This window comes from Arachis stenosperma, chromosome 8, assembly GCF_014773155.1.
Source record: "Arachis stenosperma cultivar V10309 chromosome 8, arast.V10309.gnm1.PFL2, whole genome shotgun sequence".
Classification (NCBI taxonomy): Eukaryota; Viridiplantae; Streptophyta; class Magnoliopsida; order Fabales; family Fabaceae; genus Arachis; species Arachis stenosperma.
In genome coordinates this window covers 31,153,831-31,225,919 of record NC_080384.1, presented here as the reverse complement: position 1 = coordinate 31,225,919, position 72,089 = coordinate 31,153,831, and the positions used below count along the sequence as shown (strand labels likewise).

General features: G+C 33.6%; 4 protein-coding genes and 2 pseudogenes across 4 annotated transcripts; 3 read left to right on the top strand and 3 right to left on the bottom strand.

Moving 5' to 3' along the window:
- Window positions 1-26,179: 26,179 nt before the first annotated feature.
- LOC130944018 (transcription factor E2FB-like) lies at window positions 26,180-30,591 on the top strand. Its single transcript, XM_057872135.1, has 14 exons — window positions 26,180-26,418; window positions 27,145-27,331; window positions 27,469-27,528; window positions 27,674-27,759; window positions 27,838-27,926; window positions 28,019-28,073; window positions 28,496-28,548; window positions 28,645-28,695; window positions 28,766-28,814; window positions 28,924-28,989; window positions 29,072-29,148; window positions 29,259-29,472; window positions 29,741-29,807; window positions 30,101-30,591. Exons 1-14 carry the CDS (start codon window positions 26,290-26,292, stop codon window positions 30,235-30,237), a joined length of 1,320 nt encoding a protein of 439 aa, XP_057728118.1. The 5' UTR covers window positions 26,180-26,289; the 3' UTR covers window positions 30,238-30,591.
- Window positions 30,592-32,309: 1,718 nt separating this feature from the next.
- On the top strand, window positions 32,310-33,891 carry LOC130946889 (transcription repressor OFP8-like). The gene is made up of 2 exons (XM_057875782.1): window positions 32,310-33,041; window positions 33,844-33,891. Exon 1 carries the CDS (start codon window positions 32,449-32,451, stop codon window positions 32,998-33,000), a length of 552 nt encoding a protein of 183 aa, XP_057731765.1. The 5' UTR covers window positions 32,310-32,448; the 3' UTR covers window positions 33,001-33,041; window positions 33,844-33,891.
- Window positions 33,892-36,725: 2,834 nt separating this feature from the next.
- On the bottom strand, window positions 36,726-37,829 carry LOC130945787 (uncharacterized; annotated as a pseudogene).
- A 2,510-nt stretch (window positions 37,830-40,339) lies between these two features.
- LOC130944419 (probable CCR4-associated factor 1 homolog 9) lies at window positions 40,340-41,523 on the bottom strand. The gene has a single exon (XM_057872738.1). It carries the CDS (start codon window positions 41,266-41,268, stop codon window positions 40,411-40,413), a length of 858 nt encoding a protein of 285 aa, XP_057728721.1. The 5' UTR covers window positions 41,269-41,523; the 3' UTR covers window positions 40,340-40,410.
- Window positions 41,524-69,352: 27,829 nt separating this feature from the next.
- LOC130945411 (protein GL2-INTERACTING REPRESSOR 2) lies at window positions 69,353-70,248 on the bottom strand. Its single transcript, XM_057874131.1, has 3 exons — window positions 70,121-70,248; window positions 69,974-70,020; window positions 69,353-69,879 (listed from the first exon to the last, which is right to left on the bottom strand). Exons 1-3 carry the CDS (start codon window positions 70,185-70,187, stop codon window positions 69,574-69,576), a joined length of 420 nt encoding a protein of 139 aa, XP_057730114.1. The 5' UTR covers window positions 70,188-70,248; the 3' UTR covers window positions 69,353-69,573.
- A 930-nt stretch (window positions 70,249-71,178) lies between these two features.
- On the top strand, window positions 71,179-71,374 carry LOC130947165 (small nucleolar RNA U3; annotated as a pseudogene).
- Window positions 71,375-72,089: the final 715 nt, after the last annotated feature.

Here is a 72,089-nt window from a genome sequence, read left to right as displayed (position 1 = left end):
CCAATCAAAATCTTGATGAAGGATCATAAGGAAAGAAAAGTAACTCTCAGGTCGGTCTCTTTCTTGCTCCATGATTCACGACTCCATGCATAATATTTATAACTTTTTGAATTAATTACCTCCTTTGTTAGGCATTAATGGCAAACAACTTGTTCCACAACGTTACAATAATCTCAAGTTCCAAGAGATTGAATTTTTTAAAAAATCTATATTTTCTGTAAAATTTAATTTATTGTGTATCACTTTCAATTGATTGAATTTTAAAAAAAATTATATTGTCGTACGAAATTCAATCGATACTTTTAATCAATTAAATTTTAAAAAAATTTATATTGTGGTGCGAAATTTAATCAATTATACTATATTTTTAATCGATTGAACTACTAACAAACATGATTTTTTTTAGCTTTTACGATGTAACAGATCAAAAAATACAAAAACTCATTGATTCGCATTTCTAATTGTTAATAAACATAAAAGATGAATAATAAAATTATAATTTATAAAATAAAAGATAAATTTTATAATTAAAATTAAATAAAAATAATTTAACGATTATTAAAAACTTAAAAAATAATTTTATTACTAAGATCATTTAATAGGCTTGAATTTTTGGCTTATGATTAATATATATTATATAAAATGCATTATATTAATAGTAAAAAGCAAAGTTTAATGTAAGCTAATTAAGATTAATTAGTTCTCGACTAAGGGCTTGTTATGCCTTATTAAAAAGATCATATTACAAAAAAAAACTTATTATATAAGGTTTAATGTAAGCTAATTAAGATTAATTAGTTTGCAACGGACAACTAAAAAATAAACTTCATATATATAAAAAATTATTAGGAGAAATTTGGTGAACTACCACCAAGATTTTTTGTTGAGGATAAATAGAAAAAAGAGATGAAACTAGTTGAAGTGTGAGGCGTGGCTGAAGTATGAGGCATGAGCTGTCAAGTTTGTTAGAAGGGTAATTAGTTGTTAGAAAAACCTACTTCAGTTGTGACTATAAATACAATAATAAACTTTCAATGTAAAGAAATTTTCTAAATCAATGAATTCATTTTTCATTCTCTTATAATCTCTTTACTCTCTACTCCCTTTCTCTCTCGCCTTTAACTCTCCTTTTTAGATCTATTAAAGTTTCTGATACCTTGTCATGGTATCAGAGCTCTAGGTTCTGATCCATAGTGCTACCAAGTGAAATTTAATCTTTCGCAACTGTGAACCCTAGAACAACGATCAACACCATCACGTTCAAGCTCGATGAAAACAACATCGTTCTATGGAGACGTCAAGCACTGGCCTTCGTAAAATCGAATAAACTCAAGGAGCATCTCGATCCAAGAAAAATACCGAAGAGATATAAATCTGGACAAGATCGATTGCTAAACACTGAAATGAAGGATTTCGAAGCTTGGGAGCAAGAGAATCAATTTTTAGTCTCGTGGTTCTTTGTCTTAATGGATCCAGAATTTACTAATCAGTTGGCTGAGTGTGAATTTGCTTATGAGATCTGGTTCAAACTGAAAGATTATTTTGCAAAAAGGATGAAATCAAAAGTAAAGCAGCTGAAAATACAAATTAAGACCATCAAACTTCAAGGATCTATAACTGAATATATGTCCAGGATCATAAAGGTAACAAACTCACTTTCTGCATTAGGTGCACCTCTTACTAGTGAGAAATTTGTCGAAGCAATAGCTCAAGGCTTAAATGAGGGTTATAGTACTTTTATTACTATAATAAATTGAAAGACTGATGAAATAATTGAGAGTGAGGTGGAGACATTATTAGTAGGACAAGAAGAATTAGTTGAGAGATTTAAGAAGAATATACTTGACGCTATGCATGTAAATTTGGCTCAAGGTTCAGAATCAAAACTGCAAGAACAACACAATTACTCTACATATTCACAAAATCAACAACATAACTATCAAGGAAGAGGTCAGGAATTTCGAGGACGAGCTCGTAGTCAAAGATTTAGAGGTGGCTGATCCTTCCATTATGACAATTCAAGGCCGCAATGTCAGCTATGTGGAAGGATTGGATATACTGTGTGGATTGTTATCACAGGTTTAATTAGAACTATCAAAGATCTTATGAAGCAGCATCAAATCCACCAGCTCCACCATCTTCAGCCTTTCATCAACCTCAGTCACAAACAGACTCACAACCAATAGCATTGGTTGCACCTGTGCCGTCAATCACACCTTTGACAAATAGAGCGTGGTATCTGGACACAGGAACATCACATCACCTTACAGGCTCAGAGTATGAAGGCTCAGAGCAGGTATTCACATGTAATGGTCAAGGTATGTGCATCAATAATATTGGCAGAACTATGTTATTTTCTGTGTCTAACCCACCTTATCATCCCAACACACACTACTTTAAACTACTAAACCTACTACATGTTCCCTCAATTACAAAGAACCTCATTAGTGTATCAAAATTTGCACAAGATAATCGCGTGTTCTTTGAATTCCATTTTTTTATTTTTTTTAAGGCTCAGGAGACCAACGAATTGCTTTTCAAAGGGTCTCTTAGAGGAGGACTTTATCAATTTGACACCATTGGCATATTGGCCAGGACAGCACCATCAAGTGGTTTACGTTCATTCAAAGGAAGAAAAGAAGCTTTGCAAGCAATAAAAGTCACTGCATCTGATAGTAGTAACCAAGAATCTCATTTTAGTGAGAATCTAGACTAGGTCGTTTTGAGCATGAACAGAAAAGCAAAGAAAAAGAAAAAAAATAAGCAAGACCAAGACGAAAAAGAAAAAGAAAGTGAACAAAAACAGAAAAAAAAAGAAGAAAATGCATATTGTAAAGTTGCGTCTGTGTCGCAGTTTGAAGTATGGCATAGAAGGTTAGGACATCCAGCTGCAAAAATAGTTGCAAAAGTAATGCAGCATTATAAAATTGTGGATGATGATATGAATAAAAGAGACATAACAGTTATTACTTCTTTGTGCAATGTATGTTGTCAAGAAAAACATCATAATTTGCCTTTTTCTGACTCACTCACTGATTATAACACAACCCTAGAGTTAGTCTACTTTGACATTTGAGGGCCAGCACCAATCATTAGTAGTTCAGGTTTTAGATATTATATAATTTTTATTAATACCAAAATCAGACACACATGCCTATACCTGCTGCAAAACAAAACTCAAGCTCTCCAAGCCTTCACCCAATACCAATTGCTACTTGAAAACAAGATTGGACACAAGATTAAAAGCCTTCAAACTGATAATGGAGGTGAATTCCTCTCTCACAGTTTCACAGAATTTCTCATTTAGCATGGCATTGCTCATAGGCTTAGATATCCTTACACTCACCAACAAAATGGTAAACTTGAACGAAAACACCGACACATAACTAAAATGAGTCTAACACTACTCTCTCAAGCCTCCTTGCCCCTAAGGTTTTGGGATCAAGTCTTCTTGACAGTCAATCATCTCATTAATCTGCTACCCTCATACACTACAGATAAGAAAACACCATTTGAACTCCTCAATCACAAAGAACCAACTATTTATTTCTCAAAACCTTTGGATGTACATGTTATCCACAACTTAAACCCTACAACACTCATAAGTTTGATTTTAAAACTCACAAATGTCTCTTTTTAGGTTACTCCTCTCATCATAAAGGGTGCAAATGTCTCTCACCTTCCGGCAAACTTTATCTTTCCACACATGTCTTATATGATAAATTTGAGTTTTCTTATCAATCTCTCTTCTTCAATCAGTCTCCAAAACTGAAATCTGGTATTTCACACCTCCAAACCATCACCTCTGCACCATTGCACCTCATTCCATCCCACACCATTGTCCAACAAAACCATCCCAACACACAAGCCACATCTTCAATCAGTACTTCCAACAGCATTATCCCTCTCCTACATGAAACATCAGTCCCTAACTTTGATGCCACTCTACACCATCAAATACCAGACCCTGCTCAATAATCCTAACCATCTCCACCGTCTTCCATACTCTTAGTTCAACCTGAGTCTTCTGCCAATATTAATGTTGCTCATAACTGTCCATTAACTGATGATACTGCTATGACTACTACTACTTCCATATTTTCCTCAAGTAATGCAGGGTTAGCTGAGCAACTAGAAAGAGGACACACACCTCTGCCCACTACAGCGCCTACTCGAACGCATTCTATGGTTACTAGAAGTCAAGCTGGAATTTTTAAGCCAAAACTGTTCACTCTACTGGTTTTAGGTAATGTTTTAGACCTCACACAAGTTGAACCTTCTTCAGTGGTACAAGCACTAACCTCTCCGCATTGGAAAGCCGCAATGGATGAGGAGTATGCAGCACTTTTGAAGTGCAAGACATGAAACTTGGTTGAAAAGTCACCCACAGTTGAACCAATTAGATGTCGATGGGTATTTCGCATCAAAATATAACCGGACGGGACAATTCAGAAGTACAAAGTGAGGTTGGTCACAAAGGGATTTCATCAACAAGAAGGTTTGGACTATGATCAAGTTTTTAGTCCGGTTGCTAAGCTTGGAACAGTACGCACATTACTGTCTAAGCTATTGCTGTTTCAAAAGGATGGAAAGTGAGACAGTTTGATTTCAACAACGCATTTTTCAATAAGGATTTACATGAGAGTTGAGACAGTGCACATGGTGCAACCTGAGGGTTATGCACTTAGTTCTGGCCTTGTGTGCAAATTGGAGAAGGTCTTATATGGCTTAAAACAGTCTTCAAGAGCCTGGTTTCTGAAGCTAAGGCATACTTAGAAACTTTGATTTTACAAGTATAACCTTAGATCCTTATCTGTTTATTCGACACAGTAAAGTTTCAACAATTTATTTTCTAGCATATGTCGATGACATACTAATGACTGGCACTAATTAAGCTGAAGTTGATGGTCTGATCCAACAATTAAATAAAGTGTTCACTCTAAAGGACTTGAAAAAAGATTTTTTTTTCTTGGAATTGAAGTTGAAAGAACTAGCTATAGCTGATACTCTAGTGCTGAAACAATCTAAATATGTCAAGGATATATTGAAGAGAGCTGAGATGTTAGAGTTTTTTTTTTTGTACTGATCCATAGTGAGTGGGCTGCAATATGCCACCATCACTAGGCCTGATATTGCCTTCTCCATGAACAAAGTGTCCCAATTTATGCTTGCACCCTTGGAATAGCACTGGAAGGCGATAAAGAGAATAGTTTGCTACCTGGTCGGGACAATTGATTTTGGACTTGAAATTCACAGAAGCAATGACTTCAAAATCTTAGCCTTTTGTTACTCAGATTGGGTAGCAGATCCTATGAATAGACGGTCAACAACAGGGTATTGCATATTCCTTGGGGTGAATATCATAAATTGGTTAAGTAGGAAGCAAACGACTATAGCCAGATCAAGTACCGAGATTGAGTTTAGAGCCTTTGCTGATGCCATGACAGACATTGTGTGGCTACAGAAACTCCTCTATGAAATGCACAATGTACATACCAGCTGGACTTCCTCCAACATTTTTTTGTGACAATCAAAGCACGATACTCATGAATCAGAATTCAATTCTACACAGCCGCTCCAAACATTTTGAAAGTTGTTCTCCACTTTGTTCGACTTAGAGTTGAGGACAAACAGGCATATATAGTCCATATTTCATCTCAAGATCAAATTGCAGATGTTCTTACGAAGCCAGTTGAGTCATGATGCCTTCTTGAAGATTAGATGCAAATTAAGATTAGTTGACCAACCCAAGCTCAAGTTGAGAGGAAATATTGAGGATAAATAGAGATAAGAGATGAAACTAGCTGAAGTGTGAGGCGTGGCTGAAGTGTGAGGCATGAGATTAGGAGTTAGTTATGCTGAACTGTCAAGTTTGTTAGAAGGATAATTAGTTGTTAGAAAAATCTGTTTCAACTGTGACTACAAATACAAGAATAATCTTCTTCTATAAATAAGTTTTTCAAATCAATGAATTCATTTTCTCATTCTCTTCTCATCTGTCTCTGCTCTCTACTCCCTTTCTCTCTCACTCTTAGCTCTCCTCTCTTCAGATTTCTATCAGAATTTCTGATACTTTGTCATTCTTAACTTCAGCTGAAATAAGAATGTTTTAATCAAAAGCATAAATAATAATAGCTAGTTATGAGATTTGAAATTAAGCAATAACTACATAGTCTACAATGCCAATGATTATTATTTCAGTGGAGTCGTAAATTGTTATCTAACATAAACAGGTGGCACATGATGTATATTGTATGTTGTGTGTAGGAAAGGTCAACACTTTTAGTCATCATTACCATTCACCAATGTCATAGTTTATAAAAAGACTTTTTATCTTTATATCCTAATTACCTCGTACTACTACTTTCAAAATAACATTATTATATAAATACAAAACCTTACTATTACCAAAGTCTTTTGAAGAATTAACATAATCCAACTAATATTATAGTTAATAATTAATATAAGAAAAAAATTAAAAAATAAAAATATTCAAAATTTAATTAAAAAAATATTTAAAATTCAATAAATTCAACAAAAATGTATTTTTAGTGGATTTCATATTAAATTTTATTAACATGTTATACTTCTGTTATTTACTGAGATTTCTGAACAAATTAAAATACTTCATCCAGTACATTGTTACCTTCACACCTTATTGGATTCACATATATTTAATTCAATAATTAGTAATTAAATTAGCAGAAATATTTCGTAATAAAAACGAATTAGTCAAAAGTTTAAAAATAATATAATCTTTTTCTATTTAATATTAATTAATTATTATAACAATAAATAAATACTAAATAAAAAATTATTTTTTTTGTCTCAACGTTAAATTAGTTAGTATTATAATTAGTTAATTATCGTCACAATGAGTAGTTTTTAAAATTAGTTATAACTATTTTCTTATGCATAAGTATGTACTCTTTTGTACTCTTAATATTTATTCTACACTGATATGGTATCAGATAAAATTTTTTAAATTAATACACTTCAAACATAATATGTTGTTGTTTAATAAAAAATGGGTTATTTTTAAGAAAAATATTATTTAAATTAAATTAGATCAACTTATCGCATTTTTATATTGTTTATACACAAAATATTAGTTAGTAAAACGAAAATGATTACTGATATTTTATAAAAAGATAATAACTAAAAATTATTATATAATTTAATATATTTTATTAAATTATTTTATATAATATGTTTACCTATTATTATTGGCAAGATGATAATTTTATTGTATCATTTATCATATTTTTTATATAATTTTTTATTGTATATTTATATAAATTTATAAAAAAATATTATTAAAATAAAATAATATTATTATTTTTATATAATGACATTTTTTGTAAATGGATAAGATAGAAGTATAGAACTAAACGAAGATATAAAGAGAAGAAGTTGAGTACGAAATAACATATGTAGTTGACGGCAAACCTAAATAGAAGCATGGCTGTTAGAGAAATAGTTCCCATTTATATTTAATTATTTATCAATGTTTTAATACCAAAAAACCTTGCCTCAATACGAAGCCCGAAGACACATATGACTGACCCTAAATTCGAACCGTGCCAGTTAGGAGAAACAATTTCCATTTATATTTATTAACTTTTATGAAAATTTATCTATTGTTTTTGTATAAAATTATTAGTTAAAATTTGTTAGATAATTTAATAAATTTAATTAAATTATTATTTAATAATTATTTATTATTAATTTTATATAAAAATAAATATACATAAATTTTTTTAAAGTGAGAGTCGTAAATTTTTTATTTTTTTATTATTAAAATTTTGATATTAAATTTATAATAACATTTTTAATAACGTGTAAAATATAGTGTGTTTTTATATGAAAATTACAAATTTGATTATTCGATTTGTGAACTTACATAAATTTAACCATTCAATTTGTGAATTTTAATTTTTTAAAATTTTTAAAACAGAAAACTAACCCCCGATTTATTAGACTTACATAAAATTGACCCCTTCTTATTAGTGACCTTGCACAAATTTAACCGCTTCTCATTCTCTTCTCATCTCTCTGCTCTCTATTCCCTTTTTCTCTCGCCCTTAGCTCTCCTTTTCAGATCTACTAAAGTTTCTGATACCTTGTCATGGTATCAGAGTTCTAGGTTCTGATCCATAGCGCTACCAAGTGAAATTTCAGCTTCCGCAGTTGTGAACCTTAGAACAACGATCAATACCAATACGTTCAAGCTCGATTAAAATAACTTCGTTTCATGGAGATTTTAAGCTGGTCTTCGTAAAATCGAATAAACTCAAGGAGCATCTCGATCTAAGAAAAATACCAAAGTGATATGGATTTAGACAAGATCGATTGCCAAACACTTAAATGAAGGAGTTCGAAGCTTGGGAGCAAGAGGATTAATTTTTAGTCTCGTGGTTCTTTGCCTTAATGGATCCAGAATTTACTAATCAGTTGGCTGAGTGTGAATTTGCTTATGAGATCTGGTTCAAACTGAAAGATTATATTGCAAAAAGGATGAAATCAAAAGTAAAGCAGGTGAAAACACAAATTAAGACCATCAAACTTCAAGGATATATAATTGAATATATGTCCAGGATCAGAAAGGTAACAAACTCACTTTCTACATTAGGTGCACCTCTTACTAGTGAGGAATTTGTCGAAGCAGTAGCTCAAGGCTTAAATGAGGGTTATAGTACTTTTATTACTATGATAAATTCAAAGGCTGATGAAATAACTGAGAGTGAGGTGGAGACATTATTAGTAGGACAAGAAGAATTAGTTGAGAGATTTAAGAAGAATATACTTGACACTATGCATGTAAATTTGGCTCAAGGTTCAGAATCAAAACTGCAAGAACAACACAATTACTCTACATATTCACAAAATCAACAACATAACTATCAAGGAAGAGGTCAGGAGTTTCGAGGACGAGCTTGTAGTCGAAGATTTAGAGGTGGTTGATCCTTCCATTATGACAATTCAAGGCCGCAATGTCAGCTATATAGAAGGATTGGATACACTGTGTGAATTGTTATCACAGGTTTAATCAGAACTATCAAAGACCTTATGAAGCAGCATCAAATCCACCAACTCCACCATCTTCAGCCTTTCATCAGCCTCAGTCACAAACAGACTCACAACCAAGAGCATTGGTTGCACCTGTGCCGTCAACCACACCTTTGACAGATAGAGCGTGGTATTTGGACACAGGAACATCACATCACCTTACATTTGATGGCAACAGTTTAGTTACAGGCTCATAGTATGAAGGCTCAGAGCAGGTATTCACAGGTAATGGTCAAGGTATGTGCATCAATAATATTGGCAGAACTATGTTATTTTCTGTGTCTAACCCACCTTATCAGCCCAACACATACTACTTTAAACTACTAAACCTACTACATGTTCTCTCAATCACAAAGAATCTCATTAGTGTAGCAAAATTTGCACAAGATAATCACGTGTTTTTTGAATTCCATTCTTTTGATTTTTTTAAGGCTCAGGAGATCAACGAATTGCTTTTCAAAGGGTCTCTTAGAGGAGGACTTTATCAATTTGACACCATTGACATATTGGCCAGGACAGCACCATCAAGCGGTTTACCTTCATTCAAAAGAAGAAAAGAAGCTTTGCAAGCAATAAAAGTCACTGCATCTGATAGTAGTGACCAAAAATCTCATTTTAATGTACAAGAATCTAGACTAGGTCGTGTTGAGCATGAACAGAAAGCAAAGAAAAAGAAAAAATTTGAGCAAGACCAAGAAGAAAAAGAAAACGAAAGTGAACAAAAACAGAAAAAAAGAAGAAGAAAATGCATATTGTAAAGTTGCATCTGTGTCGCAGTTTGAAGTATGGCATAGAAGGTTAGGACATCCAGCTGCAAAAGCAGTAGCAAAAGTAATGCAGCATTATAAAATTGTGGATGATGATATGAATAAAAGAGACATAACAGCTATTACTTCTTTTTGCAATGCATGTTATCAAGGAAAACATCATAATTTGTCTTTTTTTGACTCACTCACTGATTATAACACAACTCTAGAGTTAGTCTATTTTGACATTTAAGGGCCAGTACCAATCATTAGTAGTTCAGGTTTTAGATATTATATAATTTTTATTAATGCCAAAACCAGACACAGATGCCTATACCTACAACAAAACAAAGCTCAAGCTCTCCAAGCCTTCACCCAATACCAATTGCTACTTGAAAACAAGACTGGACACAAGATTAAAAGCCTTCAAACTGATAATAGAGGTGAATTCCTCTCTCACAGTTTCACAGAATTTCTCATTTAGCATAGCATTGCTCATAGGCTTAGTTGTCCTCACCCTCACTAACAAAATGGTAGACTTGAACAGAAACACCGACACATAACTGAAATGAGCCTAACACTATTCTCTCAAGCCTCCTTGCCCCTAAGATTTTGGGATCAAGTCTTCTTGACAGTCACTCATCTCATTAATCTGCTACCCTCATACACTACAGATAAGAAAACACCATTTGAACTCCTCAATCACAAATAACCATACTATTTATTTCTCAAAACCTTTGGATGTGCATGTTATCCACAACTTAAACCCTACAACACTCATAAGTTTGATTTTAAAACTAACAAATGCCTCTTTTTAGGTTACTCCTCTCATCATAAAGGGTGCAAATGTCTCTCAACTTCCGCCAAACTCTATATTTCCAGACATGTCTTATTTGATAAATTTGAGTTTTCTTATCAATATATCTTCTTCAATCAATCTCCAAAACTGAAATCTGCTATTCCACACCTCATTCCATCCCACACCATTGTCCAACAAAATCATCCTTACACACAAGCCACATCTTTAATCAGTACTTCCAACAACACTATCCCTTTCCTACATGAAACACCAGTCCCTAACTTTGATGCAATTCTACACCATCAAATACCAGACCCTGCACAATAATCCCAACCATCTCCACCGTCCTCCACACCCTTAGCTCAACCTGAGTCTTCTGCCAATATTAATGTTGCTCATACTGTCCATTAATTGATGATACTGCTATGACTACTTCTACTTCTATGTTTCCCTCAAGTAATGCAGGGTTAGCTGAGCAGCTAGAAAAAGGACACACACCTCTGCCCACTACAACGCCTACTCGAATGCATCCTATGGTTACTAGAAGTCAAGCTGAAATTTTTAAGCCAAAACTGTTCACTGCACTGGTTTCAGGTAATGTTTTAGACCTCACACAAGTTGAACCTTCTTCAGTGGTACAAGCACTAACCTCTCCGCATTGGAAAGCCATAATGGATGAGGAGTATGCAGTACTTTTGAAGTGCAAGACATGAAACTTGGTTGAAAAGTCACCAACAGTTGAACCAATTAGATGTCGATGGGTATTTCGCATCAAAATATAGATGGACGGGACAATTCAGAAGTACAATGCGAGGTTGGTCACAAAGAGATTTCATCAACAAGAAGGTTTGGACTATGATCAAGTTTTTAGTATGGTTGCCAAGCTTGGAACAGTACGCACATTACTATCTAAGCTATTGCTGTTTCAAAAGGATGGAAAGTGAGACAGTTTGATTTCAACAACGCATTTTTCAATGAGGATTTACATGAGACAGTGCACATGGTGCAACCTGAGGGTTATGCACTTAGTTCTGGCCTTGTGTGCAAATTGGAGAAGGCCTTATATGGCTTAAAACAGGCTCCAAGAGCCTAGTTTCTGAAGCTAAAAAGTACACTTAGAAACTTTAGTTTTACAAGTACAACTTTAGATCCTTGTGTCTTTATTCGACACAATAAAGTTTCAACAATTTATTTTCTAGTATATGTCGATGACATACTGATGATTGGCATTAATCAAGTTGAAGTTGATGGTCTGATCCAACAATTAAATAAAGTGTTCACTCTAAAGGACTTGGGAAAAATGATTTTTTTTCTTGGAATCGAAGTTGAAAGAACTAGAGCTGATACTCTAGTGCTGAAACAGTCTAAATATGTCAAGGATCTATTGAAGAGAGCTGAGATGTTATAGTTTTTTTTGTATTGATCTATAGTGAGTGGGCTACAATATGCCACCATCACTAGGCTTGATATTGCCTTCTCCATGAACAAAGTATTCCGATTTATGCATGCACCCTTTGAACAGCATTGGAAGGCGATAAAGAGAATACTTTGCTACCTGGTCAGGACAATTGATTTTGGACTTGAAATTCACAGAAATAATGACTTCATAATCTTAGCCTTTTGTTACTCAGATTGGGTAGCAGATCCTATGAATAGACGGTTAACAACAGGGTATTGCATATTCTTTGGGGTGAATCTCATAAATTGGTCAAGTAGGAAGCAAACGACTGTAGCCAGATCAAGCACCGAGGCTGAGTTTAGAGCCTTTACTGATGCCATGAGACAGACACTGTGTGGCTACAGAAACTCCTCTATGAAATGCACATACCAGCTGGACTTCTTCCAACATTGTTTTATGACAATCAAAGCATGATGGTCATGAGTTAGAATTCAATTCTACACAGCCGCTCCAAACATTTTGAAAATGATATCCACTTTGTTCGACATAGAGTTGAGGACAAGCAGGCATATGTAATCCATATTTCATCTCAAGATCAAATTGCAGATGTTCTTACCAAGCCAGTTGAGTCATGATGCCTTCTTGAAGATTAGATGCAAATTAAGATTAGTTTACCAACCCAAGCTTAAGTTGAGAGAAAATGTTGAGGATAAATAGAGATAAGAGATGAAACTAGCTGAAGTGTGAGGCGTGGTTGAAGTGTGAGGCATGAGATTAGGAGTTAGTTATGCTGATCTATCAAGTTTGTTAGAAGGATAATTAGTTAGAAAAATTTGTTTCAACTGTGACTACAAATACAAGAATAAACTTCTTCTGTAAAGAAGTTTTCTAAATCAATGAATTCATTTTCTCATTCTCTTCTCATCTGTATCTGCTCTCTACTCCATTTCTCTCTCGCTCTTAGCTCTCCTCTCTTCAGATCTCTACCAGAGTTTTTGATACTTTGTCATTCTTAACTTCAGCTGAAATAAGAATATTTTAATCAAAAGCATAAATAATAACGGTTGGTTCTGAGATTTGAAGTTAAGCAATAACTATACATTGTACAATGTCAGTGATTACTATATTTCACTGGAGGCTTTATATCGATATGAGTACATATTATCAAATTTATCATTATACTTCAACTCTCAGGTTTCAGTTCAATAAAGTCCAGAATCCAAGTAAATTGTCATCTAACATAAAGAGGTGGCACATGATGTATATTGTATGTTGTGTGTAGAAAAAGGTCAATACTTTTAGCCCTCATTACCATTTACCAATGTCATAGTTTATAAAAAGATTTTTTTTATCTTTGTATCGTAATTACCTCACACTATTATTCTCAAAATAACATTATTATATGAATACAAAATCTTACTATTACCCACTCTTTTAAAGAATTAACATAATTCAACTAATATTCTAGTTAATAATTAATATAAGAAAAAATTAAAAAATAAAAAAAAATTCAAAATTCAATTAAAAGAAATATTTAAAATTCAATAAGGTCAACAAAAATGTATTTTTAGTGAATTTCATATTAAATTTTATTAATAATATGTTATACTTCTGTTATTTACTAAGATTCTGAACAAATTAAAATACTTCATCTATTACATTATTACCTTCACACTTTATTGGACTCACATGTATTTAATTCAATAATTAGTAATTAAATTAGCAGAAATATCTATTTATTCTATTATATAAAAATCGGATTTCTGCACTTAATGATGAAGCTAACGTGGCATGCTCCGGAGAGTATTTTTCGATTTAATTATTTTAATTCATTCAATACAATTTATTGCAATGACTTAATTATTTCAACTAATTGATTTGATTAAATATTTAAGTATCAATATAATACTATTCTAATTTATTATAGTATATAATACTTCATTAATTTTATTACGTTAATTGTAATTTCTTATATTAGTTAATTAGTTTATTCATTTATAAAGTCTAAAATAAAATAAATAATTTGTTGTTTATTCTAATTGAATTTATTAAATTTAATTATATTATATATAAATTAAAGATAATTTATAAATTACCTTATTTCTTTAGCCTTTTATATTCCGTGCATCGTTAAGTTTTAAGTTTTATATTTTCGTAAGCAAAAGTAATATAAGGTAAAACTTTCTTCATTTTAAATAAAATTATTCTATGTATTATTAACTAATATCATTAGATTTTATTTATTAACAATATAAAATAATTTTATATAACAAATTATTAATTGAACTCATTCTAAAACGTAAGCAAAATAAATTAATTTTCTAGACGGCCTAATATAGATCCATGATTTATACAACAATCAATCAAAGAATAGAACTTGTGAATTGTGATAAAAAGGGAACAAAAAAGTAGGGCCTACACTATGTTGGCTTGCTTGCCTCCATTGCATTTTAACAAAACATGGGCCTACGGAGACTAATCCCGATTTCAAGTTGAGCAGATAGAAAATCTATCCGAATCTCATACAATTAATTTCAAACCGCACCCAAAGTCCTATTTTAGTCTTTTTGGGTCTTCTCTCTCCCAGCAAGCAAGCATATACGTCAGCAATGGAGAACGGCATATATGCTTTTAAAATTTTATTTTTAAATTTTAGAGTGTGATACTACATGTCGTGAAAGCAAAATTATAAGTACTGTGTTTTGTGTTTTAATACTTTTGATCATGTGGAATTACAAGTGAAATTATAGAAATAGTAATAACAATTCCGGCAAATAACTAGCATTCTAGAAATTAAAATTTGAAGTGATAAAAAATATTATTATATACACGTAGATAAATTGTATCACCAGTTTTTTATTTTTTTTATTGTAAATTCTAAGTTGAATTACTCAACAATTAATTAATCAATATATAATTTCAAACTATATTTTTGTTATTATATAATACTTTTTATTATTTTATATTTGCAATAAATATTTTTTGTATAGTTCATTGCTAAAATAAAAAATTTTACCAATTAATTAGGTTCACAGTAGGTTATAGTTGTTTTTTTAAATCTAAAGACACTTTTGGTTATTTTTTATTCGATAATTTTTCTGTCATGTATTATACAACTCATTGAAGCAATGATTATTGTACATAGGTACCAATATTTTACAAAATATTATGTATGGTACCAGGCTCTTGATAAATTCAGATGTTCATGAGGCTGTGATGCTTCAAAAAAGGTATTGTACCAATATTGTGAATTATTTATGGTTGTGCATATCGACTGTATTTTTATGGCGTTGTGATTGATAAGTAACGTGTACTATAGATAGATCTCGCAGTACCTGTCTATACTTTCTGGTAAACCGGCGTATGTTACTGAAGATGAAGTTTTATACTCCAGTGAGAGGAAGATAATAAAGGAGTTACGTGCAGTTGCGAATGTGAGTGCCTTATAAAAAACTACTTTTTTATGCTTGGTTCATTGTTTGTTTTTTTTTTTTTACTTTCAAACTGTTCCTATGTAGGTTGGATTCTATGTTGTTCTGGCCACTGTTCTTGATGTTAAACCTGTTCTAAGTTGGTGGTATAAATCTTGTGTTTGCAGCATGAAGGCAGAAGCTAGTGCGGATATATACTTCTACGATGGCTGTAATAAGGACGTGAATAATGTGGTTAATAGGTACGACTCTAATTGGACTTATTTGTGCAATCTTTTCATAAAAAAAAATATAGTTATGTAATTGATTATGTCTCTTTTTAATTTATTTAGTGATGCGTGAGCATCTTTTCTATCTTTTTCTAGTGAATTTGCATTTAATTTGTTGAGTTTAATTAATAATTAATTATCTTTTAGCCAATATAGATGCTACTTTAAGTCGTGTAAAATTCTGTTTATTTCAGGTAGCATTCAGATGGATTTGATGGAGTTTTTACAGAAGAAGAAAAGAAGGCGAATGATTCTGTCAACCCTGACCTCGCTGCACTCAAACCTGAATAACTCAAGCTACAAAAGTCCAATGAACGTGATTCCGGTGGTGTTGGAAAGCTAACTTCTAGAGTTTTCCAACGATATATAATAGTTTATACTTCTCTTCTATCAACTCTGCAAGGGCTGCGCCTAACTTGAGAAAATTCAAGTTAGGCACAAGGCTTTGTTATTTCATTCAAGTAAGGCGCAAGCAAGGAGGCATGCACCAAGTAAGGTGCAAGGCCTTACTCCTTGGCGCCAATTTAGGCGCAAGGCCTTGGTTCTCGCCTCAAGTAAGGCGCAAGGAAACTTCATGTAAGGCGCAGCCCTACATCACAACCCCCCACCAAATCCAAGATTCCCCCTATCTTCCCTATCTTTCCTATCTTTTCCAATCCTTTAAAGCCTAACACCACCCATGACTTGCGCCTCTTCCCCATATATTCCCCTGTCCAACCTCTCCTTCCCAATATATTCTCCCCCACCTTCCCAACACTTCAACACTTGATCTTTAACCCTCTGCCCAAGAACACACTGTGACCTTCTTTCCCCCCAAGAGCCACTCGTGACTCTCCCCTCTTCCCACGCAACCCGTGAACCCAACCCCAACCCAAACCTTCTATATAAGCCACCCTCTTCCCCTCTTTGAGCACAGCATCACCAACACTCCTCTTTTCTTTCTAACCCCTTCATCACCCACAACCCATATCCCATACATTCCCTCATTCCCTCCTTCCACCACTAACCCGTGGCCAACTCCACCCCCTTCCCCAGCCCACTACTTTAACCCCGTAGAACCCTTCCACATCACACACTCTATCATTAACCACCCCCTTCCCTCGTCCCCTTTTCTTTTTCTGTTTTAATTAAAAAGAACAATATTTTTTTTGCATAGTCTTTTATTTTCTGCTATTTGCATTTCTGTTTTTCTTTCTTCTACCCCCTTGTATTTCTTTAGTTTGTTCGAGGACGAGCAAAATTTTAAGTTTGGTGTTGTCACTCTGCTTTTTATTTTTCTTTCTGTTTTTCCTATTGTAATGGCACCCAAGACTAACACACCTTCAAGGAAAAGAAAGGGAAAAGAGCTAGCCACTAGTTCTCATGACACATATAGATTCAAGTCCAAACTTCATGAAGAAAATTTTTTTGAGAACACTATAAAGAGGCTTGTGGTTCCAGAGGTAAGATTTTCACTGAAGCTGGATGACTATCCAAAAATCCAGTCGCAAATTGACAGCAGAGGGTGGAATTTTATGTGCAACCCGCACACAGAGGTTGGGCAATTAATGGTCCAGGAGTTTTATGAAAATCTCTGGATCACATACAAGGACATTGAGGGAGTAAATGAAAAGACTTATGAAAGTTATGTAAGAGGCAAGACCATTAGATTCTCCCCAAAACGCGTCAGAGAAGTCCTCCACCTGCTGTGTCCACCTCAGCTAGCCCCCAGTTACAGTTGGCGAATGGACCATAATCAAGCGCTGGGTCAGGTCATTGAAAAATTATGCATTCCGGGTTCTCAGTGGAGGTTAGGTGCTGAGGAAAGCCGAATCACTTGAAGAGTGTTGATTTAATCCCTTTAGCTAAAGGACGGTTGGATTTCATCTGAAGGTCCATCATGCCTACTAGCAATCGGTCCGAATGCACTGTGGACCCGGCTGTCATGATTTACAGCATCATACAGGGAGAGATGGTGGAGGTGGAGGATATTATTCCAGAGCAGATATACAAGATTGTCTCCAGCCCCTATAAGAGAGCTAGTATCGGATTCCCACATCTGATTTACCGCCTGTGTGAAGCAGCAGGGGTAAAGATGGAGAATGATGTCCCCATCTCTGTTGACAAACCAATCACAAAGAAGAGAATGGAGAGCCACAGAGAACAGCACAGAGTCTGCCTGGAAGAGCAGGTTGAGGAGGAAGCCCAACAGGATTAGCCACCGCCGCAGGGACAGCATGACCCTCCTCAGGAATATTGACAGCAGCTCACCACCTCCCTCGAGCAGATGAGGGCCGCAAACGACAGCCGCTGGCAGCAGCACACCGCGTATGTGGAGGAGATGAGAGCGGTACAGGATAGCCGTTGGGCACACCTCTGCACCACCCTTGATGAGATGCGGGCTGCTCAGAAATTTCAGCGACAGGAGATTCATCAGCTGCGACAAGACTACAGCCGCCTGAGAGGATCTCACGGAACACATTCTGGGGAGAGAGATCCCCACGAGGGAGATTAAGGTGGTCTAGCTCTTTTCACTTTCTATAATAGTTTGCCATTACTTTAATATATTCTTGTTTTCTATTATTTTGCTTTATTTACTGCATGATCCTTTATTATTTAAGTTTATAGGTTTTAGTTTAAGTCTGCTATTTTTAAAAATTTGTGTTATTTGCTTTAATTCGAGAAAGTGTCTCATGTATTGCTCACTGAGTTTGAAATAAAAAAGAATGAAGAAAAAGAAGATGTAATGCGTTCGAAATTGAGTTTATTCTTAATAATAGTCTCATTTATCCAAATGTGGTGGTATATTCTGTGATTCTGAATGCATGACATGAACATTGCATATTTAAATTTGAATAAAAGAATGTTGATGTACAAGGAACATGAATTTAGAAAACTATTATGAATTCTCTGCAATAAGTGAAAGTTTAATCATTGAAGTAAAAAAAACAGTAAAAGAAAAAAATAAAAGCAAGGTCCAAGGCTTTGGGCATCAATGACTAGGGAGGTCAGACATGATTAAAAGCTCAAAGAGTTGTTTCCCTAGTCATATGCTTGTGGTGTGATTGTGTCAAGTAATCCTTGAGACAGAACACTAAGAGTCAAGATCAATCACATTTAACAGAGTATGCCAAAGGCTCTGAACACCACTATTTGGGAGTAACTGAAAAAAAAATCAGAACATAAGGAGAGCTCCCCAGTTAAGTGCTTGTGGTGTTTCTGTGTCAAGTAAAGCTTGAGACAAAACATTTATCAGTCACGACTAGGATCAAGGTGCAAAGTACCAAAGAAAAGAGAATCAAAGGAAATTTGTTGTGTTCAAGGATTAAATTGAAATACAAAATATTGGAGAATTCATAACATTATCCGGATTGTAATTCCGAATGACAGTGACATCCTTCTGATTCAAAGGAGAATGAGATGCCAGAACTATTCAAGATTGCAGTTATAAACCCCACAATAAAAAGAGAGCTTAATCGAACTCTCATTCTCATGCAAATTCACATTCTGAGCCTATACTAGTTTGGTTGCTTGAGGACAAGCAAAAATTCAAGTTTGGTGTTGTGATGCGTGAGCATCTTTCCTATCTTTTCCTAGTAAATTTGTATTTAATTTGTTGAGTTTAATCAAGAATTAATTATCTTTTAGCCAATATGGATGCTACTTTGAGTCGTGTGAGGTAGCATTCGGATGGATTTGATAGAGTTTCTGCAGAAGAAGAGAAGAAGGCGAATGATGTTGTCAACCCTGACCTCGCTGCACTCAAACCTGAATAACTCGATCTACAAAGGTCCAATGGACATGATTTCAGTGGCATTGGAATGCTAACTTTCAGAGCTTTCCAACGATATATAATAGTTCATACTTCTCTTCCATCAACTCTGCAAGGGCTGCGCCTAACTTGAGAAAATTCAAGTTAGGCGCAAGGCTTTGTTATTTCATTCAAGTAAGGCGCAAGCAAGGAGGCATGCACCAAGTAAGGCGCAAGGCCTTACTCCTTGGCCTAAGTAAGGCGCAATGCCTTGTTAAATTCTCAAGTAAGGCGCAGTTCTCCAGCAATACACACCAACACACACTGGCCAGTCCAAGTAAGGCGTACTCCCTCATCAAGTTAGGCGTGGATATGCTTCTAAGTTTAATGAATCAACTTGTCCCACGCCACGCCGTTGCACATGCCACGTGAGATCTTTATTTATTTTGATTTAAACTCTAATTTTTATTTTAAAAATAGGAAAATATATTATTTAGTTTTAAAAATTATAATTTAAATTAATTAGGATTAGATATAAAAGAGAACAAAAACTTCTCTTCTGGGGATTTTTTACCTTAACCCAATTTACATTTTACCAGAATCCTAGTTTTCACTCTTTTTCATGAGAAACTAAACCTCTACTGTTAAGGTTAGGAGCTATATCTATTGTATGGATTGATACTATTATTTTTCTATTTTAATTCATGTTTGATTTATATTTCAAGAATTGTTTTCGTTCTTTATCTTATGAATTTGGGTGAAACGGAAGTATGACCCTCTTTCTAATTGAGTTCTTGTATAACTTAGAAAAGCTCTTTACTTGAACAACAGCTTGAAAATAATTTCTCCTAAATTCTAATTATCTGGACTTAACGGGATACGTGACATATAATCCTCTTATATTTGGATAATTAGGATTTTTGTGGCATAATAACTAGAATTAAACTTCACCCCCTAATTAGAATTAATTGACCAAAGAATTGGTAGTTGATGAATTTTAGAGGAGACTAGAAATGTCTAAGAAATTAGGGTCTAGTCACATATAGTTTTCCATAAATTAAATCTTGCATGATTAAAATAAATTAATAAAAAAAGTCAATCCGGAAAATAGATAACTTTGAAGCCTTAACTGCCTTCTCCATATTGTTTTTCCCAACTTATTTATTGTCTGTCTTCTGGTATTCTGAAGTTCCTATTTAATACTTTTTGAACTCTCAAACACCATTTTCTGTTTATCTAACTAAGTAAATCACTTAACCATTGTTGTTTAGTCCATCAATCCTCGTGGGATCGATCCTCATTCACTTGAGGTACTACTTGGTACCACCCGGTGTACTTGCCGGTTAGTTTGTGGGTTATAATTTTCGCACCATTTAGCAATATCTAGCTTAATACCAACAATTAGTAGACAATAAGAGAATAATTTATTAAAAACAAAAACTACTTTGATTGATAGAAATATTATCTATCCACAAAAAAAAAATGGCAAAATGACGTAGAATGCATAGAAAAAATTCATATACCTACAATAATTTTATACCAAAGTCTTATCTGCTAGACTAAAATCTAGAAAAATGATAAGCCTAAAAAAATTTTGTTTGGGCATTTAAATTGTGTTGAATATAATTTTTATGATTTTATTGTAATTAAAGGGTGACAGGCCAAGTGTTAATTGATATTTTTGAATAAAAAAAGTAGGTATAAGTTGAATTTGTTGGTTTTTTATGGTACTGCTACAACAATTTTTGTTGTGTTCGATAAGGAGGCCACAACTCTGTTGGACGAACTTGTACTAAAATGGTAAAAGAGTTGAATGTATGTGGTTTCTGCTGTTGAAACCATTTGAATTGTTATGATGATTCAATATCGGATGTGAATATAGAAGATAATTTTATACCATCCTCAGAAATTTTAGACGGTATGTAGAAATATTATCTGTATGTTTATTTGTATCTTTGTGTACATCATGGACTAAATTGCATTGGTATGACAACTGAGTATCTAAAGAGAGTTCATTCGGCAGATGTGTGGGATATAGAAAATCCTATTTATTAATGTTAACACTGTAAAGCATGGATGTGGTCTGAAGAAAGGCTTGCTAAATTCAAATAGTCGCCCCAACTAAAGTTTTTATTATGTTGTATGGAAGGAAAGATCGAGCTTCCTCTACTTTTTATGCCTCCTGATGAACTCATTTAGTTTCATACTAGAGGAGATCAAAGAAGTATTCATTTCCTAAAAAATATAAGGACATTTAATTCAATGTTTTATTTTACATCAATGGCCGAAAAAATTGACCGTGGGGTGAACAATGGGACTGCTCCTCCAATTTTTAAGCCTGGGGTCAAAACTACCATAGCATTGGTAGCTTACTTCCTCCGGATAGTCTGCGATCAACATTTGCCCAACTATATATCTATGACATAGAAAATGAGATTGATAATCGGATAGACACACTTCGATAATTTTCATGCAACCAGTCAAATATTTTAGTTATTTTTTATCTGTGAGAGAAAATAACATAAAATTTATTGTGTTTTTTTGTGCAGTTCTAATAAAGCTATAAATGAGCAGGATAAGAAAATTGTCGCAATATTAAGAAACATGCTAGACAAGTATAATAATTTGGCAAAGAGTTTTCGCTATGCGAGAGACAGGTACCAACAGAAAAATTGCACAAACATAAAACTTAAGTTGATTAGTAAAAGGACTACAGATGGTAGGACATACAACTTGCCATCTGCATCTGAAGTGGCTGCATTGATTGTTGGCGATGTCGAACAACTAAGCAAAGATAAAGATATTATTATAAAGAGTCAAACTAGAAAGCTCCAACAGGTTGATATTTTTCACCCATCTTATTTAGCCTTGGAATATCCATTGTTGTTTCCGTATGGGGATGATGGATTTCATTTGGGTATTGCAACATCAGATTCTATCTCTGCTAGGCCTACAAAAAAACAAAACAATTACTTTGCGAAAATTATTTGCCTTTCAACTACGTACGGGTGAATCTCCGTTAATTTTGAGATCAAAGAGATTATTCCAATAGTTTCTGGTAGATGCCTACACAATGGCGAAATCAGAGAGGTTAAAATCTTTTAGGTGTAAACAACCACAGTTGAGGGTTGATAAATACAAATGTCTGCATGAAAGTCTTATAAACGAGGATGTAGATGCTGCAAGGCTTAGCAAAAGAACCATTCTTCCCAGTACTTTTACTGGTGGACCTAGGTATATGATGAATAATTGTAAAGATGCATTTGTAATTTACATATATGCAAGATATCCTAACTATTTTATCACTATGACCTGTAACCCTGAATGGGATGAGATAAAAAGAAAAGTGACTCCCATTGGATTAAAGACAGAAGATCTCCCTGATATATTGTGTCGAGTTTTCAAGATCAAACTTGATGGCTTGATTGATGACCTAAAAGAGAGAAAAAATTTTGGCAAAATTTCTGGATGTAAGTTTGTGTTTATGCAACACCTTATTAAAATTTTATGTTGTAATGTTTTGCTCATTTGTCTTTTTCAATTTTTAGAAGTTTGTACTATAGAGTTTCAAAAGAGAGTACTTTCGCATGCGCATATCCTTTTATTCATGAGTAACAAGCTCAAGCCACAAATACTAGATGACATAAACAAACATATAACAACTGAGATTCCTCATAAAAATGAAATGTCAAATCTACATGGAACTGTTCAAAATTACATGGTACATGGTCCATGTAGTCCGTACAATAAGAACTCACCTTGCATGAAGAATGAATCATGTTCAAAGTTTTATCCTAAAGAGTTTAGATAGCGAACACTCATTGATGAAGCCGGATTTCCCAAATTTAGGCATACTGGTAACGGTCGAACAGTGAAGAAAAAAGAATGTGTACTAGACAATAAGTTCATTGTTCCTTATAATCCAGAATTGTTGCTCAAGTTCGGGTACCACATAAACGTGGAATACACATGGCAAACAAGTTCTATTAAGTATTTGTTTAAGTATGTACACAAGGGCAATGACCGTGTAACAACTACCCTATATAACACTGGTGATCCGTCAAGGAAATTAGGAATTACTACGATTGTAGGTACATTTCGACATGTGAGGCAGTCTGGTTTATTTGGATATGAAATCCAAGAGAAAGAATCATTTGTAATTAGACTTCCATTCCATTTGGAGGATGAGCAACTTATGGTTTATAGTGAAACTTCTAATGTGAATGATATCGTCGAAAGAGCAATATCTCAAAGTTTATGTTTTTGGGACGGATGGCGGCGAACATGTCATATCTCTATGCTCGAAGTCTGACTTATGCTGAGTTTCTAACCAAGTTTGTTTGGAAAGACGATGCTTTAAAGTGATTTCCTTGAAAGCAAGGCTTCACAATTGGAAGGTTGACTCATGTACTTGCAGGTAATGACGAGTTTATATTCAATTTTGATCTTATTTATTTGATGATTTAAATTTAAAATCTTAGCAGCATGTACCCCACGTCCATTTTATTCGATTTATCTACACTAGAAAACAAATGCTCAAGTAACATTTAGCAGTTATAATCTGTAGATTATACAATTTTAGAATTGTTCTATATTTTTTAGAAAAATTAATCTTATGTGGATGTGTAGCTACATAATAATTGAAATCGCATAGCCTAATCCATTTAGCAATTTAAAAGTGGAATTTTAACCAAGTTTTTTGCAGCAAATACCGAAGAATATTACCAACGACTTCTCTTAAATACTCAAAGAGGATGTATAAATTTTTGAGATATAAGAATAGTAGGAGGAACAATTTATGCTACGTATAGAGATGCATACTTTGTCTTTGAACTCTTGCAAGATGACAGAGAATTCATTGATGTAATTAAGAAAGCAAACTCGTGGGCCTCAGGATCAATGTTGTTTATAGAAAAGTCTTTGAAAAAATAGGATTCTAATATAAATATTTTATTTTTATGTTAAATTATGTATCAATGTATAATTATTTTACTTAAAAAAAGTGTAAAATAATTATTATTCACTATTTTTAAGTTAAAATTTGATTTTGATAATAATTTTATAAATTTTTTAATAGAATAATTATTTTATATTTTTTTAAATATCTAAACATATATATTTTTTTATTTTTATAAATTTTTCCGTGTTGAGCACGAGTTTATATACTAGTTTTGTATTAAAAAAGAATTAGTCAAAAGTCTAAAAATAATCTAATCTTTTTCTATTTAGTATTCATTAATTATTGTAACAATCAATGAATACTAAATAAAAAATTATATATATTTTTTGTCTTAACGTTAAATTAATTAGTATTATAATTAATTAATTACTGTCACAATGAGTAATTTTTAGAATTTCTTATGCATAAATATGTACTCTTCTGTATTCTTAATATTTATTCTACATTAATATAGTATCAGATAAAATTTTTTAAACTAATACACTTCAAACATAATATGTTGTTGTTTAATAAAAAATAGGTTATTTGTAAGGAAAATATTATTTAAATTAAACTAAATCAACTTATCGCTTTTTCATATTGTTTATATATAAAATATTTGTTAGTAAAACAAAAATGATTAATGATATTTTATAAAAAGATAATAATTAAAAATTATTATATAATTTAATATATTTTATTAAATTATTTTATATAATATGTTTACTTATCATTATCGGTAAGATATAATTTTATTCTATCTCTTATCATATTTTTTATATAATTTTTTATTGTATATTTATATAAATTTATAAAAAAAATATTAAAATAAAAATAATATTATTATTTTTATATGATGACGTTTTTAGTGAATTAGAAAGATAGAAATATAAACTAAATAAAGACATAAAAAGAAGAAATTGAGTACGAAGTAACGTGTATAGTTGCCGCTAAATCTAAATAGAAGCGTGGTTGTAAGAAAAATAATTTTCATTTATATTTAATAATTTATCAATGTTTCAATACCAGAAAACTTTACCTCAATACGAACCATGACAGTTAACAGTTAAGAGAAACAATTTTCATATATGTTTATCAACTTTTACGAAAATTTATCTATTGTTTTTGTACGAAATTATTAGTTAAAATTTGTTAAATAATTTAATAAATTTAATTACATTATTATTTAATAATAATTTATTATTAATTTTATATAAAAATAAATGTACATAGATTTTTTAAGGTGAGAGTCGTAAATTTTTTATCTTTTATTATTAAAATTTTGATATTAGATTTATAATAATATTTTTAATAACATGTAAAATATAGTGTGTTTTTATATGAAAATCACAAATATAATTTTTCGATCTATGAACTTACATAAATTTCACCATTTAATTTGTGAATTTTAATTTTTTAAAATTTTTAAAACAGAAAACTAATTCCCTGATCTATTAGAATTACATAAAATTGATTTTTTTTACTAATGACCTTACACAAATTTAACCTACTAATTTATAAATTTTAATTTTTAAAATTTTTTAAAACACAAAATTCGTCCTCTAATTTATGGTTATTTTCATATTAAATTAAAACACATCACTTTTTCATAATAAAAAATAATACAACAATAATTTTCATATAAAAAAAATCAGCCCACTATTATAACATTTTCTTTTTATTTTGTTTTTGGAAGGGTTATGTTCTTATGTATTCCCTCCACATCTAATCCGAACCAAATTCCCTCCTTCACTTGTTTATATATTTTTTCTCCTTTCTTATTTTTTTTTATTTTATCTTTCCCTCGTTTTCTCTCTCCCGCTTTTTTTTTTCTTCCATTTTCTGAGTTGCCAAACACCGTTCTTAAAACCCTTGTCTCTCTCTGATCCGCGGATCAAGCACGCTCCATGAAGCGCCAGGTGCCCCTCCCTTCCACCAAACCGCCTTTTGCTCCCCCCGCAGACTACCATCGCTTCGCCACCGACCACCGCACAACTTCTCAGAACGACGCCGACGCCATTGCCGTTAAAACTCCTGTTGGTCTTCACTTATTTCGTTTTCTCTCTTGTTTTGCGCGCTGCAATATTATTATTGTTTTCTCAATTTTTGGTGGTTGGTGATTTTTCTAGAATTATTTATAATTGTGAATTGGTTTTCAGCTTAGTAATTAGTCGAAAGATTCTGTAGGGATCTGCTCAATTGAGGCTTTAATTAGTTGCATAGTCGTTAATTTGTTGGAATTAGACTGTGGATTAACTCTGAAGGAAACATTGGAGCTGAATTATGACTTATGAGTTGGTTAGTTTCACTGGTCAGTAGCCAGTTATGTGTGATTTTGTGGTCATAGGTTAATAAGTTTACGTGAATTAAGAAAAAACTTTCAACCTGGAAATATGACTACGTGTTCATTGGTGAATTCCATGAGATCTGATGTCAAGAAGGTGGAAGATTTTTGACTTCATATAAGGCAATGGGCACTTATACATGCAATCGAGCACTGCCCTTTTTACCTTCAATTATTTCTATTGACATCTTTCCAATATTTTGATCTGTAATATTAAGGATAGTATAAGTAGATGTCTTTACAATCCTTGATAGTAATTAAGTACATATTGATTGTCCATATTGGAGATGATTATGGTACATGAATCACTTAGGAGTTAGGACAATGCACTTATTTACACTCTTAACTTATCTGTTATATCCCCTTTTGTATTTATTTCAAGATTGCAACTGAAATGGATTTTGTTCCTCAAATTCAGCAATTAAAGCGGAAGAGTGTTACAACTGATCTTGAAGGTGATTCTGGTAATGTGACTCCAGCATCCACTGAAGCAGTTAATAGTCCTTTCCGGACACCTATCTTGAGGAAGACGGGAAAGGCAAGCAAATCCTCTCGACTTACAAAATGCAACAGATCAGGATCTCAAATCCCTGGATCAAATATCAGTGAGTGTTAACTCTCAGACTTTGTATATCAGGTTTCCATATTTATGGTTTGATAAATGATGAAATCGAATCTATGTATAGCAATATTTCAGTTACCAAGTTAGAACATATTTAATAATTTTCTATCATCCTGGCAGGTTCACCATCAGCAAATAATCTCGCACCTTCTGGTCCATGTCGTTATGACAGCTCTTTAGGTAGCATAATATTGCCATGTCTTTGCTATTTAAATGACAACCATTGGAGTTTCTGTAAATATTTTTTTTATATGCCTTGCTTGAAAAATTGAAAATAGTACTTTATATTATCCTTTATAACTATTGTTTCTTTTGTTCAAATCAGGTCTGTTGACAAAGAAGTTCATCAATTTGATCAAACAAGCAGAGGATGGTATTCTTGATTTGAATAAAGCTGCTGAGACATTAGAGGTTGAATATTTTTTCTGTCACGTCTAAAGATTCGTGGCGTAAAGGTTGATTACTTGAAGGTGCTTTTTCTATTGGCAGGTACAAAAGAGGAGGATATATGATATAACGAATGTTCTTGAAGGGATTGGCCTTATAGAAAAGAAACTAAAGAACAGAATTCAATGGAAGTATGAGTGCTTTTTATACCACTGTTTTTCTTGTCATATATTGTTATCCTAAGTGTTGGAATTTTTTTACCAACTCTTTTGATATTGGTCAGGGGACTGGATGTTTCAAGACCAGGGCAGGCTGTTGATAGTTTTGCTAGTTTACAGGTAAGGAATTAGTCAAGTTTTCTGCTCAAATGCTCACACAAATTATTGCCTTTGAAAGTCAAGGACTTTACAGGCTTTTCCTTTTACTCTGCATTATTGTCTTATGGTTATATGGCATCTTGGCAGTAATTCTCCTTGATTCATATCATGTATAATATGGCCTTGAATCACTTTTATAGTGTTTTGAGTTTATATCATAAATGTAAGGCAGGCAGGCAAACAAAACTGATGTTTTCATTATATTTTGTTTTGTTTTGTTTTCAAATAGCCAACATATCTTCTGAATTAAATTTCAATAGTAATGTAATTTGGTTTGCCATGGTTGTCTGGAAATGCATGCAGGATTATGTATTGCATGTCATATGGAATACTTTGAAATAACTCCTTTTTTATTTGTTATTTTTTTCCTTTTAAATCTGTAGGCTGAAGTAGAAAATCTTACAAATGAGGAGCACCGGTTAGACGAGCAAATAAGGTTTCAGTGTCCTCTGCTGATTCTACTAAACCCTAAACAGTTGTTATACTTGTCTGCTATCTTTTTAACTAATCCTTAATCTTCTAACTATTGCAGAGAGATGCAAGAAAGATTAAGAGGTCTTAGTGAAGATGAAAACAATCAAAGGTAGTATCTATTTTTCAGATTTAACCACAATTTTTATGTGATTCTTTGTAACCTATTTCCTTCGTCATAGGTATCTTTTTGTCACCGAGGAAGATATAAAGAGTTTGCCCTCGTCTCAGGTTGATTTTCTTTATCCTGTGAACAAAAGTTTATATGGTGATTCTAAATTTTCCCTTGCATCTCACAATATAATTTTATTTTTTGTATGAATACCTTGTGTTTTGTCAGAATGAAACCTTGATAGCAATTAAAGCTCCATATTGCACCACTTTGGAGGTCCCTGATCCTGATGAGGTAATTTTAGGGGCTATGAAGACTAGCATAAAAACTATTTTCCCGGCATCTTTCCGTAGCCAAATTTTCTATGTTCTATCAGGTTGTTGATTATCCTCAGAGGAAATACAGGATTATCCTGAGAAGCACAACGGGCCCAATAGACGTTTATCTTCTTAGGTATGCTTCTTTTTTTTTGTATATGCCAAGTCATTCTGTTGGGGTAATGGCAATTGCAAAATGCAATACGATGACATTCCTGATCTGTTCTCTTCTCACTGCCATGCTAGTCAATTTGAAGAGAAATTTGAGATTAATGGTGTTAATGTGGCCCCAAATATTCCATCAAGACCAGATTTCAATAAGCACCAATCAACAGTGGTCTCAAATGATAGAGGCAAGGACCTTGAAATGGGGATACAAGATGTATATAGGCCTTCAGATTTATCTAATTCACATGATTTTGCGGGTGGGATCACGAAGATTGTTCCTTCAGATTTTGAGGTATGTAAAGAGTTTGAGATACTTGTATCATGGATTTGCATTTTACAAATAGCAATCCTAGGAGGAAAGAATGCACTTTTGCAAATCATGAGGAATAGGGTATCTTACGGCAAAGAAATTTCCAGCAGTTGGCCTCAACAATAGATATTTTACAAACTCAATTTATGCATGTGATGCATGAAGTTTTTGGCATTGTCTCTACTGAAGAAAACGAAATAAAAACTCTTGTAGCTCAATAATAAAAGGATTTTGCTTTCCCTTTATGCAGAGTGACGCTGATTACTGGCTTTTATCGGATGCCGATGTTAGCATAACAGACATGTGGAGGACAGAACGTATCCTCTTGTTGGGTATCTTTGCATCCATGATATTGTATATACAACGAGTAATCGTTTCTTTGACATGAATGAGTGAAGTTCTTGCCCATAAAATAAACCAACAAATAGAGAAAACAAAACATAAGTCGTACTTACCACTACTAAATGCATTGGCTTTCTCTTTCTATTTTTATTGGACAAATAAACTTACTCATCAATAATGCACACAACCCATGGGATAGGAGGGTCCTAGGAGTTTTCTTTTCTTTAATAAAATTCTGTGTTTTGCGTAATCCTTGATAGATTTACAGCCGGCGAAGTTGAATGGCATAATCTGGATACTCCAAAAGAAGATTATTGTATGACTCATGTGAGCCCACCACCTCCCCAAACCCCTCCCTCAAACATAAGTGAAGCACCTTCGGCATCTAACCCTCCTGTAGCTTGAAGATGTAAAGGGTATGTTATGAATCAATAAATGGTGTTCATCCTATTGAGAACCCTATGATATCCACAGACCTCATGTTGGATTGAAGGTTCCACGAAGATGCGTTCTCAAAGAAGCTTGTCTTGCAGACGCTATCAACTGCCTCATTGTAACTATCTGTATTAATAACCTCAGTAATCTTGGTAGTTCCATAAAGTGAAAAATAATGGCACCTTTGCTTAAGCCATACTTGTATGTTACTGTAATTGTTGTCTCTAGAATACTTAACTCCATGTATATGCTCTCGCTATGCTGTTATTATCTGTACATTTCCACAGGTTGCAATGCACCAAATAAAGCACCTTCTTGATGAAATGGTAAGTTCCGTCTACGATTCTATTTCATTCCTTTTGACCTAGTAAACAGTAATAGCTAGTGAGCTATTAACCTTCTAGTGGAGGTCTGAGAATGAACGATGAAAGGGTTTCACCAATATTTTACATGCTTATTGTACTTAGGAACAAGAGTAAGACATAATAACAGTTACAGTTCCGAACTTCAAAACGTTGAAGTTAAATGTCATTTTCATTGTCGTAAACTGAAGGAAAGCGATGGAAGATATAAAAGAGAAAACACAATTGAGGGAAAGAGAAACTTGACTGGCTACGACTTCAGTTCAAAGTTCAAACTATATATTTTGATAATGTGAAGGCGCATCTTTTGTAATATATACTTAGCTATTTCTTATGTCAGTCAGTCAGTGTATACATTCTCAAGGATTTTGTTTCCTTCATTAAATTTCTTCACCAGCCAAACCATATATTATTGTAGAGTAATAATATATCGCCTAATATATCCTCCTTAAGTCTTATTTTGACTTATAAGATGTTAAATTGGACGTTTCTAGCAGTGCAGAAATTTAGACACAGCTAGTGAAGCCGAATAGGTGAGACAAGAAGCAGACAATTAATGGGGACCCCCCCCAGGCCCAACGCACGGTCCATGCACTGGTGTCGGGAAAATTTATCATCTCTGATTCATCAATGCCCCAATCTGCATGTTATGGAGTTATTGAATATATCAATATATAACTGGCAAATGATGCTAGTACAAAGGAATAGGATAGATTCGATACAACAGCAATAAATGTAAGCTTTATATGCAGAGAATGTCGGTGGCCTAATTTGGCATTGAGGCTTTCACTCACGTACCATAAAGTTACTAGAATAGTGTAGTTATTTCTGGATCTCGTGGAGGATTTTTATAACCGGTGGGAGATCAATACAAATATGGAGCTACAAATATGTGTAGCCCCCGAACATGTATAGCTTTTAGAGTTTTCAGCATTGTATCATAGAATTTGACATCTACCCAAAAAGAGAAAAAGAATCCATTTTTCATGATCCTGAGCATGGTTGTTTGCTGATAATTTTGTTTATATTAAACCGTGTGGGTTAAGCGATAATCAAACTTTAGTTTCGGAAATCAGTTGGGATGTGATTCCTTAATTTTGAATTAGCTGGCTCACTTTCAATGAAACGGCACATATTTAAGTAGTTTATTCATACTACACTAATCGAAATATCTTTGTTATGCACGCAAAATAGTAAATAGTAAATACAATTAAAAAATGAAGCCTACTAGCCTAGTGTGAACAATAGTGATAAAATTGAATATATGGATGAAGTATATCTATGACCGTAAATACAACTTAAAATTCAAAGAAGTGATATATATTTTGTTTTGCCAATTGGAAGCCAATTATATATACGAGCTAATAAATTGAACGGAATATCTATTTGAAATTAAAAAATTCTTTTGGGTCGTGGTCATAAAGACGGTGCTAATTAACTAGCTAGGGAAGAACTTAATAAATCAAACACACGAAAGGTTTTAAATTTTAAACAATAAAAAAATAATGAGAACATTGATAGTAAACGGAAGGAAAATGAAAACAGGCAAGCACAAACCCAATTTAGTCCCTCTAAGTCAAACACATTGCAATGCAACCTTTTGATATAAATTAGAGAAGCCTTTTTCTCACCCAGAAAGATTTCCCAAAGAAACTCCTCATAAACACTCACACTCTTGAGCTCATCACAAATTCAATTTGAAAAAGACTCCTAACAACAATACCCACCTTCTATACCTTCCTTACATACATATATATCTTCACATACATACCCTCTTCTCTATCATATAATCTTCTCATTCCTCTCTCTCTCACACACAATGTCTTCCAACAAGAAAGGAATCATGAGAACAATACTACTCTCATCAAATGGTGGTTGCGGCTGCGGTAAACAGAAACCCTCTGAGGTTCACCAACCCGCCCCAAAACCTAAGATCTCCGTGTATCAGACCACAAACCCTAGCACTTCCTCCACCACTTCCGGCGACCCCGCTGACGACGAGGACTTCACCTCCACCACCATCTCCGACACCGAAACTCATCATCAGGACTACAGCAATAATAACAAGGGCCTTATTGCGAAGAATAATAATGTAAGTAGTTCATTCACGAAACCTAACCCTAAAATCGTTGATAGCATAGCGGTTGAGAAGGAATCCACCGATCCTTATAGGGATTTCAGGTATTCAATGCTTCAAATGATCCTTCAGAAAGAGATCTTCTCCGAATCGGGTCTTCAAGAGCTTCTACAATGCTTTCTGGAGCTGAATTCGCCATGTCAGCACCAAATCATTGTTCAAGCATTCATGGAGATCTGTGAAGAGACCTTCCCTAAGAAGTTCTGTGATGGTGAACCCTCTTCCAGAAAGTAGTTAGCTAGCTTCATTATTGGGTGAATGACGATGATTGATAGGTAAGCCATGGCCATGTGACTGCATTGAATTCCAGCACGTGGGAAGATGCTCTGTTTGTGTTGTGCATGGAAAAGTCATCGTCACAACTTGCAATGCAAATCATTCGTTTTCAATTAATTCCCCATTCATTCAACTTTTTATTATGTACCTTTTGGGGTTGAAATTTAATTTATTCACATTATTTTCGGGATATAGCCTTTCAATTTGGCTGTAAATTTTGAGTAAGAGAACTAGGCCTTTCTTAATTGTTGCTAATTTTATTATTATATTAATGCCGCTAGTAAATCAGTCATTCGTAAAGAATATATATTATATATCCAGAATGAATTAAATATATAGTAGCTAATTTGATTATTTTTTGGTGTATTATGTGTCCTAGTTGTAGCTTAGCTTGCGTGGAGTTAAATAATAACTAAATATATCTTGATTGTTTCTATCTATTTAATTTTTTTGAAATATGCAAATTCAAGTATCTTTATATGAATATAATTGAATGGAATGAAATTTTATTGAGTATGATCTCTCTTTAATTATTCATTATAAGGGTTATCAATAAATAGATCATGTCACTTATTTATTGAGCAATTATGTATGTTAGTTTGAAGGAGGTTAGTTAAGATAAATAATATCATCAGCTAGATTTCCTTTTCCCATTGTATGGCGAAATTTCTATATATTTGTAGAGAGATTAGTTTTTTTTTAGTCTTTTACATAACACACACATACACACTCACACAACCATTATTACTATGGGTTCTATAACTTCCTAAGCCTATTATCACTATTCTAACCCTTGTGCAGCTTCTTGTGAGACAACAGATTCTGTCCCTGATTCCAAGCCTCAACTTCGAGATTAGTTTAATTATGTTGTAAACTATAAGGAAATTTGGGATTGTGGAGCCTGGATAGTAGATATGTATTGTTGACTCTTGGGCTTCTGTTTTTTTGTGTGTGTTTTTACCTGGTCTTTTGAGTTTGGGTTGCAGCTACAATTTATTTATTTATTTATTTTTAGTATGCTCAAAGAAGTAAATAAATAATATATTTCACCCTTTCGAATGTATGAATAGGGGGGCAGGTGGGCAGCATTTATTTTATTGTTATTTTTTTCCTAGATATTATTTTTGGCATCTGTGGAATAAATCAGAGTAGTATTTCTTTCTTTTAATTTTGGCTATATGGGCCTAATATGGCTTATACAAGGAATGCTCATATTTTCGTACCCGTAAAAATTCGTTATAAAAAAAAAAACAATGCTAAAGGCTGAATAGTAAATAAACTTATGAACGTACCATCTCATTCTCATACATATGTTGTTTCGGAAGACAAGAATATCTGGAATTGAGTACTTTGGATTGCTTATAGAAGTAGAAAAGGCTAAAGAGAGTTCCAAGAAGGTGCATGCATGTGTTGGTCCCCCCAATATATATATATTAATATATATCCATGTTGGTTTAAGTATGTAACATTCCTGACTCAAGAGGCTGTTAACATGTGCAAATCAATGCAAAAAGCGGTCGTGTGATAATATTCAATTTGGTCTTGTGACTTTGTCCTTTTCGAGTTTTTGGAACTGACCTTTTTAATTAGCATCTGCTAATCATTCGTAATTTTGGACTTCTACTTTCAATCTCGGGTGAAATTTAATTAGGTGTAATCAATAAAGCTATCTAAAGTTAAATAAATAAATCAATAAAAGACTATCCCGATAATTTTACAAAAGAAAAATATACGTGCACAATAAAAATATTAAATAATATAAATAATTAAATATTATGTTAATTATTTTTAATTAGATAGTTATTTTTTTTATTCGATTTACTCATACATAGTTAATAATGATTAAATGTTTAATTTATTAAGTGTACAGATAATTATCCTAATATTAAAGTTTACGAAGTAATTTAAGAGTGAAGTGTTTTTTTTTATTTCATTTGATCAATTTTAGAATTTATTGCTCATTTCTAAAAGTCATTGTTTATCCAACAAAACTCTTTTACAAAAACACACGGCCGAATGGGGCTTGGTTCATAAATAGGACCTAATATTTTTTTTTTGGTAAATAGGACCTAATATTTCGATTTGAGCTGAATAATTCTCAATATGATCCAACCCACTCTTTTGGGTCTTCAAAATGCGAGCCCAGTATAGAAATACGCATATTCGAATGACTCAATCCCCTGTCCGAAACAAAAAAAGAATTGAGTCACGCCCTCCCTATTGAATTTGGGATAACAAATGAGAACTGTTCATCAGGTTCAAAAACAAAACAAAATGAGAACTTTTCAATCGGACCCGAACCATCATAGGTTAATAAAGTAATAGTAGAAGTGGGTGTGTGTTGTGTAAGACCCAAAAAAAAAAAAAAAACTTTTATGAGTGAAGTCTCCGACTTGTTTATTAGAAAGGTGAAGCTATATGAGGTCCACAAGTGAATGATGGTAGAGTACCTGTAGAAGATTTCAATATTTAAATTAACAATAATTTAGGTAAATTTAAGTGAATCAGACTTAAAAAAATATTCGAATTTGGTGAAATATTTACCGAGAAAAGTAATAACTTAGCTATTACTCCTGAATTTTTTCGCTAGTAATAATTGATAGTTTCTTCTTTAGTATTAGAAAAGTTATCCCATGTTAGAATAGGTTGAGCTGTTTGGTGGTATCTAAAATAGTGGATAGCAAGACCTTTCTTGCCATGCAAGTCAGGCGCCGGATCGTGGCACCCTTGCTCCAGCTAAGTCGGATATCTTTTTTTTTTTTTGGTCCATAGTCGGATATCATAAACCATTTAGTTTTGGATTAGATTTTTTTGGATCCGGACAGCTTTAAGGTGCACTAAGAATGGACTAACCCTTTTGGACTATGCATTGGTTCTTATTGATACCAACTGATTGATGAGGAAGCAGGTACAATGACCATGGAGGTTATTGGGGAGTTTATTGCGAGGCTAGGTTATTTCTTGTAGTGATCTGTTATCTGGGTTGGGTTGTACTCCATCCCAAAACTGTGACAAAAAAAAAAATGGCATTCTCAACTGGAACTATTGAACTAAGTCTTTCAACAGAAAATTTGTTCATAGACAAGGCTTGAATTAAAAGCTTTATTTAATGAAATTAATTACGTTTCATTTGAGGTAATCATGTTGGTGCTTCAGTATTTTATATTTTTTACTTGGAACGGATTAAAACTAGTGTTAAACCCGTGCGATGTACGGGCTTATATTTAAATTTGATAAGTTAAATTAAAAATAATATTTTATAACTATATATTTTTTTAAATTTAGTATAACACTATTATCGTAGTTATATAATAAACGTGTTAAATATGTTGTTTTATCTTTATTCAAAGTAAAATATAAATAGAAAAGTTTGAAGTTTATAATATTCTTAAACCATAAGGAGGGAGACATGAAAAAAATAAGAACATATATAACTGTAATAATAGCATGTTAATTTTACACTAAATTTTATATAAAAAGCTAATAAAAATTTATCGATCGATAACCTAGTATCTTACTAACTTCATTAGAAAAGCAATTGGCATAGGATGTTGTGCTCCTTGTTACACATTTCATTTCAAATCTGAAAAAAGAGTTATAGATAAATTAGTAATATCTATAGTAAATATTTGTACAAAAAGTATAAATCATAACATGCTATTAAAATAAAAATATATTCTTACCTAAATATTATTAAAAACCTCTTTGAACACGATATTTGTTGTTGATGACTTTGGATTGCCGTCTTCATCTAGAATTAAAACCCTGAGGCCACTGCGACTCTTAACTCTTGACAAAGCAACATAAAGTTGTCCATGGGTAAACACTGATTTTGACAAATAAAGCCCTACATGTGATAATGATTGACCCTGACTCTTGTTAATGGTCATTGCAAAGCATACTGTCAATGGAAATTGTCTCCGTTGGAACTTAAATGGCAATCCTGAATCTGAAGGGATCAAGTTCATTCTTGGAATGTACACTTTATCTCCAATATTTCTACCGGTCACTACTATCGCTCCAATTACATTGCTGCCAAGTTCGTTAACTATTAATCTTGTCCCGTTGCATAAACCTGAAGTCTGGTCTATGTTTCGCAGTAGCATTACAGCGACTCCTGACTTCAAAGTCAACTTGTGATTGGGTAGTCCCGAACATTTGATGTCATTTAGGAACTCTGGTGTGAACCACTCTTATTGTACATCTTCATTCTCATCAGCTTGACATGTTGTGTCAGAGCTCAAATACTCCTTTTCCATCCCTGGAAAGATTGTCAAGACAAAATCGTTTACCTTCTCGACACTCTCAAGCGTGGGTGCAAGAATTGCCCTACTCTGAAAATACCTGTAATCTGACATGTTTTGCAACAAATTTAGATATGCAAAGTCTACCAAATGAGAGAGAGGGTCATCAGTAGTTGTAATCAATAGATCATTTGGAATTTCAACTTCTGATTCATCACCAACAACAGAGCCAATATTTCCATTTCCAACATCAAGTATCCAATTAGCAAATCTCTTCATTTCACCTTCATCTTGATCCGAAGAAGACATTAGAAGCCTCATATTCGTATGCAGTTTCAGAACCTTACAAAATGACCACAGATTGGATGAGTTAATAGCGGATGCCAAAATATCGTGTCTACTTCCTTTCGGAATCACCGGAAGTATCTGTCTGAAATCACCTCCTAGAACAACAACTTTACCACCAAATGGTTGATGTATCTTATGTTGATCGGTAACTGACATAAGATCCCTGAGCGTTCGATCAAGTGCTTCAAAGCACATTTTATTGAGCATTGGAGTTTCATCCCAAATTATTAAGCTACTTTGGATTAGGAAGCAGGTACAATGACCATGGAGGTTATTGGGGAGTTTATTGCGAGGCTAGGTTATTTCTTGTAGTGATCTATTATCTGGGTTGGGTTGTACTCCATCCCAAAACTGTGACAAAAAAAAATGACATTCTCAACTGGAACTATTGAACTAAGTCTTTCAACAGAAAATTTGTTCATAGACAAGGCTTGAATTAAAAGCTTTATTTAATGAAATTAATTACGTTTCATTTGAGGTAATCATGTTGGTACTTCAGTATTTTATATTTTTTACTTGGAACGGATTAAAATAAATAAAAATAAATAAAATAAAAATTCCCTTGTTATTTAATTAAGATTTTTATTTTTATAAATTAAATAAATGTAATAATTACCGAAATAAATATTTTTCTCTTATTTCGTTTACATTGTATATCTTATTTATACTGTAATGTAAATAAGATACATGTATTTTTTAAAAAAAATAAATTTAAAAATAATAAAAAATATTAATAATATCAATAATATAAATTTTTAACATGCAAATTGTATATAAAAAAGTTGGTAGAAAAAATTAAAATGGATATGTTTGATCAATTAATACTAAAAAAAGAGTACATAAAAGATTTTAAATTAAATTATGATCAAATTGGATTGATTTAAATTTGAAAAATAAAAATAACCGTGTCCAGTGCCCATGGTTAGGAGACATTGACGGAATAGTGAGAAGAGAATTGAAACGGTTAACATGAATAGTGAGAGATAACGTGAGAGTCAATTCTTTTTCTACTATCTGTGTCAACGTCTCCTAACAATTTGGCAAACGGTTATAAACAATAGCATTAATAGTGGGCAATTAAAAATTTGAATTTAAAAATTAACAATTTGGCAAATGGTTATAAACAATAGTATTGGGTAGTTAAAATTTTGAATTTAAAAATTAATAAAGAGAGTTCATAAAAAATTTTAAAATTTTATCTGTTAGAAACAATAGTATTAATAATGGACAGTTAAAAAAAAAAACCGTGTTAATAGTGGGACGATGCATTTAACGTGCTTTCACATAAACGTGTTAACAGTGTTTAGTTTAAATGGACAATTAATTTTTCTTCTTATTTAAAATGGACGATTTATCTTCTTTGTTATTTAAAAGTTTGATCCAAACTATATTAATAACATTTTTTATTATTTTAAAAATTATATTTATTTATTTATAAATACATATATCTCGTTTACAGTTTAAACGGAATAATATATATCTTGTTTACACTGTAAATAAGATATACAAAAATAAAAAAAAAACACTCATAATAACTTATTTACACGGTAAACAAAATACGTACAAAATTATCTCGTTTACCGAGATAAGAGATAAATATTTATTTTGGTAAATATTTTTAAAATTATTTATTTCAATAATTATGATATTTATTTAATTTATAAAAATAAAAAATTCTATTTAATTAAGAGCATATTTTCACTTCTCTTCTTGTAATTTTTTTTTCTTCTTGAAAATTTGAATGGTGAACGGAGCAACCAGGCCAGACTGCATTCCCTACCTCGGTATCAGTAACTGGTTAGAAGAGACTGACTAAACTGTCCAAAAAAAAAAAAACCAAAGGGAAGAGAAGAGTTTAAGTCATGGTAGACTATTATTTTATTATTTTATTATTTTAGATCCTATATGCAAAAGGGTTTGATGGCGGCTGATTATTCAAGCTCTTTGTTGGTCATACATTGAATATTGAGACTTTCGAATTAATCCACGTGAAACTTTCGCATAAAGAATCTTCTTGCACATTATGATTGCTTAATAATACGCGTGGCTGTGGATATATATCATATATGCCAAGCTGCCTCCACCATTCATTTAGCTACTTTCTCCTCCTTAGAGTAACACAATTGCGTTATGCAAATTAGTTGTAATGCTAATTTCATTTTTAACAAAGTTAATGTTGATAGGCACGAACAAGTTAATGCTCGACCAAATAATACTTGTTTCTAAACAAACAGAATTTGATATATAATTTTGTAAGGGAAAAAATGGAAAAATAAATGAAGGAATCTCGATTGGAAAACAGTGAAGCAACCTTTATACGCAAGCCCACAGTTTTCAGGTCGCAGCTAGTTTTATAGGGGTGGTATGGACTGTATCCACTGCACACTACACACACTCGGATTTTAAGTGCTAAAAGACAATCTTGCATGTCACATCATCTTCCACACACCCTCCTACTCCCTTAGCTTTATCTATTATATGCTGTTTATAGCATTATTTTGCGTATATAATCAACTTGATCCCTAAATTGTCCATTAGCGCTTTCTTTGATTGTCTAAATTCGTCGCATCTCTAGTCTCCTAACCCTTTGATATCTCTTCGTCACGAAGAAAACAATTGAATAATAGTAATCATGAACGCCTTTCAGATTCCAGTTAATTCGTCAATATAATAATTTACAGGGAGACATCATTTTACCGAACAAATAAAACAATCAATGGAATATATTTTTTATTTTTATATAAATAAATAAATAACAATGTTCATTTTGTTTGAATTATGAACAAGGCATTTCCAAGCCGAACAAGACGCCGGCGTGCTTCTGGGCCCCATCATTGACGAAATAAATATCACGCATCCTCTGAAACGCGTGCCACGTCAGCAAGCTATCAGAGCCGGCCTGGTGGCACTTACCGACGGCCCGATCCACATTCAAGGTTCGGGCGACCCGATCCAAACCGCCATAGAGAGCCTTACAGTACCTCATCATGTGTTTCACATCGTAAACGTTATCACCGAAGAAAACCCTGAGAACCCGCAAGAACTCTTCCAACCCGTTTGGTAACGCCCTTCGGGTCAAGATCTTAACCAAGTACCCGAAATCGTAAGCGCTGTGGAACGTTACCCAGCTCACGGCGTCGTTGCACACCATCCCCGACGACATCATCAGCTCCGCGAACCGCCTTGACTCCACACCGTCTTCGGCGTTGCGCCGGAAATCGATGCCCTGGCAGCGGAGCAGGTCGATTGAGTCAGGAGCGTGTGCATCACGCGCCAGATCAAAGTCGCTGAAGTTGAACTCCCAGATATAGCGGTTACCGGTGCCGAGGTCCGGTAGGTTGCCGTTCTCGTCGGAGAGAGTGAGTCCAACTTGGATGAGGTTGAGTGCGTCGACGTTGGACTTGAGGAGGAGGTAGTGATCGGAGGGGCTGAGGCGTCGCCCGAGGTAAGGGTTGGACGGATCTGTAGGCTGCGGACGGAAGATTACTCCGGGGAACTCCGTGTCCATGGAAATGAAGGGGTAGTTATCGATGACTTCTCTGATGAGTTCAAATTCGGATTCCAAATTGGAGGCCCACACCTCACGGATGACGATGGGCTTAGGTTTCGTTTCATCTTCAATGGCCACACCCATGCTTTATAATCAGAAGGTTGCGTTTTCCTTTTTTTCTTTATCTTTATTTTTGGTTGGGGCTGAAAAATTGAAAGTTGTTACTGTGTTATGGTTGTGGTTTAGGGTGAGGGGGTGAGGGGGTGAGGGGTGTGGTTTTATATGAGAAAAGTGGGGTAGAGGAGCGAGGATGTTGCTTGGAAAGTGAGGAAACGTCAAACACTCAAACGTGATGCGTGAGAGTGGTGATGTGAGAGAGAGAGTGGTTATTGGTTAGTGTCATGTGAGTGTGTGTGGGTGTGTATTTGTGCGTGAATCGGTGCGTGGAGTGGGGTTGTTTCTTTCTTCTTTTTAGTGGGGGTGTTAATGTTTTATACAAAACAAACGCAAGTGTATTATTATCCTAATTTTTATTTTTATGTAACTTCAAGTTGTCTACGTTAAACGCGTCCAGAAGGAGAAGGAGAAGGAGAAGGATAAAGAGAAACTTTGACCGCCAAGGGTGTAAACTAATCTAATACGGATGCTGAGTCAGTCAATGAATTGTTGCTCAGACTTGGTCTATATTTGGGTCCTCATCTTCCTTTTATAACAAAAAAGAAAAAAGAAACATATTGTGCCTACTGTTGTTGTGTTTTCATTATTTTGGTCAACACTTACACATTCAGTGTAAGTTGACCAGAAACTTTAATGACTTGCGCCTTCCTTCTATTTATTTTCCAATTAATTAAGCAATTTTGTTATTTGTTACTATATTCATTATTCAACATGTGCCTACTACCTATCAATATCATATCAGTTTCCCTGTTGTCTATTCTCACATGTAATTATGAATGTAATTGGGAATGTATATGGTTTAGTTAATTCAAAAATTAAATTTATTTTTTGGTTAATTAAAAATTTAATTTTAATTAATTAATTAAATTAATTTTATATAATAAAATTAGTTATTAATTGGTTATAAAATTTAAAAATTAATTTTTAATTGGTTATAAAAATAAAAACTAATTTTAAAAAATAACTGATTTTTAATAGAAAAACTAGTTTTTGGAAAAACAAAATCCGTTTTTGGACAAAAAGTTAATTTTCGGACCAAAAAATTGGTTTCCTAAAAAAACCACTTTATAAAAATTGAATTTTTAATCTTAAAATTGAAATTAAAAAGTTTTAAAATTTGATTTTAATTTTAGTTAACCAATTAAAAATTGATCTTTTTAAATTTGGCTTTGATTAATCAATTTTGAAAAATGTAGATATAATTTTTAAAATTATTTTGTTAAATTAGTTAAATAAAATATGATTATAATTTTTTAATCGGTTAATTACATTTTGGTTTTTAATGTACACTCCTACATATAATTTAACATAAATATAAATGCCTACTTTTTATTTTTAAAGGAATTTAATTTTTTTAATGTAAAAAAAATTATTCAAACATTCAATCATATATTACTATATTATAAAGAAATATTTGTCAATGAATTACCTAAATAATTATCTAAATAAACAATTTTGATTAGATACAATTAGTACATCAATTGATTTTACAAATAGGTGTATTTTTCATTTTTTAGATTTATAAAATAAAATATGGAATAAATTTTTTAATAAACATAAAAATTGAAAAATATACTTGTGTTTTTTTTTCAAAAGTAAATTATTATATTTTTTTTAAAATAAAAGAAAAATTAGTCTCAATTAAGACAATAGAATTCAAAATAAGAATTGGGTTCTCCCACTTGCAAATGCAATAATAATTAGAATAAATTGAAAAAGGAGAAAGTGGATTTCAAGTATGGAATGAGAGAGAAAATAGATTTTAAATGTGAAATTGCTTATTAATGTTCGAATATTTTTAGTGATTTCTATATGTTTTTTTGAATAGTTTTTTAAGGTTTAAATCAAAATTCTTATGATTTTAGTAAAGATTTTATGACTAGTTATATGTTTGGAGTTGTTTTAGAATGATTATGTTTTTAAAGATCTCAAGTCCAGTGTCAACCAACCAAGCTCAGCGCCCAACTTCAAACATCCAAGTCCAACGTCAGAAACCGATGCCCAAACCTCCAAGCCAAGCGCCTTCGATGGTGCTCAAGGGCTAGCGCCCTACTTCCATTATTAAAGCCCGGCATCCAACGAAGGCCACAACATGGGCGCCCAGTGCCAATTTCCGGAACCCAACTTCAAGTGATTTTTCACATCCAGTGGCTCACAAATGCATTCAAGTTAGACGCCAATCATCCAAGATCAGCGCCAAGTCCAATATCTTCTCTCAGGAAGCTCTAATTCAACTCAAAGATTCAAGATTTGAATGATTAGTTAGCATTAACTTCTTCTTTCGCTTATTAAAATTTAGTTTTAGATTATATTTAAATTATTTTTTTACATTAGATTTAATTTTTGAATTTGAATTCTAGATTAGAAGTAAAATATAAATAAGTGAATGCATAGTTCACAAAGAAGACATCGAAGGATAACTAGATCCATCCAGCTTCTCATTAATTTTAGGGTATTTTCTTTATCATGAGTAATTAAACCTCTCTTGTTAAGTGTTAGGAGTTCTATTTGATTTTATGGATTGGTAATGTAAGTATTTTTTTTATTAATGCAGTAACACTTTTTTTTTAAAAATTGAGTCTCGTTCTTCATTTTTAATGATTAGAAGTATTGTAAAATATTTAAATTCTACTTTGGATTCTATTATTACTTTAAAAATTTTAATATCGGAACTAACTTGAAACTCTTTCTCATAATTTTCAACTTGGCTAAGAATAGTATTTTAAAAGTTGTGCAGATTTAAATTGAAACCGTGCTTAATCTCTTTTTCTTAATTAATTGACTAAGGAATTGGATATTAAATAAGTTAAAGAGAAATTGAATTATCAAGTAATTGGAATTTTGTTATATATGATTTGCCATGAAAGTGTTTTTGCACGAGTCAAAATAAGAAAACATAAGCATTGCTTTTTTTAAAAGTTAAACATCTCCAAAACCTTTAATAACTCATTCATTAATTACTTCCCCAAATTCATAAGTATTCTATCATTCAGAATCAAACACTCTCCTTCACTGTTCCTTATTATTTCAATATTCTAATTCAAGATTTACATCTTCTTGTTAAGATTTGATTGATATAATTAGAAGGTTCAATTATAAGTTGCTTGATTCAATCTTTTAATCTTCACAAGAATAATATCCACTCATCGTGGTATTACTTGGAGCGATTTAATGCACAATATTCAAGTGTATCAAATTTTTTGGCTCATCACTCAGTCTATTGGACAGCATATCAATCATCTTCAAGGAAGCTTCTAGAACCATTTTTGCAAGAGTCTTTGTTCCTTTAAAAACTTCCAAGTTTCGGCCCTCCAAATGCCTTAGCAAAGAGTTGTGAAGAGAGTTAAAAATAACTCTACCAGTTAGCTCATTAGGGAGAGAAATTTTCTCTCAGAAGGAGAGAACTTTAATTGCTCCGATAGGGAGAGACAACCACAAATCACGAAATCTCATAACTGTATTCAAGTTCAGATTCCTCCTAGATCTGAAATAGAACCATAGAGACAAGTGCATCACAACATCATCACTAAATCTTTTAATCACTGTCGACAAAACTAGATGGCTGAAACACACCAAATTTCTATTGAGGGTATAACAATCAGATTCAAGCAAGAAGAGCAGAGGTTTCAGAATGGACTGCCTCAATCTTATAAGAAAGTTTATAGCTGAAAAGGAAATCAACTTCAGAACATGCAAAAATGCGCTAATGAGAATGTGGGAAAATCCTGAAGGAGTATTCATATCAGAAGTAAGCAAAAATAAAATACTAATCAGTTTCAAAAATCAGAGAAAAGGGCTATAGATCCTTAAGAACGGGCCATGGAGCTTCAGAGGCCAACTGCTGAATCTTAAAGTGTGGATACAAAACATGGCAATTGAAGAGGTGGAGCACAGTTTTATAGAATTTTGGATTCAAATCCATGGATTACCGTTGGAATTCATTAATAAAGAAACTTCAAGAAAGATCGGTGATATGATGGGCAACATGAAGGAAGTGGAGGATCCAATGAGAGACAACATTCTAGTAAGAAACGTTTTAAGAGTTAGGGTGGTTTTGAATGTGACGGAGGCTCTCCCAACAGGTTTTTGGCTAGAAAGAGATAACTTGCCAAATTGCTGGATTTTCTTCAAGTATGAACGACTTTAAGACAGTTACTGTCTCAACTGTGGGATCCTTGGGAATGGACGAAAAAAATGTTCACGAGAAACAGTAATGACGATCTGGGATCCATCAAAACCAAGGTATACAATAGAATTAGAAACAAATCAGGTCAAAAATTTGAGTTACAGAGATGATACATGCAGCAAGTCAGAAGAGCGAATGGATCAAGAGGTAGAGGAAAAGGCGTGTAAGTTTCAAGAGGAAAGAAGGCGCATGGTGTGTCAACAAGAGTCAGTAGATAGGGAGAAAGAAGAGAGTCTTTGACAAATGGATTTCTGCTAGTAAAGAATTTCACAAGAATATAATCGTGTTGTAAGTATAGTTTCTAAACCAACAGAGAATCCTTTCGTACAAAAGTTTGGTTGTCACAAGTAACAAAACTCAATAAAATTTATAATCGAAGTATTCAAACCTCGGGTCATCTTCTCAAGGAATTACAGGGAAGTATGATTTATTATTGGTTATGAGTTGTGTAAATTGAGGTTTTGGGGATGAGAAATAAGAAGAGTAAATTGTAGAGAAAATAGAATAATAACAATAAAAACTCTTGGCAAGGTATGAGAATTGGAAGTCCTATCCTAGTTATCCTTATCAATTGTGATGAGAATTGGCTTTTGCTCCCACTTGGTCAACCTCTAACTATGAAGGTATATTAAGTGGATAAATCAATTTGATTCCTCAAGTCCTAGTCAATTCCTAAGAAAAGACTAGAGTTAGGGGAATCCAAATCAATCAGCAAAGAATTCCAATTTTCAATCAACACGAAGTTTGATAACTCAAGTGTCTCCAATTACTCAACACAAGCTAATAATGTAAAAAGCTAAATTAAAATCATAAATATGAAATACCTCAAATTGCATTAAATAGAGAAATCAAATTAAACATGAGAATTCATAAATCAAAGTAATAGAATAAATAAAAATAGAAGAGAAACCAAAGTAAAGGAACATTGAACCTAGAATAAAGAAGAATAATCCTAAAACTAATAGAAATCCTAAATCCAAAATCCTAAGAGAGAGGAGAGAGCCTCTCTCTTTAGAAACTACATCTAAAACCTAAAATTGTGAATTATGAATGTTCTCTTTTTGAATGGATGCATTCACCCACTTTATAACCTATAATTTGCGTTTTCTGGGCCAAAAATTAGGTCAAAAACAGCCTAGAAATTGCCCCCAGCGATTTCTGGTACGTACAGGTCACTGCAAAGTCATGCGGAAGCGTCGTCCACGCGTTCGCGCGGATTGCATTTTTTTCAGGTCACGCGTTCGCGTGATTCACGCTTGCGCGTCGCCTATATTCAAGACAGTTATGGCAAATTATATATCGTTGCGAAGCCCCGGATGTTAGCTTTCCAACGCAACTAGAACCGCCTCATTTAAATCTCTATAGCTCAAGTTATGACCGTTTGAGTGCGAAGAGGTCAGGCTGACAACTTTGGCAATTCCTTTAGTTTCTTGTATTCCTTCCACTTTTGCATGCTTCCTTTCCATCCTCTGAGTCATTCCTGTTCTGTAATCTCTGAAATCACTTAACACACATATCACGGCATTGAATGGTAATAAGAAGGGATTAATATTAGCAAATATAAGGCCAAAGAAGCATGTATTCAATCATAGCACAAAATCAGGAAGGAAAACGTAAAACATGCGATTTCTATGAATAAACGTGAGAATAATGGATGAAAAATCACTCAATTTAGCACAATATAAACTATAAAATAGTGGTTTATCAGTCTTATGGAGAAACACAAGCAATTAGGCGAGGAAATTGGGGAGATATCGAGGAGCAAAGAGCAGGAGGATCAGATTTTGGTAGAGTAGTTGGGAGAAATTCCTGAAAATCAGGAATTGAATGAGAAGTATCTGGAAGAGTGTGTTGAAAGTATAATAGAAGTTATGAAAAGGGTTACTAACACAGCCAGGAAGCACAAGGATACAAGGGGAATGAGCCTGGATATGAGAGGCCCAAGTGAAAGAGATGGCCAAATTAACAATATGAGAAATTTTTTTAGTAAAAAACATACTCTTTTAAGCCTAAGGAACTATGATATAAACAAAAAAGAGGCCCAAGAAATTAATAACCCAAATCAAGGTCATAAACAATGGGAGGGAGATGGTATAAGAAAAGAGCCCAGCAAATTAAAAAATGTCTTAAGAGAAAAGGTTGACGGCAAGGATCAAGAACAGGAAGACATCCAAACAGGAGAGGAAATGGAAGAAAACGAGCCTTTAAGGATGGGCAGTAGTTATATAATCAACAAAGGAAGAAAGTGGCAATACAGTGGTAAGGATGATGAAAATAGAAAGAAAAATCATGGGAAAGAAAAAAAATTCACGAAATAGAGAATGGTGGAGTATACATTGTGGAGCTGGCAAGTGATAAAGAAGAATGAAGCATAAAGAAGGAGACGATGACAAATGAACTAACAGGATGGGATTTGGAATTGGTGAATGGCATCAAGAGCAAATTGAATTTTAAAAGGAAGAGAGAGGAGGAAGGAATACTCCAAATTATGGGAGATGACGAGGGGCATGATAAAGATGAAGAAGCTAGGAGCATTGTAAAGAGGAGCAGGGTGGAAGGTACAAGCAGAGGAGAGGATGATGCACAAATGGTGGCTGTCCAAGTAGAGTTCAAGTCCAGTTTTATGGCAGGGGAGGCGGGCCTAATCAAGCCCCACCAAGAGCCATGAGTCTTCTGAGCTGGAACTATCGTGGGGTGGCGGCACCCGCGACAGAATTGGAATTACTGGAATTATGTAAGAAAGTAAAACCAGCCGTCATTTTTCTTATAGAAACTAGAGCTAAGGAATGTAAAATTAAAAAACTTAGAAGGAAATTACATTTTGACAACTCTTTTTGCATAGAACCCCGGGAGTTGTCCGGAGGTCTTGCTCTATTTTGGAATGGAAGTTTGGAAGTTGATATTTACTCTTGGAGCCATAGATATATTGGTGCGCATATTACAGATAACAAAGGAAATATTTGGGACTGTTTTTTTGTTTACGGAGATCCGATTTTCAGGCAAAGAAAACAACAATGACGAGAACTTACAGCAAACAACACAGGGTTAGCAGGTCCTAAGCTTTTCATTGGAGATTTCAATGACATTCTAAGTCAGGATGAGAAGATTGGGTTGCACCCGAAGCCAAGGAAACAGATGCAGGAATTTAAAAAGTTTGTGGATGACAATAATCTCATGGACATGGAGCTTAAAGGGAACAAATACACTTGGTTTAGTAACCCAAGAAATGGTTTTGTCACCAAGGAAGGAATAGATAGAGCCATGGAAAACTGGGAATGGCGGATGATATATCAACACGCTTCAGTGCAAGCTTTTCCAGCTATAAGCTCTGACCATAGCCCAATTTTACTCAAGCTTGAACAAGAAGAAAGGAGCATCAGATTTTTTATGTATGAAGCTTTTTGGGAGGATCATCAGGATTGTAACGAGGTCATAAAAAGGGGTTAGAACCAGTAGACACAAGATACAAAAAATTGGAGAATCTTGAAGGAAAAAATAAACAACTGCAAAAAGGAATTAAAGCGATGGAGCAGAGCCACTTTTCCTAGAGCTGATAAGGAGATTGCTCGATTAAAGGAGGAGGTAACCAAGCTACAAAACCAGAATTTTTTTGAAGCTCAACAGATGAAGATCCTAAAGTTAAAAGTGGAGATAACTCAACTTTGGAAAAGAGAAGAAAAATATTGGGGACAAAGAGCATGAGTAAAATGGTTGAAATGGGGCAACAAAAATACTTCTTTTTTTTCATGCGACGACAGTTCATATGAGAGATAAAAATAGGATTGAAAGATTAAAGAACGAAGAAGGGCAATGGGTTAGCAGCAACAAAGAAATTCTAAGGCTAGTGGAGGATTATTTTCAGAATCTCTTCAAAACAACAACAAGAGGCATTATAGAGGATTTCATCAGAAGGATTCCAAAAAGAGTATCGTAGAAAATGAATGAAGAATTAATTAAGGAAGTCACAGATAAAGAAATTCAGGAAGCAGTGTTTACGATGGGAAGACTGAAAGCACCAGGACCGGATGGCCTAAGTTGTCTCTTTTACCAAAACCATTGGAATGAGATACACTTTGAGGTTAGTGCAGTAGTTAAAGATTTTTTTGCAAACCAGAAAATGCCAAAAGGGATGGGGGAGACTACAGTCGTTTTAATTCCAAAAGTTAGACAACTGGAAAGTTTAAATCAGTTAAGACCTATTAGTTGCTGCAATTTTATCTACAAAATTATATCAAAGATTTTAGTGAATAGACTTAAGAGCATGTTGGACAAAATAATATCCCCTATTCAAAGTGCCTTTGTGGGAGGAAGATACATTCAGGACAATGTTCTCATTGTGCAGGAGGCTTTTCACAGTTTGACAAAAAAGGTAAAGAAAGGTTTTAATTGCTTAGCAATCAAATTAGATATGAATAAAGCATATGATAGGCTTGAATGGAATTTTATTGAGAAAACTTTGGTAGCTTTTGGGTTTCATAGCAAGTGGGTCAAGATGTGCATGGAGTGTGTCATGAGTGCAACATATAGATTCAAAATTAATGGCGTCTTATCAAAGGAGATTAATCCACAAAAAGGATTAAGACAAGGTGATCTGCTCTCTCCGTATCTTTTTATTCTAGCATCAGAGGTTTTCTCTATCCTTATAGAGGAGGCACAGAGTGAAAAGAGAATCTCGTGGTTCAAAATAGCCCCAACAGCCCCTGTCATCACCCACCTTCTTTTTGCAGACGACTGTATTATATTTAATGAAGCAAAGGAGGGGGAACTTTATCGAACTATTCTTATTTTGAATAAATACACTAAAGCTTCAGGGCAAAGGATCAATTTAGACAAATCAGGAATCACCTGTGGACGACAAGTGCCTATTCAAACCAGAGTGGACATAGAGGACATCATGGGTATAATGGCTTGGGATGATCCGGAAAAATATCTGGGGCTTCCAGCCTAATGGGAAAGGTCAAAAAATAAAGCTTTAGCATGGATTGAAGAAAAAATTAGAGCTAAAATGGATGGATGGAAGGAGAAACTGTTAAATCAAGCAGGAAAGGAAGTTTTAATCAAGTCGGTCATTAAGCTATCCCAACTTATGCAATGAATGTGGTATTGTTCCCAAAGAATTTTTGTAGAAGATTAAGTGCTAGAATTGCAAAGTTTTGGTGGACATCAGGAGACAAGGAAAGGGGCATACATTGAAAAAGTTGGAGTAGAATTAGTAAAAGTAAAGCTGATGTGGGGCTCGGCTTTCGAGATTTTCAATGCCAAAATATTGTGCATCTTGTCAAACAAGCATGGAGGATTATAGAGAATCCAGAAGCATTATGGGTGAAGATTTTAAAAGCTAAATATTGTGAGAATAAGAATTTTTGGGAGACTAAAAGTATAAGAGACGCTTCTTGGGCTTGGAAGAGCATTTTAATCGGAAGGGATTTCTTAAAGAGACAAGGCAGATAGAGCATTGGGAGGGTTTCCAAGGTCAAAATTTGGGAAGACAAGTGGATATTAGGGCTAGACAAAATTCAATGTAGAAGGAATCCTAACTTTCACTTAGTGAGAGATCTGTTAATAGAGGGTGTAGAGTGGAATGAACGAAAGATTAGTGAGATATTCCCATTAAAGATAAAGTAAAAGATTTTGCAAACTCCAATCAGCCTAACTAATGGTGGAGATACACTTGTATGGCCTTACAGATGGGATGGAATGTACACAATCAAGACGGGTTACTATGCAACGAAAAAAGAGCTAACAGAGCAAGAGGGGGATGTTCCGTCAACCAGCATATATTTTAGAGACTTATGGAAAGATATATGATTTCTTTAGATCCCACAAAAAAATTAAATTCTTCCTATGGAGAGTAGTACATAATATTATTCCTGTCAATTACAACTTATATAAAAAAAGAATTGCTAAGGATCCTAAATGTCAAATTTGCAAGGAAGAAGTGGAAACGACTGAGCATACTTTACTGCTCTATCCATGGACAAGAACAGTATGGTTCGGAGAACAATCTCACTATTTTCCAACCAAAGAATTAGTGACAAGTTTTGGTGCATGTCTAATGGAGATGTTTAGGAAAATAAAGACACAGAGCAGAGAGGACAATGAAATTAGGATGGCCAGGATTGCATTCATGTGCTGGAAAATATGGAAAGCAAGAAATAATGTAAATTTTCAACAAGCAGAAATCAATCCACAAGTAACAATTATAAAAACAAATATGATAGAATCAAAATTCAGAGTAGCCAACAAAACAAAAGAAACAACTCAAACCACAACAACAGTTCAGTCAAGAAGAAAGAACAGAAAAGCTACCTGGAGACCGCCTCAAGGAGAATGGATAAAAGCAAATGTTAATGCAGCATACCAAAAGCAAATAGGGGAGGGTGCCTTAGTGGTAGTAGTCAGAGATCGGACAAGAAGAATCATCACCGGAACAACAGAGAAGATCAAGGTCTCGTCTAGTCTAGCAGCAGAGACACATGCAGTTAGAAGAGCACTAATTTTGGCAAAAAATCTTCAAATAGAGCAAATAAAATAGTATTCGATAGTCTCACCTTAGTCCAAGCTGTGAAGTTGAAGGCCAGGTGACAAATCCCGTTTTGACGGTTTATCTTGTATTGATTTTAGGGGATTTTATAACCTTTTACCCACATTTATCCATTGAAATAGCATGGTTTTATAACTTCTCCTTTAATTGTGCTTAAGAGTGAAAACATGCTTTTTAGGTCTTAAAATAGCTAAATCTAATTCTCCTTGATTCCATTAGATGCCTTGATATGTTTGTTAAGTGATTTAAGGTTTAGGAGGCAAAGATTGGATCAAGGGAATGAAGAAAGAAGCATGAAAAGTTGGAGAACTCATGAAGAAATAAAAGAACCGGAAAACTGTCAAGCCGACCTCTTCGCACTTAAACGACCATAACTTGAGCTACAGAGGTCCAAATGATGCGGTTCTAGTTGGGTTAGAAAGCTAACATCCGGGGCTTCGAAACGATATAAGATTTGCCATAGTTGCATTGCGCATAGGGGCGCGCACGCGCACGGTACGCGGACGCGCTGATGGTGGCACATGACCCACTTAATGCAACACGTGGCCAGCGATTTTAGAAGCCTTGTGGGCCCAATCCAACTCATTTCTGATGCTATTTAACCCAAGGAGTGAAGAGGGAAACACATGTTAGTTACCATTAGTTTAGTTTAGTAGTTAGAGTTAGTTTCTAGAGAGAGAAGCTCTCACTTCTCTCTAGAATTAGGATTAAGATTAGGTTTAGTTCTTAGATTTAGATTTAGATTCATCTTCTTCTACTTCTATCTTCTCAATTCCTTGTAGTTACAATCATTCTTCTCCTATTCTTTTGGTGTAATCTCTTTTATGTTGTTCTTATATTTTGTTGTAGATCTAGTATTGTTCCTTCTACTTTCTTTCAATTCAATTCAAGGTAATTCATAATAATTGTGTTTCTTTTGATTGTTGTTGTTAATTTCTTTCAATAATTGTTGTTATATTCTCTTCTTGTTGTCAATTTGCTTTGCTTTTCTTTTGTGCCTTTCAAGTGTTTGATGAAATGCTTGGTTGGATTTTAGTGTAGGTTTTGTTCCTCTTGGCTTTGGTAGAGTAATTAGTGACTCTTGAGTTATCTAATTCTTTTGGTTGATAATTAGAAGTTGCTAATTGATTTGAATGCCTCTAAAGCTAGTCTTTCCTTTAGGAGTTGATTAGGACTTGAGGAATCAAATTGATTCATCCACTTGACTTTCCTCCATAGTTAGAGGTTAACTAAGTGGGAGCAATGGACAATTTGTTATCACAATTGAAGAGGATAACTAGGATAGGACTTCTAGTTCTCATATCTTGCCAAGAGCTTTGTTAGTTGTTAGTTTATTTCCTTTGCCATTTTATAATTCTTGTCTATAATCTCAAAAACCCCAAAATAACTCACAACCAATAACAAGACACTTTATTGTAAATCATAGGGAGAACGACCCGAGGTTTAAATACTTCGGTTTATAGATTTTAGGGGTTTGTACTCGTGACAAACAAATTTTTGCATGAAAGGATTATTGTTGGTTTAGAGACTATACCTCGACGAGATTTCATTTGTGAAATTCTAAACCGTCAAAAATCCAATCATCAAAATGGCGCCGTTGCCGGGGATTTGCAATGTTGTTATGTTATTGGTTATTGTACATATGTGAATATTGTAAATAGCTTGTCTTTTGCTTGTTTACTAGATTTTGTTAGTTTTAATTTGTTTTTCCACTATGAATTCTCATTTGGGCTATGAGTTTGGTTCTAATTATGTTGTAGGAAATGTGCACTTCAATAATGACACTCATTATGGATGGAACCAACAAAGATGGGAGGAGCCTCAAGGAATTGATCACTCCTATTGGCAACAACCTCCGGATACTTATAGGTATAATTCCCATCCTAATGCATGTCAATTTAACGGCTATGATGGTTCTTTTTGTGACACTCAACAACCACCATCATATGCCTATGAATCCCATCCTCAACATGAACTTCAACCATTCTCACAAGCCTTTCATTACCAAACACCGCCCTATGATCCATATCCATCATATGACCAAACCCCCATACCATACTCTTATGACCATTATGAGCAAGAACCCTTAGAACCACCACAACCCTATCAAGATTACTCCCAAGAACCACCTCAATACACACAATCTCCACAACTTTACCAAGAAGAACCACCTTACTATTATGAACCCTCTCTCCAAAATGATGAACCTTCCTACCCACCACAAGCCCCAATAGACGATTCTCTCACTTTGTTACTTCAAGGACAAGAGGCCATGAAGCGGGATACACTTGAGTTTGTGACCAACTTGACCAAGGTAGTGTCTACCTTAGCCTACCAATGCTTGAACATTCAAGGTGCTTCCGTAGCCCCATGTGAAAAGTCAAAAGAAGAGCAAAGTATGAAGGAGAAATTGGAAAATTCGATGGAAAATGAGGAATCAAATTTTGTGTTGGAACAATTGGAGGAGCCGATGATCATTGAAGAAAAGAAAGAAGTGGTTGAAGATTTAGGAGATGTTGAAAGTCCATGGGAATGTAGCATCATGGAGCACTCTTCCAAGAAGCTTGAAATTGATGTTGAGGAGGGTGCGCAACCTCCAAGGCATATCATCGTCGGAGACTTGGAAGAGGCTTATCAAGAGATGGATTCAATCATGGATGAATTTCTCTCTACAATGGAACCCTCTCCCATTGGACATGGAGTTGAAATTATAGAAGAGTGTGCACAACCTCCCATACCCTTGGTGAACAATGAAGAAGAGAATGAATCAAAAGAGAGCTACCAAGAGGAAAAAGTTGGCATGGTGTATATTGAAATTGAAGAATATGAAGAGGTTGATCAAGAGATGGATTCATTCATCAATGAATTCCTATCCAAAATTGAATCACCTCCCATTGGGCAAAATAAAGTTCTTGAAGACAACACCAAGCCAAGTGAAAAAGGGGAAAATGTTGAAATTGAAAAAGCTTGTGAAGAAGTGGAAACAACTAAAGAAGAGCCTAAAGAAGTAGACCTTGCATTGTCTAAGTGTGGGGATGTCTCCCTCCCCAAGTCACCATCCAACACAACATTCAAGTGGGTAAAATTCTTATCCCTAAGCTTTACTTTCTCGCTTGAATATGGCTTGATTCAAAATGATGGTCAACTTAGAGCTCTTTGTGGAGTTAAGAGTAGGAAAGAGTTGTGTAGTGGTTGGAAACATCATTCTAAGCTCATGACGGTTGTAAGCTCAAAATTCAAGAGCAATGGTTGGTGTGAAACCAAATGGCATGGGTCTAGGAAGTTGTTTGGAAGCTTCTTTGAGAATTCCAAGGCCATACCACCCGGATGGAATAATGACGATCAATTTAAGGACGGGTGTCAAAACAAAGTGTGGGATCCCGGATCGCACAATGAAAATCAAATTTGGGAGCTCATGGTTTGTGGAGAACTCCATCAAAGCTTGAAGATATTGAAATTGAAGAATGGATCTTATTGGAGATTCAAGCATTGGTGGAAGTTCCAAGATGAGTACAAGCACAAGCCACCTTGATAAGAAGCTCCCCATAAGTCCAACTTAAGGACAATAAATAAAAGTGCTAGGTGGGAGACACCCCACCATGGTAAACTCTCTCCATACTCTTTTAGTTTTGTTAATAAGTGAATTGAGTTGCCATTGTAGGTAGATTCTCATTTTCATTTTTATCTTTTGTAAATATTGGTAGAATTAGTTTAATTTCTTGTTTTTATTGTTTTATTGAGTTTAGTTAGTAGTATAGTATGTTGAATAAGGTTTTAGGGTGTTTTGGTAGCTATTTGGAGGATTGAAAGGCTTGGATTGGTGTAAGAACTTAGAAAAATATTTTTTGAAAAACAGAACACCATCCACGCGTGCGCGCACCTAACGCGTACGCGCACCTGAGCATTTTTTGACCATCCACGCGGACGCGCACTGTACGCGTATGCGTGGATGCAAAATCTCACCTCCGGCCAAAAACCCGAGAGTTAGGCCTGCACTGTGCGAACATTGGGCCTAAGGCACAAGTCTATGCACGCGTGCGCGCACTTGGCGCGTACGCGCACATGATCTTAAATTCGCAATGCACGCGCACGCACACTGTGCGCGCGCGCGTCGATTGCACAATCTGCACCTCCGGTACTTTTACCCGAGAGTTGTGCCAGACTTGGGCCGACATTATGCCTCCGGCCTAACTCGATGCACGCGTGCGCGCACCTGGCGCGTACGCGTTCTTCAACCAATATGCCCATTGACGCGTAAACGTGCATGACGCGCACGCGTCGGTAAAAAAAAAAAAGAGTTTTTTTCTCCCCTTCCATTTTCTTTTGCTTATCACATTCGCATACTTCTACTCTTCCCATTTTCATTTAGTTTTTGTAGCATGTTTTCGTTTTTTTTAGTCATTTTAATAATGGTGTTGCATCTTCCTACTCAATTGTTGAGGATTCATTGCATTACTTTGGTGCTTCTTGACTTGTTTCATATTGTTGGGTGATGTTTCTCTTCAAATCAATGCTCAATCTTTTATGCACTTGTGTTCTTTGTGCATTGATATGACCTTATATTGTCTTTCATGGCCCACTCTCTCTTGTTCGAACTTGATGCTCATCATGCTCTTCATGCTTTGACCTTACTCTTGCATCAAGTATCATTGATATGCCATTTTCTCTTATTGTTTCCTCCTCTACATGTTGTAGCTACCATGTAGTGTGAGAACCATACCTTTATTTGGCATTAGCCCCCGCCTATATTCTATTTGCTTTGATATCTTTGTTATAGGCTTAACTTTCTTTCTTTTTCTTTCCTTTTAGGTTGGCCACCAATACGGAAGGAAAGGAAAGTTTCTAAATGGGGCAACAAACAAGTCATCCGCACAACCTTTTGAAGAAGCTCATCAATTGTAGCAACCCGTCCACCTTACTCTTCTTTGCATGCACCGAGGACGGTGCAATCTTCAAGTGTGGGGAGGTCGTCGACCGATCTCCATGGGTAACAATTTTCTTCTTCAACACCAATTACATTTGCGTGATAGGTTGCATTTTAGTTAGAATTTATACATATTTTTACTACTTCTTTCTTATTAGGACTACTTGGTTAAAGTGATGAATTCTCTTCCGAGAAACTATTTTAGGGCACCCTACCAATTAAAACAAATCTTTTGTTGAACTTGCTTGAAAGAATGTATTTCGGAACATGGTTTTTGAGCTAAGAACACAAGCTTGTGAGATTTGAGCCTAATGGTGTGGTTACATCTTATAACCACTTATTTTTCTTCTTGCGTGTAATTGTTCTCTTTCTATGATTGTAATCTTTGATTTGTTTGAATCTATATGTCCCATTATTCCTTGTATTCATGCATTTATATGATTGAGGCCATCATTTCGTTAGCTCACTTACCCAAATGGCCTTACCTTTTATCTTCCTTTGTTAGCCAAATTTGAGCCTACGCTTAACCCACTTGTTCTTTAATTTAGCACATTACAAGCCTTAAAGCGAAAAACAATAAATGTCCTTAATTTGGATCTTTGATTGGCTTAGGCTAGTGTGTGTGAGTATCAATCAAGTGTGGGAACTTTGGGACATTGGTTGGGATAAAAGGGTGTTTGTGTTTTGTATTTTTATATTGGGGAATTAGTACATACTCAGGTATTGATTAAATGTATAGACCTTATGCATTGATGTTCTTGTGTATAGTTTGAAAGAAAAAAAAGAAAAATGAAAAGAAAAAGAAATAAAAGTGAAAAAGAAAAGAAAAGAAAAGAAAAGAAAAAATGTATATAGAAAAAGAAAGAAAAAAAAAGAAAAGCAATAAAGGGGACAAAATGCCCCAAAGTGAAGCTCAATAAGAATCAATGCATAAGTATTGTGAAATGAAAAGAGAATGCATGAGTATGCAAAAAAGTGAGGAATGGGTAGTTAGATTAGTACTTAATTGCATAGGTCATTATATAGATTAGGTGGGAAAGTTTAAGTTAATCAAAGATTCAAATCCTAAGTCCACTAGCCATATATGATCCTACCTTGACCCTAGCCCCATTACAACCTAAAGAAAAGACCTCATGATACATGTATGCGTGCATTGAATAATTGTTGATTGTTAGATGAAAAACAAATCTCGGAAAGCATGATTAGGGGAGAATTGAGTGAATCAACCCCAAACACCGAGCGACTAGAGTGCAAACACTTCCGGTGAGGGTTCGATGCTCAATTCCTTGATTCCCGGCTTTCATGAGCATTCTTCTTGCAAGTCTACTTGAACTTCATTTTGATATTCGAATTGGTAGGATTCATGAATCGTTATATGATCTTGGCCCTACTTGTGCATGTATGACTTGGAGGATTGATTTATTTTTAACCAAGTAAGTAAAACCATTTTGCATTTAGTTGCATCCATTTAGATAGTTGCATATAGTTTAGGTTGCATATAGTTTATTTACATTGAATAAATGTTGATACCCTTTGCTTCTCTCTTGGCTTAAGCATGAGGACATGCTTGGTTTAAGTGTGGGGAGGTTGACAAACCCCGTTTTGACGGTTTATCTTGTATTGATTTTAGGGGATTTTATAACCTTTTACCCACATTTATCCATTGAAATAGCATGGTTTTATAACTTCTCCTTTAATTGTGCTTAAGAGTGAAAATATGCTTTTTAGGTCTTAAAATAGCTAAATCTAATTCTCCTTGATTCTATTAGATGCCTTGATATGTTTGTTAAGTGATTTAAGGTTTAGGAGGCAAAGATTGGATCAAGGGAATGAAGAAAGAAGCATGAAAAGTTGGAGAACTCATGAAGAAATGAAAGAACCGGAAAGCTGTCAAGCCGACCTCTTCGCAGTTAAACGACCATAACTTGAGCTACAGAGGTCCAAATGATGCGGTTCCAGTTGGGTTAGAAAGCTAACATTTGGCGCTTCGAAACGATATAAGATTTGTCATAGTTGCATTGCGCATAGGGGCGCACATGCGCACGGTACGCGGACACGCCGATGGTGGCACATGACCCACTTAATGCAACACGTGGCCAGCGATTTTAGAAGCCTTGTGGGCCCAATCCAACTCATTTCTGATGCTATTTAACCCAAGGAGTGAAGAGGGAAACACATGTTAGTTACCATTAGTTTAGTTTAATAGTTAGAGTTAGTTTCTAGAGAGAGAAGCTCTCACTTCTCTCTAGAATTAGGATTAGGATTAGGTTTAGTTCTTAGATTTAGATTTAGATTCATCTTCTTCTACTTCTATCTTCTCAATTCCTTGTAGTTACAATCATTCTTCTCCTATTCTTTTGGTGTAATCTCTTTTATGTTGTTCTTATATTTTGTTGTAGATCTAGTATTGTTCCTTCTACTTTCTTTCAATTCAATTCAAGGTAATTCATAATAATTGTGTTTCTTTTGATTGTTGTTGTTAATTTCTTTCAATAATTGTTGTTAGATTCTCTTCTTGTTGTCAATTTGCTTTGCTTTTCTTTTGTGCCTTCCAAGTGTTTGATGAAATGCTTGGTTGGATTTTAGTGTAGGTTTTGTTCCTCTTGGCTTTGGTAGAGTAATTAGTGACTCTTGAGTTATCTAATTCTTTTGTTGGTTGATAATTAGAAGTTGCTAATTGATTTGAATGCCTCTAAAGCTAGTCTTTCCTTTAGGAGTTGATTAGGACTTTAGGAATCAAATTGATTCATCCACTTGACTTTCCTCCAGAGTTAGAGGTTAACTAAGTGGGAGCAATGGATAATTTGTTATCACAATTGAAGAGGATAACTAGGATAGGACTTCTAGTTCTCATATCTTGCCAAGAGCTTTGTTAGTTGTTAGTTTATTTCCTTTGCCATTTTATAATTCTTGTCTATAATCTCAAAAACCCCAAAATAACTCACAACCAATAACAAGACACTTTATTGTAAATCCTAGGGAGAACGACCCGATGTTTAAATACTTCGGTTTATAGATTTTAGGGGTTTGTACTCGTGACAAACAAATTTTTGCATGAAATGATTATTGTTGGTTTAGAGACTATACTTCGACGAGATTTCATTTGTGAAATTCTAAACCGTCAAAAATCCAATCATCACCAGGATTGGGGAGATAGAACCAATTCTTAAAGATATTCAATGGCTCACTTCAGAAATTCTAAAAAGTGGTTTCACATGGATTCCAAGGGAAGGGAACTTTTTGGCGCATCAAGTGGCGAAGAAGTGCTTGGCGGATGAATTATCGGCATATTGGACATGGAATTTGAAAGGAGATCTAAAACAAATTGCATTTTTAGAGGCTCGAGGCTTGAGTAGTTGTATCCACCAGGGTCAAACCGAGGGCCAACGAATATAGCAAGAGACGGAAAATCTACCCGTTGTAGATGGAAGAGGAAGACAGCGGACCGGACCGAATTTAGCAGAGCAGGTGAATTTCAAAAATGAAAGAAGCCCACAAGTGATGCAATGTCCGGCTGCGCAGGAAGAGAGGGAGCAGACCACTTCTTTCAGGTCGGGAGATAAGCGAGAAGCCTCATTGAAACTCGATGGCGAAATGTCTTCAACAGGGATGACAATGGAAGAAAATGCAGCGGGTATCGCAGCAAGCATTTCAGAAGAACTGGAGGCGACAGATACCAACCGGCGAATACTTCTTCAATGTCTGCATGTTTGGGCTTCAAGCAACCACGGTGATGCGGGCTACAGCGGCATGGTGGGCAAAAATGGAAGCGCAAGCGACAAAGGCAGGGATGGCAAGTATCATGACACATGTACAGGCGAGGTTGCGGTCGACAAAAATGATGCAGGCGATGGCAACGTGGCAGGCAAAGGCAATAAAATGGACGACTGCGACGTGATGGGTGGAGACCTGGTAATAGTGCATCACAAAGAAGATGAAGATTGCAATTTGAATTATATCCGTGTGTTTTAAAATCCGGATCGGGTTGGAGTTGGAGCTTCGTTAGTATTTAGATCTGGGCCAGTTGGCGGTTCGGGTCATGACAAAAAAAAACTCTACCATGCGCTCTATTGACCACCTCATGCCACCAAGCTTCAAAATTTGAAAACCCATTTTGTACAATCGAGTTATCAATGGGGGCATATCTCCAGATTTCAGGATCTGGGATACACCACCTCAAATAATGCATCTCTTCTCTACAGTGAGGACAAAGTGCTGGGGTTGATGGAAACTAATGGTTGAGGATATCCATCACATGTAATTTTTCGCCAATAACTCTCCATATGAATATCTTCTCTTTCGATGAGATTTTGAATCTTCAAAATCATTTCCATATTACTTGATTTTTCATGACAGAGGAAAGTTGTTCAACAGGAACGTGGGAAAAGCTATAGGCAACTCAATACCTATATGCAACCTCATATTATTTGATGTTATTTTATGACCATTGGATTCTATCTCTACCTTCTTCATTCACATGGATGGAAATGATGTAATCTGCAATTTTCGGTGAAAATAGATTATTGATCATCTCAAAATTTTATCTTTTATCCAGTATAAGTGAGTCCCTCACTCAATAAACTCATGTGCTTGGATTGTTGTTGAATATAATCTGAAATGGATGAGGGCGGAAAGAGCCAAGAATTTGCCAAATTCAAGTGTTCTCTCTACTCCCAGCACTCTATCTCAAACCCTTTTCTATTATCTTTCCATCCTCGAAAATACTTTGTCAATTCCAAGATAAGTGAACTCTTTTATCAACATGCAATGGGTTGGTATATTTACCTTTAAGCATTTGTGCAAGAAGGTTGGTAATTTAGGTCTCATCATGTAATCCCGACTTATTCGCACCATTCTCCGTTCCGAATCTTTTTGTCCTCGCCAAAACTATCTTAGAATACCATGTATGTCTTCCAATAATAAATCAGGAACAGGATATGATGTACATAGGTATTACTTCCCCTACTACTTTGATAAGCACGTGCTTGCTTCTTGATGATAATAAGTTCCTCTTCCAAGTCTGGACCTTTTTTTAGCCTTATCCTTTATGGCATTGAACGTATTCTTCTTAGACCTTTGATTGATAGAAGGGAGTCTCGTGTACTTATTTTGAGCTCCAACATGTCCAATATTTAGAAGCTCTACCAAATGACGTCTAAGATCATGGGGTATTGTTACTAAAACAACTGTTGATTTATCTAAGTTCACCTTCTGGCCACTTGTTACCTTGTAGTCATATAGAAGATTTAGAAGATTAGAACATAAAATTTTGCTTCTATTTGGACTGCGAGAATGATTATGCAGGAGACAATTTTATTTTGTCTCATAAATCGTGAAAAACAGAATCAGAGCAGGGAAGAAGAAGATGACACAGCCATGTATCCTAGTTCAGCTGCCTTGTGCAATGCAACCTACATCTAGTCTCCACCACATTTTCATTATCTTTTCAAGTATTACATACACCAAAGATTCTACCTAATCCTACCAGGAACAAATCAAGTTTCATCATAAACTTGACTTGGCTACGTAACTTTCTAGACTTTCAACATACTAAGTGCTCACCCAACTTAGCAAGGGATATCTCTTAGGTACACATGATACAAAACAGAAATACAATCAAAAGAGATAAGACATAAACCTTGGTTTTTTCTTTCCAAGTTTTTCTCTTTGTCTTTTCTCTCAATGGCTCTTTTTCAATGCCTCACTTATATATCTTTTACCACTGAATAAAAAAATAAAAAAAGATACAACATACAAACATAATAATTAATAATAAACCACGAAGGATATGATGTTGAAAAGCTCAAACTCTATACACTTAACCCAGTTTTTGAACTCTCAAATGTAGCTATTCATCTTGGCGGAATGCTATTTTTTGTGTAAGTGTAATGCCTCTAAAACTTCAAGCTTTGATTTGTGAGGTTTCTCTCAATTCTGATTTCGAATTCCCTCTCTTTGCCTTTCAAACTGAAGTGATTTTTTTTATGTATGGAGTCCTTTAGCCACGGCTAGGATTTGCTTTCTTAAGTCAACTTTTTGAATCTTGAACCAGCTTAAGTTTTCCTTTTCTTTTCTTCATTCAGGCCAGAAAATCAGGAATTTAAAATTAGAGTTGGTCACAACAGTGGAGATATGAGCAACATCAACTTGCTTCCTTAATGAGTTTGCCAAATCCAAACTCTTAATTTTGCGCTTTGATCCCAAAATTCATTATTAGCTATTAATTTACAGCAGAGTAAAATAGCTACCGCTTTCTTCATATTGTTTGAAATAATTGTTCAGAAAGAAGAAAAAATCAGTAAGTAATTAACCTGCATGTTAATGAAAACTTCATACCTTTATCCTTTGATTTTGCTGAACTTGTTTATGTTGATTTTGATTTGACATGGCCTTCTTAATTAGTTTTTCTTTCTTCTATTTTGGCTCTTGATAAGAGAAAATAAACTTCCTTTTTTTCTGTGTGTATTACCCAAACTGACTAAGACTAGAACTTTAATCTAAGTAGTTATGGCTCAGATACTTGGTTTCTTTTGTTTAAACTGCTCAATGATATTTGAGCTTGCAACACTATCTAAGCCATCAAAATATTTGTGGACTTTACCCAACCAAAATCATGTTTGTCATCACAAAAAATGTTATTAAAATTTACTAAACTCAGCAAGTGTCACTGCTGGTGTCGTATTCATCAAGAGCTAACTGATCTTTTCCAGCCTCATTGCCTTCAAATTACTCTGTTGCCCCTTCTATTGGCTCTCACGTATGATTATAGCACTTTCATTGCCACCTTCTTTTTTCAGTGTCTTCATCCGTCTCTTCCACCATGTTCCCCTTATCACCTCTCTTTGTTTTTCTTTGAATCTATGATCAGAGAGCCCCTCAATTAGACATGATGACATCATCTTCTTTCTATGAGAATTCTTGCTCTACTGATTTACCATGTTTTCTTTTGTCTTTTCTTTTTTCCAATTTCCACCCTTATTCCCACTTGATCAACACGAACCGAATCTCCTATTTTATCTTCCTTTAGTCGTTCCTCTTTCAAATCTTCCATGAATTGTTGACATTTTATGATCATGCCTAATCTTTACACAATAACTGCAGATTGTTCTCATTCCGTCATAACATAAAACCACCACGGTTTATATCTACCTCCACTCGAGCTTTGATGATCCTTGATTCTTTGCCTTTCACATCAAAGAGCCCAATTATGAACCTCTACTCTTTTTTTGTCCCCTTTCTCCAATCAAATCATTTTTTTTATCTTCATCACTTTCTATCGTTGAAACTCTACGTAATTATCCTTATGTCTGCAATGCAATGATGAGTTGAGATTATTGATAATGATCATAATGTTGAGTGAAAATATTTGAGCAAGTAATGTTGACTTAAACAGCACAAAAATTATGTTAGTCTAAAATTCTGGTAGAGCAACTTTGAAAAATACATATGTTGAAAAAGAAATGATGGTATTTATATTTTATAAACAATTTTAAAAAAATTGAAAATAACACTCTAAGGTAGCGTTTGTTTTGAGGTATTGGGACAGAGACTGAGAGACTGGAACTCAGTATCATGTTTGTTGGGTCAGAGACTGGTACTAAAATTTCTGTCTCTGTCCCCAAAATTTCAGTATTTCAGTACCTCCAAAAAGTAGGGACACAGGGGACTGAAATTTTTAGAGACGGATACTGAAATTTTAATAACATTTCATACCTAAAATACCCTCATTTCAATTAATTAATTCCAATTTTACCCTTTGTACAAATTAAATTAGAGCTTCATTCTTGTTTCAATTTCTGTCTCCCACTTTGTACCAAACAGAATACTGAAATTTATTTCAGTCTCTGTCTCTAAGTCTCTGTCTCTCAGTATCAGTATTTCAGTCTCTGTCTCTCTACCAAACGCTACCTAATAGACAAATATGAGAATAAATGAGTAGTTCAAATTTAAACCTATAAACAATATGACAACAATCTATCATTCAACAAAATATTGCACTCATACATTTATTTTATCTGCATCTGTACACGCATCTATTCTTGAAATTTCTTGAGACGCCATCCTATACATGCCCTGTAAATTTGTCTTTCAATTTAACATTGCTAATTGTAGTTTTTATTTTATACTAGAATGTTGCTTAGCCTCCATAATAAAAAGAATGTATGAAACTCTTGTCTGATAATTTATTAAAAATATTATTTATACATTAAAATTAATTATTAAAATAAATAATCATATATTTATGATGCTAATAAGTGGCTAAAAAAAAGGGGGTTGAATGTTAGTCCCTTTTTGCTATTAATATTATTTTCTGACTTTTAAGGAAATTTCAGGAGATATTTCTGCTTTTTGTCTCGTGTTGAGTTGAGAGACACTTTTGTTTTGTTTCGTGCCGAGTTGAGAGATATTTTTGTTTTTGTCTCCTGATAAACAAAAACAGAGAAAGGAGCAGGAAAAATAATTAACACCAAATATATCCTGATTCAGCTACTAGGTGCAATGTGGCCTACATCCTGTCTCCATCACAATAATGATGGAATTTCACTATATTTTCACAATATTACAAACACCAATTTCTTCCTAGGAACTAGCCATTCCTATCTGGGATAAATTCAGATTTTACACCCAATCTGAATTTGACTAGGACTCAAAACTTAGCTTTCAACCGCAAAGTGCTAACTCAGCTTGCAAGAGAATCCCCACAAGATCATGAAACACAACAGAAAGATGCACAAAAAAACTCTAAGACATCTATGACTTTTTCTCTAATTTTGATCACTACCTTTTTTCTCTCACTGATTTTTTCTTACAAATCTCACCATGTTTGCCTTTTTCACCATGAGACTCAGACAGACAAAACTAAGAAAAAGAAAACAAAATGAACACCATTAAAGGAGAAGAACTCGGGAAGTTTGGGTAGCTATGAGAACTCTGTGCTTTTTCGCTTTCTCTTCTTCATCTCAACCCTTAGCCGTTCACCCTTAATATAGAAGGGAAAGCTTCCAAGGTTGAAACCGATTTCAACCAAGCAACTTCTTCTCCAACTAAAAAACCAACATGCATGTACCTCTCTTAACCCTTTTCATTAAGCTTCTTCAATCTGAAACCTTGATATTGTCTTTGGCTCCAAAAAAAGATTCGGACCCTTGATGAGCTTCTGACCCAAGACAGCTTCTTGCCTTCCATTTTTGTTTCTTCTTACGTGTAGCTCATATGCTATATTCTTTCTTTGATGAACAAAAATAGAAATGAACTTCTGCAACTGAGATCTTTTTCCTTACAGAGACGGATTGTTCGATTTTTTGTTTCAAAAATCTTGAAGCCATTCTTCAATTCATGTTTTCAATGGCAAAAATCTTACTTTGCCTTTCTTCATATCTTTGAGGTGACGATCTTCTATAGCCTTTTTTTTCATAGGCTTCTTTGTAACTTCACTTTTTCTTTTGATAACTTTAATCTTCTTCTCTGTTGATTGATATGACCGAAAAGCAAAGAGAAAGGAGAGAGAAGAGATAAAGCTTTCAATACACAATAATAAACTCAATTTAATTTTGAGTTTCGGTTATAAAAAAAAATAATCAATTAAAATGAAATTTGAATTCCATTCACCAAAAAAAGTGGATAACCCAATCAAGCTTTGGATTAATCCTTTTTCTCTTCTTCCAATTCAGACCAAGAATGATGTTGATCCATAATAATATTGATTTGGAATTTGTATTACTTTTTTGGCCCAATCTGTTTTATTATCCTATTAAAAATGCAGCCATATAGTATAAAATAATTTTGCATAATGGCTGAATATCCTTTAATTACATTGGGTTTGATATAATTTGGTCCAATACAAAATCTGCACACTAATAAACCTATCAATCAAACAATTAGAAATAAATAATAATTTAATAATTTTTTAAACTTAATGATTTATATTTAAATATATATATAGTATAATTTATTTTTATTATATATTTTATATTTTAGTATATTTTATTTTAATAAATAATTTTAATAGTTAATTTTAATATATAAGTAGTGTGATTAAATTCGAAATTCTGATGCAAAATAATAGGTAATTATTAATACTTGTTTACCTAAACGGTTGCAGTGATTTCACATTTGCATTAGAAAAAGAAGAATGGCTAGCACGATTTACGCGTGCCAGCAATCCCTTTCGTGTGTTACAGAAATCGCTCTTATTATAAAATAGTAATATGATAGGATTATAGAAATGGCGGCGACCAAGTGGTTGATTATTCATTTTTGGCACACATGATAACCTTGCCTAAATTTAGATACCATGAAATGAATCATGTTGTGTCAATATCTATCCATATGATATACGTAAAGGGTATCCCACTTGGCTTCATCATGATATAGAACAAGGCCAATTCTATGAATTGATATATAATTTTTACTATTAGAAAAATGGAGTTAGCAAATATAATTTTGAATTTATTATTTAAGTTATTCACTTATTTGTACTATTAAATCTTATGACAACAAAAAACACAAGCCTAAGAATATTTAGTAATAACAAATTTGAGTCTGGTAGGTTTTAGCTAGAATATGCGACAGTTATATAAAAGATTCTAAGAGAATATATTAATCCCAGTGATTGTAATTATTTTGTGTTGTTTTAGAGATAGGATATATGCTTTATTAATTTATGAGATTAAAAAAAAAAAGATTTGCCGACTCAGCAAAGTACTCGTATTATTTATTAATTAATTCAACGCATGATTTCAACGACCTACCTCAAATTAAATAATGTTATGAAGATTCAACTGGAGCATTTGCAACAAGCTAAGTAGTATATGGGCACGTGCAGTTTGTTCTTCTTATGAAGAAAATGTCAACTTCAACTTTAGGTAGTGGTAATATTTTAAAGTATATGTATTGCAAAGTGCATATATAAAATAACTAAATGGGGATTAACAACATGATTATAGTGTGCATGTATAAACCTGAAATTATTAGTGATTCAACTTCGTTCTTTGTTTTCAAGTGAAAGGAAACATCCAGCAACTAACTTGGCCGTCCGCCAACCATCTTTATGAAATTAAAAACCATAATAAATAAATAAATTTTTTATTTCTTAATTAGTCTGCTTCTATGTCATAGAAAAACAAAAGAAACAAATTTTAAGTAGCAGGAGTTAAGTTAGTTAGATGACTTTGAAAAAGAAGCACATATAAAAATCAATTAGATAATTGAAATTGGATCAAACATTTTTTTATTAAGAAAATTGAAAATAATTAAAATTTTAATCCTTAAAAAATAAAAGATAATGATATAGTTATTCCTATTTTTAATAATATCATTCTACATATAATATTTTGTATTGTATGTTTGCATAAATTTATTAAAAGAAAAGATGACATTATAAATTAAAATAGGAATAATGATATTCATTATACTCATTTTCTAAAATAAAATGTTAAAAATAAATAGGCGGCTAAACAAAGTTTGTTTTCACTTACGGGTGCCTGGTGGTTGGCGTTTTTTTTTTTTAGATTAACAGAGTTGACTAAATTTTTATTTTTTAATTAAATTAAATGGGTAAAATAAATATTTTTTAAGAAATTGCCTAATAATTAATGGTATTGCGGGGATAACTCATTTACTAATAGTTTTAAATTTGATGTCCATAATAATTTGGACTAAATTATTTAGAGTTTAAAATAATTGATACTTATGACATATATGATTGCTCTAATAAAATCGAATTATACTTTTATATTGGACAAATTTAGTAACGGCAAAAACTACCCTTTATGAAACAGTAAGTAATAAGGAAGAGAGGTAGCTAGAGTGACGATTTTTCAAACCTTTCAAAACTTGATTCTAAACTAATATCTTTTAAACTAGTTTGCAGCCTTGCACGTATTCAATATCCATGCCAAAAAGTGATGAAGATAAACAATCAACAAATACAAAATAATAGAGAGATATATGAGAAAAGAAAAGTCTAAAAAATAGTATTTTTATTAAAATTTAGTTAATATTTAATTAATAAAAAAATATGTGATCTCATATCATTAAAAATATTAATAATAATTAATTAATGACTATAAAACACAAAATATGTTGATCTCTTAATATTATCGTATAAGAAATTCATAACAATACAATAACAGTTAAAGACTTGCAATTAGTACATATATCACATATGGGCTTAATGAAAGTTATAAGTAGTTGAAATTATTACATAATTAAGTTTCTACATTAAGTAAACAATTAACAAGTATATTTAATTTACCATACGGCACTACAACTCCTCCTTTGATCTGATAAAAGGCCTTGTAAACATATTGAGGGAAAATTTGGAACAAATTTAAACAAAACATGTTGTATATGCAAAAGACAAAATTGGGTGATGGGTCCGCATGATTCTGATCAATAAACAAAGCATATATAATCATGTTTATATTATAAATCAAATCTCCTGATCTTCAATTCCCTTCATCATCCACAAGAATTGAATACAAGATACAACGAAAAAAGTAATATAAATAAATATAATCTAAGTACTATTATTAATGAACAAGCAGTAACAAATGAAAAATAAAATAATCTGAAAGAGATACATGCATGCACTTTATTTTTGAAGTTGGTAGGTAGCTATGGAATTGGGTTGTTGATCTTCTCGTTCTTGAGGATATCAAGAAGGACCCTACTGTTGCAGTTGGGGCACTTAGGGTTGGGATCAGCACCTGAAAGAAGAACATACATCAAGCACCCAAGACAACCTACCAGCACCATTGGCTTTGCTTCTTCTGATGAAGACACGCACGACATCTCTGATGACGCGTTCGAAGATTCCAATGATGATTCATCCGTTGTCGTTGATGATGATGATGCTGGGAAACACAGGTTCAGCTTCAGTTCCAACTCTGCACCACTCTTTGTTGTATCCCCTTTCATCTCCTTAAGAAAACATGAGTAATCAATCATCCAAAGAAAAGAAAGAAAGATAGATAGATATAGATGTGTAGATTGATTGATTGATTGAGATGTTTACCTGCTTGCGGAAAGACAATATGAATAGAAGGTTTTGTGTGAGTGATTCTGATTCATACGGTGATTGTTATATAGTTGAATTGAATAATGGGGGCATAGAAATATGGAAACAAGATTTAATGAAAGGTAAATGTCAAGAACATTATACCACGCGAAATGCAATGTATGCAGTAGATACGATGATAGTTTATGGTGTGCCAGCTACCCCCTTTCATTAATTGCTAAACATGCTTCCTCTTCTCCCATTTTGACACGCTATTATTCATGTAATTATAAGCTGAGAACTTCAAACACTAGTTCTTTTATCCCTCCTGTTTATTATATTTTTTAGTTCTAATTTGGTAAAATTTAAAAGATCTAGAAGTCTGTTCTTTGTTTACAATGGGATGACGTGACAACATTTTAGTATTTAATGCATTTCAATCTCAACAAGTTAATGATAAAAACTAAATTAAAAACTTTTTAAATTTTGTTAGATCAAAATTAAAAGAAATTTTTATAAAAATTTTACGTAATTTTATTTCTTATACCCTTTCTACTATTATAAGTACTTATTTAAATATGAATATCTTTTTGTTATAATAAAATATCTCTCTCCATAATATATATACATATTATTAGAAGTAATTATATTTTGTGATTTGTAATTATCATTAATATTTTTAATAGTATAAGATTATATCTAATAGTATAGAATTACATATTTTTTTTTATAGTTAAATGCTAACTAAATTTTAATAAAAATGTTGATCCTAAAACTTTACCATATATATATATATATATATATATATATATATATATATATATATGGTAAATTCTAGCCTACCCTTCCTATAATAGCATGTAATTTAATTGGTTGCTATGTTAACTATGGTTAAATTATTGGTAATTAAATTATAGCCCAAAGTGGGTGATTATGTAATTAAATACCTCCAAATTTAATTTCAATGCCATCCAGAAATCCCATATCATCATCACCATCACCATCATCATCATCATCATCATCATCATTATTTTCATTTTCTTTTTTGTCTTCCCCTTCTACACTATCGTCATAAAAAGCCATCATAATCGATTTCACGTTCTTAAATTTTAAGATTTTCTGAATTTCGCAAACGTAAACTTAGTCTCACCTGGGCTAGGTTCACAAAACAAAAGCAGTTTTTATAACTAAACTCTAAACACAAAGAACACAAAACACAGAACACGACCTTACTTGAACAGGATCTGTTCTATAGGCTCGTACATCTGTATCCTTGAGTTCTAAAAAGACTTTGGTTGAACTATGACCGTGAGGTCAGAGCGTGATTAATTCTTCCAAAGCGCATGCCATCTGAACGGTGGAGGATCGTTCGCGCTACAACCTTGTGGTCGAGATGGTCTCACGGTGTTCTGGCAGACTCAAATATTTTTTTCCTGGCCATTTAATTAGTTATTTTCTCTAAATACTTAGTGTATGTTTGGATTACAGTTTGCAAACAGGAGTTTGAATAAAATTAATTTTGCAAACTTGATTTTGATGAAAAGTAAGTTTGTATTAAGTGGTTTATGTTTGGCAATATTTATATCAAAATGAATTATAGTAAAATAAATGTTGTTTGGATTACACTATTCAAAATCACTTTTAGATACAAAATTACTAAAATAGACATCAACTTAAATAATTTTTGTATATTATTTTAATTTAGATATTTGAATAGATATTATTAATTAATTCTATAATAAAATTAATATTTATACACTAAGATAAAAATAATATATAAAAATTGGCAAAATATACTTTTAATTAAAACTAACAAAATATAAATTTTAGAGAGTACTAAAAATAATAAAAAAATTAAATATTTATTTTGATAGTAATTGAAATAAATCAAAAAAAAATTATGATATTTTTTATACAGTATATTTTTAGTGCTCTTAGTACTCTTTTTTAGTATGTTATAATTTTTTATTATTATTATTTACAATTAATTTTTTGTTTAATTTACTTTCTTAATAGGATCAATATATTATATTAAAAAAAATAAAAATAATACAAAAAATTATAATTATAAAAATGTATAATATCAAATAAATAATTAATAAAAAAATAGTAAATAATAGAAAAAGATAGTTCA

What these genes read in the sequence shown, in the direction of transcription:
- LOC130944419 (XM_057872738.1), bottom strand. Translation starts at nt 41,268, where the DNA reads ATGGGTGTGGCCATTGAAGATGAAACGAAACCTAAGCCCATCGTCATC.
- LOC130945411 (XM_057874131.1), bottom strand. Translation starts at nt 70,187, where the DNA reads ATGAAAGGGGGTAGCTGGCACACCATAAACTATCATCGTATCTACTGC. An exon ending in CATACATTGCATTTCGCGTG is followed by an intron (nt 70,021 to 70,120) that starts GTATAATGTTCT and finishes CGTATGAATCAG; the next exon opens with AATCACTCACACAAAACCTT. An exon ending in TATTGTCTTTCCGCAAGCAG is followed by an intron (nt 69,880 to 69,973) that starts GTAAACATCTCA and finishes TGTTTTCTTAAG; the next exon opens with GAGATGAAAGGGGATACAAC.
- LOC130944018 (XM_057872135.1), top strand. Translation starts at nt 26,290, where the DNA reads ATGAAGCGCCAGGTGCCCCTCCCTTCCACCAAACCGCCTTTTGCTCCC. An exon ending in CGGTTAGACGAGCAAATAAG is followed by an intron (nt 28,549 to 28,644) that starts GTTTCAGTGTCC and finishes TAACTATTGCAG; the next exon opens with AGAGATGCAAGAAAGATTAA. An exon ending in GAAGATGAAAACAATCAAAG is followed by an intron (nt 28,696 to 28,765) that starts GTAGTATCTATT and finishes CCTTCGTCATAG; the next exon opens with GTATCTTTTTGTCACCGAGG.
- LOC130946889 (XM_057875782.1), top strand. Translation starts at nt 32,449, where the DNA reads ATGTCTTCCAACAAGAAAGGAATCATGAGAACAATACTACTCTCATCA.